We start from the raw sequence: 72,089 nt of genomic DNA on the forward strand, positions 1-72,089 counted from the left end.
TGATCACACAACACACCAAGAGGAAAAGAGATGGACGAGTCATCAATACAGATCAATTATGTCATTTGTATAAAGCAATTAGCATAAATCAATTATGAATGGACCACATTGGGGAAGACGAAAGAAAATATTGAACAGACGGACGGCATAAAACCATAAGAGGGAAAGAGATAGAACACAATATGATCACACAACACACCAAGAGGAAAAGAGATGGATGAGTCATCAATACAGACCAATTACGTCATTTGTATAAAGCAATTAGCATAAATCAATTTGCGTAGGGCAATTAGCATAAAGCAATTTGGGGTATCTGTTATGTTTTACAGATACTCTCCCAATATGGGGATTTTTTACATGTTTTTCAATCAAATTGGCTGTAATTATCAATATACCAAATTATACTAAAAAATATCAATCACCCTTATTCCGTATGTTATCGTCATTGTCTACGACGTTCCTCCGTCGATATCACTTCGACACTGACAAGATCTATTAATAAGGTAACCCAGGTAGCAATCGAAATTGGAAAATATCTGTATCAAGATAACAATCGAAATCGGAAAACAGCTGTTTTTTCTCAAGTCTAATGTCAAAAATGTCGACTTTGTTTACGTTTTCATAATGGAAGTCAATTCACAGTAATGCATTTTGACAGCAAACTTGAGAGGTATCGATTATCAGCTGGTCTCCCTGGGCGACCTTATTTATAGGCCATGGACAATGATTTGGTATTCTGTAATGTCATGTACAGACGAGCGTTGTTCGCTCTCTCATTCGTTGTTCGACCCAAGGTAGATATACAAGGTAGCCGCATCGTCGAATTTCTACAAAAAATATCGGTTGTTGTATTTTGATATGTTAAAAATATTTTGCCAAAACAGATTGACGAGATTTTTTTACACAAATTCTTGTAGAAAATGTTAATAAAAGTATTGCCAAACAAGCTCTTCGAAATTCGGAGATTTTCATTTATAATTTTGTTTTTTGTTTATTTTTTGGTTCAACATTACAACAACATTTTTGACATTTATTTGCATCAACAGCTGGGCCGATGCGTCTACCTTATTCAATATAACTTGGTTCGACGCTTAATTATGAAGTAATTACAAAATTGTACATTATTCAATTCGAATCACTCTCTGAATGAAGAATAAATTTGTCCCATCCCTAATAATTGAGAGTATTTATCGGAAATAAATTAATTTTGACAGTATGAAAATATTTATAAAATTTTCAAACTTTTTCATTAAAATTGAAAATGATGAATGAAAAGTAAAAAATTTTATAGTTTTTATATATGCAGCAGAATGTAAACTTTGTATTCAACATAATGCAATATGTATTTATTTTTCCTTGTTTCTAATTAGCGTACAAAACAAGAAACAAATGTGGGGAAACCCAAACAAAAATTCTCCAAGTTTTTTTATATGTGACATTTGAATTGAGAAAATATAAAAATGTATTCGTTTGCGTTGATGCAAAATATGAAAAGAAATTGAAATGAAAACACAAATGGTTAGAATTTTTTACCAAACGTAGATTTGGTTTTTTATTGATAATTGTTCGTGGAACAATGTATATTACCTTTACTACAGGATGTAGGGCTGTATGCCTTTTTGGTCGTGAACCAAAGAACGAGTGTAATGTAATAGCTAATGCCATGTACAGACGAGCGTTGTTCGCTCTCTCATTCGTTGTTCGGCCCTTAATTATGAAGTAATTACTTAGTTCCCCATACAAAATTGTCTGAGCGAACACCGACTTTTGTGCGTTGTTCAATTCGAATCACTCTCTGAATCACCAAGAATTTTGTCCCATCTCTAACAATTGAGAGAATTTATCGAAAATAAATTAATTTTGACAGCATGAAAAAAATTTTAAATTTTTCAAACTTTTTCAGTAAAATTGAAAATGATGAATGAAAAGTAACCAAAATTCTAGTTTTTATATATGCTGCAGGATGTAAATTTTGTTGTCTACATAATGCAATATGCATTTCTTTCCCCTTGGTTCTAATTAGCGTACAAAACGAGAAACAAAACTGGGGAAACCCAAACAAAAATTCTCCAATTTTTTATATGTGACATTTGAGTTGAGAAAATATAAAAATGTATTGAAAACAACAATATTTTCAGAAAAAATGGAAAACATGAATTAAAAGTAAAGAGATAGGGATTGTAATTATAGTCAGGAGAAAGAGAATTATTTTTTCTATTTAGATCCATTTGTGATTCACGCAAATATGTTACAATTTTGGTGTAAAACAAGAAACAAAAGGTTTGAAATAAAAAACTCTGATGACATGAATTAAGAATAGTGTTGTATGAACGGGTTAATTCATGTACGTAATTCTGAGAGCGAACTACGTTGTTCGAATGCCCGTCAGAACATGGCATAAGATGTCACAAAGCGGCGCTTTGACATAGTTAAGGGCTAAGCAGAATGCTCGCGTTGAGCCATCCGTTGCGTTTTGTGTTATCGAAAATACAACAACCACAAGGAAACGATAACTCTAACGCATGAAGTTGATGTGCGCTGCGCTTTTAAGTTAAATATATTTTAACTTTTTGCGTGCGTTAACGCGATAACAAAAAACGCTCAACGCAAACAATCTGTTTAGCCCTTTACTCGTTAGATTTTGCTACTACTTTTTGTCTTTAGTACGAAATACTCAAAGACGTATATAAAGGTAGTGAACAAGATATAACGATGGATTAAATTTTACTTTAATTCAAATGAAATTATATTTCAAATTAAACATTGCCGCCCGCGTTGCAACATCTTGCTATGTTGCAAAATTAATATATGTAACGTTTGTTTTGTTCTTTGTTTTTTTATGCTTTTTTCGAAAAACGTATTAATTCTAGAGTTTTGCTCGAGGAACAGGATCGTGCAATGTCTCGTCAAGATCTGATCCGTTAACTTGTTATTCTCAAAAGACTCGCAGAGTCTTGCGGCTAGGCAATTAAAGATTGCCCATCGCGTGATGTTTCAATACTACATGGAAAACCAGGGTTAGAATAAGTTTTGTGGTTTCATTCATTGTGTTGAACCTCTGGGCCTAGTATCCTGCTGACCGTCGTACCTTCGTTGAACCGAGAATCGGCTAGTTGCAAGCCAGCATGATATTCTTTAAGCCGTACGGACATGGACTCCGAAGGAGCAACAATATGTCCCAAACAATGATTATTTGCGTATTTGCGTAACTTTGTAGGGACTTGGAGCCGAAGCCAATGATGAGTTAACGGACGGGCGTTTAGAGGCTGTATTTGTTGGAACAACATTATGCACGCTTTTTTCGAACCCTGGTTCTTTCGGCAGTGTGCCGAAATAGGAGGCGACACCAACGGTTTTCCTGAAGGACCTTCAGGGACCGTCGACGACGGATTTTAAATTATTTTTCCTCCGATGGAGAATCATCTTTATAGGATCCCAAAGGGCATAGTCTCGTTGACGATGGGGACACCTGTGAGGTTGAAGTCCCTTTTCTCATCGGACATGAGGACGTCGTTTTCAATATCGGGGGTACCACAGTCGTCGTACCTAAATTTTCCATCTTCTGTGAAAATAGAGAGGATGTGATAACCAAACGATGAGGATTATAATTATTATATGTATGGCCAGAATGACCAGTAAAAACCGTAGGTCGTTTTGTAATTATCGTAGTCCCATAACGTGTTACTCTATCGCGACCATCAATGGCCATTTTTCATTACGCGAAAAAGGAAAGATGTGGCAAAAGACTCGAGATATGGACTATGATAATTATATGCGCAACAACTTTTATATAGTATCGTTTTCCGTATGAAAATCCCGAGTGCACCTCTACTATGCGACATTATTCCACGATGTGGAAGTATTTACAATTTTGAAAGATGCGTAACATCAATATATAATTTGATTTCACAAATATGCCAGAAGAAAATTATGGGATTTATAAAAAATTATGGTAGGTCGTAAACCTGTAGGACAATTTTGAGACATTTGCGTGACAAATGAATAAAAGAAACTGAAAGTGACCAGATGTGTTATTGAATATGTATGACAGAAGTGGACTGTATATGCTTATTGAAACTTGCTCGTAAAGCGTGTGCATTTTATTAGAAAAGTAACACTAGTCAACTGGGACGAAGTCCCGTAATGTAGATCGTAGAATCTACATTTGCGTAGCGTGTATGTAGGGTATAATGTAGGCGATGTTATCTTTAAGTTTTCCGTGAGAAAACTTACATAGCACAATTATTTTAGTTACTATCGACACCTATGGATATAAGTGAGCATAATTTGCTAAAAGTCGCCCAAATGTTACCCTAAAGAGAAGGACGTAAGAAGGAAGAGGGCATTGGACCAGTACGTTGGAACGTGTACCCTGTAGCATGACCTTCGGATAAAAATCTGCACCAAGTAATATGTCGACAGGAGGGGAAGAGAAGGGATCGGGGTCGGCCAAACGTAGATTTGGCAAATTTGATCGAATGTCGGTTTGTCGGTGAAGGAGGGCAGATTTTCTGCGATGGTTGGAAGGACAATGACTTTAGTTTCCATTGATAGCGTAGCATCAATGGAACAACTAATACGGACTTGACATTCTTTATTTGAAGTAGTTGAAACAGATCCACTGACCCCAGAAATAGTGGAAATGTTCGAAGTTGTGAGCATGCCTGTTCGATTTCGCATTTCTTCAGAAATGAATGATGCTTCAGAAGCAGGGTCAATAAGAGCTCTGGCTAGGTACGTGGTACCCTTATGCATAATATGAACGTTTGCCGTTCCTAACAAAATTTTTCTATTCTGGGTGGTATGAAATACCTGTCTATTTGAAGAAGGTGGTGTAATCCCTCTAGATATAGAGGCCGTCGAAGGCGAACCAGCAGTGGAAGGTTCCCTGTGCAAAAGTGTACAATTGTGTAAGCTACTGCAATGGTTGACTAGATGTTTAGGGGACAGACAATTTAAACAGCAATTATGTCGCCTAATAATATGAAATCTTTCAGGAACTGAAAGTTGCAGAAATTTTTGACACGTTCTGATGTGATGCATTTGTCGTGGACAAATAATGCAACACTTATTAGGAGATGTACGAGATTGACTAGAAGATGGTGAGAGAATGTAGGGGTTCGGTTCGTGCCAGCATTCATGAAATGTGAACGAGACCTTTTGTTACTAGACAGGTAAGAGTTTGGATACGTTCCGTATGAAAGTTATCCAAATCTTTCCAGGAAGACAAAGCAGACTTATCATTGATACTTTGTTCCCAAAGTGTGACGCAATTTTGTGGTAGTCTTTGAAGACATATGAACACTAGAATAGGGTCCCAGTCTTCTGTGGAGACGACATAATTTGACATGGATGATATGCACCCATTAATACCCCTTTGCAATTGTTTTAGGCCTGAACTAGTCTTATTATCTAGAACAGGCAAATCGAATAGAAGTTTTAGTTGGTGGTTCACCAATATACTTGGATTGTCGTACGTATGCTTTAGAGCTTTCCACGCAAGACCAAAATTTGTGTGGGTAAGCGAAAACTTTACCACAATTTCATGGGCTCGCTACTGGTCTTATTGTTTAAGTGGCATAATCGTTCAAAATCACTGATGCCAGAATTGTTAATGTACACGGTGGAAAATAAATCCCTAAATGTAGGCCAATTAAGGAAGTCGCCATCAAAAACTTCTATGTCACTATCATCACAGTATGTGATATTTAAACCAATTTGTTGATGCGGAGTATTTGAATTGGCCCGGAGTTCATCTATGTTTAATTTCAAAACATATATTTCCTGAGATTACTATCCAATTAATTTTTAGCTTATTGTTGTACAATTTGTCTACGTTAGAATTTGTTACTACCCTTAAGTACAGCTTTGTGCTTGAAGGACTATCAAATTCTAACGAGTTTTTAGCGCCGCTTTGCATCATATACATTGTAACTATTGTTGATTCGTATTCGTTTTCGCTATCTTGGGTTACGTCCACACAACACCACTCCAACTAAGGTAAAATATTATTTCCAATAATATTACCAAATAATCAATAAAAACCCCAAAGTCGATATTGACAAAATTCTAAACCCCAATTTGTTTTTATTATTTCTTTTCTTTTTTATTTACGTTGCTACGTAAACATTTGGTCCTGAGCGAGCCAGATAAATTACAACAATTAATTACATGGTCTTCTTCTTCCCCTAGAAGCTCAACCAGCTGCCAATACATCTCATCAAACATCTCATCTCTTTTTTCTTTATTAACAACTAAACAAAAACAATAAGGTACGTAAATCGATTTAAGAGAGTGCATTCGGAGTGTTTCGTTTTTATTTCGCAAAAATATACAAACAAAACAAAAAAAATCTCCAGTCGTCATACAATACGCGGCTTATTGTTGTTGTTAATATTCTCGCTAAACCCATTTGTGTACAAAGTGATATTTCTCTACGAGAATAATAAAAGAAAAAAAAAACAGTGAGAACAGTGAAAAGTGTCTAGTCATAGTTCAGTGCGTGTTTTAATTACAAACAAAAAGCCTACATTCTGTGTGAATAACAAAAAAATAAGGCTATCGCACAAAAGAAAATAGAAAAAATACAATAACAAATAAACAGACACTGAGTGAGCCGCACAACAGCATTAACCATTACTGTTGTTGTTGTTAATGTTGGATGGTAATATCACTGTTCCCACTTCAAACCTTTGTGTACGACAAATAGGGTTATTAAATTGGAACTAAAATTTTTGAAAAATAATTTTTTTGTGAAAAAGTAAAAATTTTATTTTGAAATTTATTTTTGTAAATTTTTTCGGAAAAAAAAATTTTGGAAAAACGTGGTACACCCTACAGTCGGCCCACGTTAAAACTTATTTATATATAAAATAATTTCTTATTTTTATATTTTATTATATATATTAATTAACTAGTTTTTTAATATTTTGAAATTTTAAACATTTTTAAAATTTATTTTGGTCGTGTGTACCCTACAATCCGCGCACACTACATACGGCATTTAATATTTTTGAATTTTTAGTAAAATTTTCTCTCTTTTTTCAAAAGTTTTAATATTTTTTGGACATATTCGTTGTTCTTATTAAAACTTTGTATATTTCGTATACACTGAGAGAAATTTTTGGTATTTTCGTACACTGAGAAAAATTTTGAATATCTATTTTTTTTGCTTTTTTGTTCAAATTTGAGTAGTTTTCGATACATTTTTCAAAAAAATTGTTTTGTATTTACATCATTGAAATTGTTCGTTTTTCAGCATTCTGCTATTGATTTAAATAATTGGCTTGAATTTTCGTTCAATTTAGCCAAGAAAATACATCGTTTTGCGGGTTTTTTCTTATATTTGTTACAATTTTACTGCTTCCTTTTTCTAATTTTTTCAAATAAATATCGATTTTTTATTTGTGGTCCTTCGAGATATTTTGGTTTTTTGAATTTTTTCGGTCGAAAAGATTAGTTTTAATTGTTCAATATGCCTTTAACTTCGTTGGACTTTTTCATCAGAGCCACTGATGCTCTTATTAAATTCGATGCCAACTTTAGTGATCTGCAAGGTGACAATATGGACATATACGCCTTAGAAATTCAGGCATCTGAGGTAAAAGAACTTTGGGCTAAGGTAAAAGATAGGTGTGAAACATATTTCAACGACCTTCGCTCCGCCGATGAACCGTCTGACGACGAATTTACCCCTGTAGAGAGTAAATATCACGTCGCATATAAGGCTAATGTGAACGCTTTATCGTCCATTAATAGGAAAGTGGATCAACTTCGAGGTTCCCCGAAAGCGTCTGTCCCTGCTCAAGTGAGCAATCAACCGGCCACTCCTAGGTTACATCCTCACCAATATGAGGAAACTGATTCGGTATCCGCTGCTTCGCATCATACCGTAACCCTTGCCGATGTAACTCACATGTCTCTCAATGATAGTTTAAGACATGCTATAAATCTTCTGACTTGGCCAACATTTAGGGATTTCTTTTCGGCTGTATATATTAGTAATTCTCGTCTTAGCGATATAGAGAAATTATGTCATTTATTTAAGAAAACAAGTGGTGATGCAAAAGATATAGTTTTAAATTACCTTTTACTCATAAGAGTTTCAGTTTAACCTGGAAAGCTTTAAAAGAGACATACGATAATGTTAGAATTCTGGTTAAGAACCAAATTAAAGCTTTGTTCAATCTCCCAGTTCTTGATGGTGAAACTAGCACAGGGTTAAAAGGTTTACAACGTGGTATTAATGGGTGTATTTCTGCCATGGCAATTTATGATGTTGCCACTGACAATTGGGACTCAATTTTAGTCTTCCTTTGTTTACAAAGACTTCCCAAAAACACAGTCACGCTGTGGGAACAAGGTATTAAGGATAAATCTGCGTTGTCTTCCTGGAAGGATTTTGATCTCTTTTTAACAGAAAGAATTCAAACTCTCACTTGCCTTAGAGATATTAAGGGAATCGATTCAAATAAAAAAGCTGAACAGAAGAATGTTAGGACACATTTTACGAACACTGCTCCATCTCGTTCTTCAGAATCGTCCTCTGATAAAACTTGCATATTTTGTCCCATTTACGTGTTTACCCAGAATTTAGGAAACGTACTTCAGCCGACCGCTTCTCTCTTGTTAAACGGCATAAACTTTGCATAAATTGTCTTTCACGAGGACATGATGTTAGGAATTGTACAAGTTCCCATAGTTGCTTTAGGTGTAACAAACGACATCATACTTTATTACACCATGAAACGGCACAAAATAGTTCTAATTCCTCGGCTACGTCCCAAACTTCCTCAATATCGGCTAATGTTCCACATTTTACTCCGTCATTCCATGCCAATCCCAATCTACCTTCAACATCATCTGGTCAATCTTCTAGTGCTTCAACTAGGCAGGTATTCCATACCTCGCAGAACAAAACGGTTCTTTTAGGAACAGCAATGGTGAACATTGCTCATCAGGGTGTTACGTACCCAGCTCGTGCTCTAATAAACCCTGCTTCTGAAGCATCTTTTATTACTGAAAGGTTACAACAGCGTTGGTATAGCCTCCACTTCAACCCAAGCTACTATTTCAGGACTAAACCAATCTGTGTCCATTATGTCAAGAAAATTGTGTTCTTTATGTGTAGGTTCTCCCGTAGACAGTACGCTCTTTATGGAAATGACAGCGTTAGTAGTTCCTACTATTTCAGGTAATCTTCCATCGTTTTCCATTAGCAAGGAGCTTGCCTCTAATATGCCAAATCTTCGTTTGGCAGATAGAAATTTATTTGACTGTCGTCCAGTAGATATGTTAATAGGAGCGGACTTATATCCAAAAATACTTCTGCAACATATTAGGTTCTTTGATTGCACAAAAAACTGTCTTCGGCTGGGTTCTTACGGGTCCAGTTCCTACGAAGATAGGCTGAATCAGGCTCTCCTTCGTTTCTGGGAACTAGAGGAAGTTCCTAAGCGCAATTTTTTGTCTCCTTCGGAACAATTTCGCGAGGATAATAATAAAAGAACCAAACATAAGGACTCTAATGGTAGATACGTTGTATCTCTTCCAATTAAACAAGAATTTGTAGGCCAACTAGCTCTCGGGCACTCCAGGACAAATTGCCTTCACAATTCGACAATTCCTTCGAAATGGGACATCACTAATTAAAAAACCGGAAGTTAAAGAAATATACGATGGGGTGTTTCGTGAATATTTAGATTTAGACCATATGAGGCCAGTCTCGACTACGGCGACAAACTCTACGGTTTGCTATCTGCCTCATCACCCTGTCATCAATCCTGATAAAAAACCAATAAATTAAGGGTAGTCTTTAATGCTTCTAACAAAACATCTAATGGGAAAAGCCTCAACGACATTCTTCACGTCGGTCCGACTTTACAACAAGACTTGGTCCTCCTTATATTGCGATGGAGATTATTTAAATTTGTTTTTAATTATGATATTACCCAAATGTATCGACAGATACGTGTAGATCCAGCCCAAACTCCTCTGCAAAGGATTCTATTTAGGGATACTCCCAATACTACAGTTCAAGACTATGAGTTACTGACAGTGACTTTTGGCGTTAATTGTGCCCCATATTTAGCCATTCGTACATTATTGCAGTTGGCCGATGATGTCGAAACTGAATTCCCCCATGCTTCGCACATCTTACGAAAGTGCACGTACGTTGACGACGTATTAGCGGGATATCACGATTTGGAGACTGCGCATAATTCTAGAGACCAAATTATTAATGCTTTAGGTTCCGCTAAATTTGAACTTCGAAAATGGACCTCTAATGTCCGCTCTATTCTAGAGCCGCTTCCAGTAGAACATTTAATAGACTCTAAGATTCTCGATTTCGTCGAAACTAGTAGTTCTAAACCTCTGGGTATTAGATGGAATGCTCAGTTGGATATGTTCTATTTTAATGTTAAACCTTTGGTCCACAAAAATACTTATACAAAACGGGAAGTTTTATCAACTATCGCAAAATGGTTTGACCCCATAGGCTGGTTAAGCCCAGTAATTGTAGTGGCAAAAATTATCATGCAACGCATATGGTTAGATAAGATTGATTGGGACGATTCTCTTCCGTATTCGACGGAAAGAGAATGGCACAACTTCGTTGATACTTATCGGGGAGTCAATTTAATTCAAATACCTCGTTGGGTTAATTATACTCCTGATGTGGAAGCCGAACTTCATATCTTTTCTGATGCCTCTGAAAAGGCATATGCGGGGGTAGTATACATCCGTATCATTACTTCAAATGGTGAAATTTTTACAAATATCTTATCTAGCAAAACAAAGGTAGCACCCATAAAATCAATTTCGCCCCCTCGACTAGAATTGTGCGGTGCAGTTTTAGACTCTGAATTATACAAAGCCATTGCAGCTGAAATTAATATTGTTTTTAAAAAGGTTTATTGTTGGACTGATTCTACGATCGTCCTTTCCTGGCTAAAGAAAACCTCTTCTACATGGTCCACTTTTGTTGCAAATAGGGTTTGTAGGATTCACGAAAATGTTGGTCAGAGTAATTGGTATCATGTTCGATCGGAAAACAATGCTGCTGACTTAGGCAGTCGAGGGCTTTCGCCTTCAGATCTTTCTTCTTTATAAATTTGGTGGCATGGGCCACAGTGGGTTCGTAAGGATAGTTCCACATGGGTTATTCAAGACTCGTCTGAACTCGATACAGATATTGAAAAACGCGCTGTAAAGTGCCATGTATCATTCTTTTCGCAATATCAGGATGTTTCCTGTCCTATAATAATGGTACTCGGGCCTGATGTGTACCCGAGAATAATGAAGGCCCAAACTTACTCGAGCCCGGGTTTCCCATAGGCCCAACTCATTATATTTGGATGGGTAATTTCCGGCTCATGTCCAATGTGAGCCTTTGACAACCACTATACGGTACCCCGGCTTCCACTAACCCATTTTTTAATTGATATTGGTCTCGAGGGCAATCTTCATTGAAATTTAATTTACTTATTTTTGCAACACAGCTATATGTTGCAACGCTGGCGGCAATGTTTAATTTCAAAACATATTTCCTGGGATTACTATCCAATTAATTTTTAGCTTATTGTTGTACAATTTGTCTACATTAGAATTTGTTACTACCCTTAAGTACAGCTTTGTGCTTGAAGGACTTTCAAATTCTAACGAGTTTTTAGCGCCGCTTTGCATCATATACGCTAGTTACATTGTAACTATTGTTGATTCGTATTCGTTTTCGCTATCTTGGATTACGTCCACACAACACCACTCCAACTAAGGTAAAATATTATTTCCAATAATATTACCAAATAATCAATAAAAACCCCAAAGTCGATATTGACAAAATTCTAAACTCCAATTTGTTTTTATTTGTTCTTTTCTTTTTTATTTACGTTGCTATGCAAACATCCAATTTTCTATTTATAGAAGAGAGGGCCCTAAGGAAACAATTATATGCAACATCGCATTTGGTTTCTGCGACTGTGAAATGGTCACTAGAACAATCTTGTTCTGTCAAATAATTTTGGCATTTGTCGTACGTGGTTTGTGCCTTTTCCCATAACCTCTTGACCTCAGCTCCCTGTAATTCTAAAACATAGACATCGAGCTCTTCGTCCCGTGGGGAACTGTATTTGGCGTCAAATTTTGCCAAAAAATCTGTAGCTCGGATGAATAAGTCTAGAGGAGTGAGTGGCATTTTGAAAAATATATAATTTGTTACTTTCAGAAAATTATGGAAAAGAGTTTTCGTTAAAAACTATATGTTTGATAACAAATTGTAGCGAATACACCAAGTATTATTTTCTAAATTGTTTGAAAAACAATTGCAAATTTATAAACTTGCACGGAAATGCAGAAAAAGAATTCAAATTCGGAACAGTTTGCACGAAATGCAACAAATATGAATAATTTGACACGTGATGTCAACAAATGTAATTGAAAATCTACAAATAAATGGAAATTTTCCAAAGAAATTATAAAATAGCACTTGATGCTGTAAATCAAATGTTGAAAATACACTGAATTTTTAAAAAGTCGTAATACAACAACAATGTGGTTTAACGTCGTTAAAACCAGCAATATGTTAAAAATTTAAAAAAAAAAATATTAAAATTTCACTAAAAATTCTCTCAGTTTAGATAATTTTTCGCAAAAGTATTTGCAGTGTATCGTATAATACATGTCAACAATGGCAAGTATCGAAGATAACAATTGCCAAGAAAAATTTTTTTAGAAATAAATATATAAATTTTTCGATAAATATAATATGTAATATTATATATAGGAAAATAATAAATTTGTTAAATATTGCCAAATGTAGGGTGCACTATGTTGATATCCGAAGGATTAAACTCGAAAATACCCGAAAACGGCACAAAACTATTTTTCTAAATATTCATACAATTTATTCGTGTGTGTGAACACCCCTAAGGAAACTGATCATATGTTTCCAATAATTGGTCTGTTCCCGTACTGCGAGAATCTACCATTTTTTACTCCGATAACACTTTTTTCCTTTATGAATCGAATAAAATAGGAAAATCGAGTAAATTCTTGCAGTACGGGAACAGACCAATTATTGGAAACATATGATCAGTCACATGTGATAGTGACGGGTGGCAACAATCAGCAGAGATGACAATCGCTCTCTCATGTGATGTTGTTATTGTTTTTCTGTTTCTTCGTTGTTTGGCAAACAAGAAGAAGAAGAATTAGAAGGAAGAACACAACAATGAAATGAATGTAAATTACGAAAGAAATGTGTGAAACACGAAAAAATGAAGACATTCCTGGTTGAGATTTCGTAGCGTGCAGACGTAAAAAGTTCAAGTGCTGCGGAAACATAAAAGGAAGAGTGTGAAGCTATACATAGGAGAATAAGAAAAGAAAACGAAAGAACAAAAGGAAGAAATTTTTGACCATACTTGCTGTGCTGATTAGCTAGCTATTTGTTTGCTGGTGTTGTGGAACCGTTGATGGAAGATTGCTGGAAATTTTTTCGGTAATTTTTGTGGAGTGATATCTTTCTGGTGGAAAGTGGTCTGGTTGGTGAAGGTGTTTGTATGGTGGCCAAGCAGGTGGCCAAAAAAGTGTGGTTATGGACGCCATGGCGTCTGTAACGGGATTGAATGTTCGATGTGGTGGTGACGCTGAGATGAGTGAGAGTGTGTGTGTGAATGCGAGAGGTAAACGTGCGCTAGAAAATGGCGTAAGCAATGCAGATAGGAAGGTAGATGGAGATATGGATGGTGTGTATGCGGAGAATACTGCTGGTGCAAATATGAAGAAGCGGCGCTTCAATGACGAAACTGTGTTGTACACAGAGGAGCATAAAGGTAAGTTCATGGTGTTGGTAGACACGAGTGAGGTTGAGAACATTAATAACAAAAATGGCCTGTTTTTTATGGAGAAAATAAAGGATGTGAAGACGGATGAAATAAAAAGAATTAAAAGCGTGGTAGCCATTGGTGCTACTTTATACAAAATCATATTTGAAGACAAGGCATCTGCAAATAACTTCGTATGTAATGAGGCAGTTAAAAATAAAAAGTTAAGGGCGTTTATTCCCAAAAATTTCCTTCAGACGTTTGGAGTTCTGAGAAATATTCCGGTGAGCTACACTGAGAAAGAATTACGATGCGGTATAATTTCTGACAGGAAGGTTGCGACGGTAACAAGATTCATGAGGAAGGACCCGAATGAAAAATCGGGATTTAGACCGACTGAAACTGTAAAAATTGGTTTTTATGGTGATGATCACCCTTCATGGGTAGTATTTAATCACACTATGCGGGTGGTGAAAACATACTATCCTACCATTAGACAGTGCTATAGTTGCGGGCGATTAGGCCACACAAGACTTGGATGCAGGTCGAACCGGAGATGTCTGGACTGTGGTAAAAATGATTGTGATGGTTCCTGTGTTGAAAAGGTGTGCATTTTATGCAATGGTAAAGATCATGTTTGTGGGGAAAAAGACAAATGTCCAAATTGGGCCAAAGAAATTGAGGTCAACATGATAATGACGAGGAAAAAACTATCTAAGCGGGAAGTCTATGACTCCCAGTACAATTAAAATCGATTTGACATTCTGTGGGATGGCGCTAATTTCCCCCTCTCTCCACAGGTACTAAGAGACAAAAAGACGCTGTACAAAAAGTTAAAAAAAAAACAGCATTGAAGATGATGTCATTGCCATTTTAACTCCATATACATATAATTCAGTTGCCAAAAAACCAAAAAAACCATATGTTCATAGACCTGGTGTTATAATGGCGAAGAGGATGTTTGAAGAGGTGTCTCCGTCATCGCCGGTGGTTATGAAAGAAAACCAGAGACTTACGGAGTTGGAGAAGGTCACCAAAGACCTATTGAAGTTCATGCTTGACTTTTTCAGAAAGGAGGAAAATCATGTGGCTGAGGATTCAAAAAAGAGTTCAAAAATGCGGAGTAAATTTGGATGGGGAAAACAAAGCCATGTCAAATAGCACTAATGATGGACAAGTTGAAGGTATTTCAATATAATATTCAATCTTTCAAATGCAACAAAAACTTTAAAAAATTCTTTTTAAACAAATATGAATATGATTTTCTTATATTGTTTTTGCAAAATAGTCAGGCTGAATCCCAGTTTGTTGTTTTTATAAAAAAAAACAACTATTTATTAGTGGGGAATGTATGGCATTGTTTGCCGAGGGGTAAGGCAGGGAAGACTATAGTTTCGGATCACGCCACTGATCCTCATCAGTTCCCTTAGTTTTTTGTTGGGATATTCTCCCCAGAAGCTATTGCTTCTATACAAAAAACCTTTCATACCCAAATGTCTCTTGTAACAACGCGAAGTACTTAGCTGACCAACGACATAAACTGCATGAGAATTTCGTTGGAGCCTCACTTCGAGGTTAACAAGGCATTTACAAACAATACCACACCTTTCCCACTTTTTTTATAAAAACAACAAACTGGGATTCAGCCTGACTATTTTGCAAAAACAAAATACAAATGGTATCCCAAATAAACCGCCAACACTACTGAAATTTTCTTATATTGTCAGAAATTTTCTCGGAAGCCAGAAAACAAAGAAATAAGCTACTAAATTTCAACTTGATACAAAAATTCCGACCGGATGGTTACGGTGGTGTAGCTATTGGTCTAAGAAAATGGATTAAATTTGCTAACATTTTGTATGAAACTCATCATGATATCATTATAATCAAAACAACTAATTTGAGGCGCAAATATGTCTTTGTATCGACGTACTTCCCCCCCTCCATTCCAGCGGATGTCTTCAAGGAGGAGATAAATAAACTCATTCTCTTTCTAGAAAATTATGATAATGTTGTTCTGTGTGGCGATTTTAATGCCCGAAACACGACTTGGGGTGAACACATAACTTCTGTCAAAGGCAGAGAGTTGAACCTCCTGATGCTTGAACAATGCTTAAATAATGGGAAGGTAACGTTCAGAAGAAATTTAAGCTCACAGGGCTCTGTTCCTGATCTAACATTTGCAAGCAATGGGATTTGTATGAACTGGGATGTTCTGGAAGGCCATTTTGGTGGTAGTAAGCACTATCCGGTGGCCTTTGAAATTGATGCTGGAGGGAGGGGATGTGGCCCCTTTTTGCAGAGATTCAAATTACTTAAATCAATTGGAGAATTAAAATTAGAACCTGACATAAAGTCCATTGAACGGGCCATGGTAGATGAGGTAAAAGCCGCCACAAAAACTCTTAAAGGGCGTAAATCTCCCAAGTATTGGTGGAACAGAGAGTTGTCTGCTAGCTACAGGAGACAGTTAGCTGCTGTTAAGAAAGCCAGAAAATATCCAAATTATCAAAATCTGATTGAAGCTAACAAGGAAGCTGAGATGTGGAAAAACCTTGTGGCCAAGGCAAAAAAGACAGCTTTTTGGACAAAATTGATGAAGTCAATAGGAATGCAAGTGTCAAGGAGGCGTGGAAGTTTATCAATAACGTAAAGAACAGAGAGGCAAAGGAAGTAGGATGCTGGAACAGTGATAATAATATGGCATATTTGGAGTATATTAAAAATCAAGTACCAAACAGTACTAACAGAGTTTTAACTTGGTCGGATAAACAAGAATTTCGGGAACCTGTTGTTTTTGAATGGGAACATTTTATGAAAAAAGGATCAGCAGCAGGACATGATAGGATTACCTATGATATGATAAGAGCTCTTCCTGATATCTCGAAAAGTGCACTCTTAACAGCAATGTAAAATGCTTTTCTGGACAATGTTATAGAGGATAGCTGGAGAATCATTAAGGTGGTTCCCATACCAAAACCAAACGAGGATTTAACCGTTATGGCAAATCATAGACTCATCTCCTTAATTTCGGTGTTTATTAAATGTATAAATCTGATGCTAAAAGACAAAATGCTGAGTCATATGGAGACAAATAAGATAATTCCCTCAAGATATTTTGCATATAGAAAAGGTTATTCAACTTCCACCTGCCTAAATGAATTTTTACATCGAGTTGCGGTCCTCAAAGCCAATAATTATAAAGTTCTAGTCCTCTCACTTGATATCAGTAATGCATATAACTGTGTGCGTTTAGCAGTTGAAAAATCATGGTTTTCAAGAGATGATTTCACGTTGGATCTTAAACTTTTTATCGAAGAGAACGCTAAAGCTTGGTGACGCGGAAGTAGTGGTAACAGATGGGGTACCTCAGGAAGCTGTCTATCCCCCTTGCTGTTCAATATACACTGCATTATTACACGGTGTCGAAGATAGCAGAAGGCTGGTTTTTCAATATGCTGACGATTTCCTAATTATGGTATTTGACAAAGACTTTGACGTCGCGCATGCACATCTACAAAGGAAAGCGATTGAATTTTATAGGAAGTGCGGAGATATTAATCTATCTTTTAACCCAGATAAGTTTAATTCTATTTATTTTGCAAAAAAACAGCACCAAAAAAATTGTGCTGAACATAAATGGTTGTGAAATACAGCAAGTTAAGAAACTAAAATTTCTGGGAAGAATTATTTCAAATTCGATGGCTGTCAAAGATCACTATTTACATATAAATGAAGCGGCCAAAAGTAGAACCAGAGTGTTAAAATGCTTAACAGCGATCAAGGGTGGGTTGCATCCAAAGGTATCGCTGAATGTGTACAAAGCGCTCGTTAGGTCAAAAATTGAATATGGAAGAACGACAATGGCTAATCCGCCGGCATATGTAAACAAAGGCTTTGAGCGGCTACAGAATGAAATGATAAGAAGACCCCTGGGTGTGGCAAAATCGTCTCCCACTCTGGTGGTTTATGCTCTGGCTGGTGAACTGCCTCCTAAATATAGGGCTAAGCTCCTCACTGCCAAAGAAATTATCAAAATCATTTGGAGCAACAGTAAGCTATATGATATTGTAGCGAACAACCCTCTGGTAAAATCTAGCTACAGCGCGAATCACGAATTTACGGACATTTTTCAGAAAATTAAAAGATGCTCATTCTCCCGTCAGCAGTCTTTGACGGTAAGATATAATCTCCTGCCATCTAACAAAATCAACATCTCTGATGAAATTATATGGTCTGTTTTCAATCGTGAACTCTCTTACTACAAGAGTAATAAATTTTTTATTTTTGCAACAGATGCCTCGGTTAATGAATCAACCACAGGCTGCGGTGTGTTGACTTTACTTCAAGTCCTTTTCCAAATTGAAATTGCGGCTGAGGATGGATGTGAGAAATGTGTGATCTTCACAGATAGTCTAGCTACGTGTAAGTCCCTAGAATCGGAAGATACGGATAATTATCTGGTGGCTGAGTGTCACAACATTTTAAAGGCATCATCTATTGAGAAATGTCATGTATGTATGGATTCCAGGTCACAGAGGCATAAAAATAAACGAAGAAGTTGATTGGCTGGCGAAACAAGCGGCGAATGTAGGTGCTCCCCTAGAATGGAGCCTAACGCCTAAGGAAGCTCTTGCGAGAATCGAAAACAATCAAAAGGCCGGTATTTTTATCAGTTTACCAACTCTATCTTTGAACAACCATGGTATAAAAAGATGAACTTTGGCCCGGGTGACACAAAGCTTTTAAATAGGCGAAAGAAAAAGTAAATAGAATATGAATATTTGGCATATGTGTGTGAGGTATACTTTGTATTGTTACAAAGCCAACAGCAGTTTACGTTTACCCAGATAGATGAAAAACTACCAATCAGCTGTGCCGTTCTCTGGATAGACATCAACAAAACAAATAAAAGTTAACGGTTGTTGTTTTTTGACACGGGCAAATAGAAGAAAATTGGTGAACGGAAAAGTTGTTATATTAAGTTTAAGTTTCAATTTATACAAAGTTATTACAATTTTAAAGTTATTACAATTTTAAAGTTATTGACAAATTTGAATTTTATTCGCATATGCAAGTTTCGCATCAGGGCGGAATAAATACAAGTTATCAACGTACGACCTTTGTAAAGCCACATAGCCCAATATGCCTGATGAGCCGCATAACCAACGGCGAAACGCGTCGCGTAATGGTGGGTACGTAGGTTCTTCTCCTGGCTTTCCTTTTAATTGCAAAATTTAGATCATCAAGCTCGACTCGAAAGAGTATAAATAATCACTTAAAATCACTTTCAAATGATCACAAAAATTCAAATAACAAAAAGTTATTACAATTTTAAAAAGATTCGATTTGAAAGCATTTTTAAAAATGTCTATGATAAGTCCCACGTATATTAGAAATGAAAAGAATAATTCATTTTTCGATATCCTTAAAGAATTTCACATTTTGTGAACGAAGATGAAAAACAAAAATTGGATTCAGAATTTCGCGAACTAAGGTTGTTTAATTTGGTAACATTTGTGAAAATGATGAAACCGATTTATTTCGTTTTTGGAATGCAATATTTAATTTGAAATGTGGTGATGGTTCATATATTTTTCCAATAATAACTAAATTTGTACGGAAGGTAATGGTATTACCCCATTCTTCAGCAAATGTTGAGCGTGTTTTCAGCCAAGTAAATCTTAATAAAACGAAAAATCGGATGAGGATTCAATGGAGAAATTTATACAAAAGATTATTTAAAAGTTAACAAAACAAATTGTTATGATACGTTAATTAAAACCGACATGTTGAAAATGATTAACACAAATATTTCTTCAAAATGAATGACTTTATTAAAGTCGAAATGACTATTCAAATATTTATTAATAAAATGAATGAATTTCTTGATTAGCTTTAAAAAAATGTGTTTAATAAACTGAATGCCTCTTTTATGTTCCTTTTAATAAAAAAATATATTTAAATATATCTAAATGTGCGTATTTAAATTTTTGACGATTTTTGTTTGGGAAAAATCGTCATTTTGACGATTTTCTAAAAAAAAAAATCTGGCAGCCCTGCCTCCTCTTCTTCCAACATCATGCACTGATTCCTATCCTACAATCTAAGGATACTGTCCTCTATAACCTCCTCCTAAAATTTATTAAAGAAACAAAAATTCAACTCTGATTTTATAAATCCTCCACAATGTGATATATACTGTGATACTAATACTAAGTCTGTTTTTTATTTCTTTTTCTATTCCTTTTTTTCTTTTTCCATATTATAAATTAACACTAATTACTGCTCTCTAATCCCAATCCACTTTTGTGGCCCATCATCCCCTCGCACCTAGTACTCCTTTTAGGCACTACTGGATCTCAACATAGAACATTCGGATTGATACTCATAGCTAATTTTGGGTTATTGCCCTATCGATTTGAACACCACTTTTATGTAATCAGCGATAAACTTTGCACCTACAAAGAAGCTACCGCTCAACCAAGTTATCGTGAATTAATGTTTATTTTGTATACCAACTGTTTTATATTTCGTACTAAAGTACCAAAAGTACCATCGTTTTGCCTATTTTTATTTTCCTTATGGGCAATCAAGCAATATTTTTGGAGTCCAATTTTGGAAAGATTTTTTTGGAAAGATCGAAGCAAATTGAAGTGATTGATTAACAGCTGTGAATACAACCTGGCGCCGCTTATATTTTGAATCCAGAGGATCGCCAACCACTCTCTCTCTCTCTTGATGAGGGAGGCTTAGCGGAAAAGTTCAAAAAAAAAAAATGAAGAAATAAATATGAGAAAAACATTTCAGTGAATGTGTGTTATTATTTTTGTTGTAAACAAAGAGTGGGAATGGCACAATGTTGTTGCTGTTTCGTTAGAATTGATTTTGCCGACGGCAACGGACGGACAATTAGGCGCTTGTTAAAACGGCCGACAGTTTTTATTTATTATTTATCACAACACAAATCTCACCGTATGGCACTTCTTTATTTCGAAAAAATAAATTAAACAGTGTACATACCTGTGTTGTTGAAATATAAATTTTTAGTATAAAATATATTGAATGAATGGAGTGTAATGATCGTTGATATGTGTTTTTGTTGTCCTCGACGATGTCGATGTTTTCCTTCGTGAAAGGAGGAGACGGTTTAGTTTTTGTCAAAAACAATCCGGCTCGATTGGACCAATGTTTGCGACGACGTTGTCGTTTTAGGTTTTCCTTGTAAAGGTTGATTGTAGAATCCGACTCGAACGGAGCAATGTTTGCGTTGAAGCAAAATATGAAAAGAAATTGAAATAAAAACACAAATGGTTAAATTTTTTATTGGTCTGTTCTCGTACTGCAAGAATCTACTACTTTTTACTACGATAACGAAATTTCCTTTATGTTATCGAAGAAAATAGTAAAATCTAGTAGATTCTTGCAGTACGGGAACAGAGCATATATTTCAAATTAAACAATATTAAAACAGCAATATTTTCAGAAAAAAATGGAAAACATAAAAGTAAATAGATATGGGTTCATACTATAGTCAGAAGAAAGAGAATTATTTTTTCTATTTAGTTATATATGTGATTCACGCAAATATATTACAATTTTCGTGTGATGGTCGTACCTAGGTTGGGTTAGGGATGTACGGCTGTTATAACAGCCGTCCACTCCGAAACTATGTCCATTGTGATCATCCTTTATGTATAGGTATACCTATAAAGAGAAGAAGAAAAAAATAGTGGAAGAGTAGAGAGAGAAATAGTGAGAAAGAGGAAGCGAAAGAGATATTATTTTAGCCAAGTCAATTTTTTGACAAAGCCTAGAATTTGGTTAGGGTCTATTTTGGAGAAGAAGACTAGATTATCAATTTCATAGCATCCAAACTGTTTATGTCTTCTGCTGATTAGCGATGGACATTTGCAGAGGATGTGCTCAATTGTTTCCACTTCTTCTTCGTCCTCACATAGACGACAGTAATCCTCTCCACTGGAGTCCCACTTAGAAGTGAGGGATCTAACTTTGCAGTGACCTGTAATGATCCCCTCGCACCTAGTACTACTTTTAGGCACTACTGGATCTCAACATAGAACATTCGGATTGATACTCATAGCTAATTTTGGGTTATTGCCCTATCGATTTGAACACCACTTTTATGTAATCAGCGATAAACTTTGCACCTACAAAGAAGCTACCGCTCAACCAAGTTATCGTGAATTAATGTTTATTTTGTATACCAACTGTTTTATATTTCGTACTAAAGTACCAAAAGTACCATCGTTTTGCCTATTTTTTTTTCCTTATGGGCAATCAAGCAATATTTTTGGAGTCCAATTTTGGAAAGATTTTTTTGGAAAGATCGAAGCAAATTGAAGTGATTGATTAACAGCTGTGAATACAACCTGGCGCCGCTTATATTTTGAATCCAGAGGATCGCCAACCACTCTCTCTCTCTCTTGATGAGGGAGGCTTAGCGGAAAAGTTCAAAAAAAATGAAGAAATAAATATGAGAAAAATATTTCAGTGAATGTGTGTTATTATTTTTGTTGTAAACAAAGAGTGGGAATGGCACAATGTTGTTGCTGTTTCGTTAGAATTGATTTTGCCGACGGCAACGGACGGACAATTAGGCGCTTGTTAAAACGGCCGACAGTTTTTATTTATTATTTATCACAACACAAATCTCACCGTATGGCACTTCTTTATTTCGAAAAAATAAATTAAACAGTGTACATACCTGTGTTGTTGAAATATAAATTTTTAGTATAAAATATATTGAATGAATGGAGTGTAATGATCGTTGATATGTGTTTTTGTTGTCCTCGACGATGTCGATGTTTTCCTTCGTGAAAGGAGGAGACGGTTTAGTTTTTGTCAAAAACAATCCGGCTCGATTGGACCAATGTTTGCGACGACGTTGTCGTTTTAGGTTTTCCTTGTAAAGGTTGATTGTAGAATCCGACTCGAACGGAGCAATGTTTGCGTTGAAGCAAAATATGAAAAGAAATTGAAATAAAAACACAAATGGTTAGAATTTTTTATTGGTCTGTTCTCGTACTGCAAGAATCTACTACTTTTTACTACGATAACGAAATTTCCTTTATGTTATCGAAGAAAATAGTAAAATCTAGTAGATTCTTGCAGTACGGGAACAGAGCATATATTTCAAATTAAACAATATTAAAACAGCAATATTTTCAGAAAAAAATGGAAAACATAAAAGTAAATAGATATGGGTTCATACTATAGTCAGAAGAAAGAGAATTATTTTTTCTATTTAGTTATATATGTGATTCACGCAAATATATTACAATTTTCGTGTGATGGTCGTACCTAGGTTGGGTTAGGGATGTACGGCTGTTATAACAGCCGTCCACTCCGAAACTATGTCCATTGTGATCATCCTTTATGTATAGGTATACCTATAAAGAGAAGAAGAAAAAAATAGTGGAAGAGTAGAGAGAGAAATAGTGAGAAAGAGGAAGCGAAAGAGACATTATTTTAGCCAAGTCAATTTTTTGACAAAGCCTAGAATTTGGTTAGGGTCTATTTTGGAGAAGAAGACTAGATTATCAATTTCATAGCATCCAAACTGTTTATGTCTTCTGCTGATTAGCGATGGACATTTGCAGAGGATGTGCTCAATTGTTTCCACTTCTTCTTCGTCCTCACATAGACGACAGTAATCCTCTCCACTGGAGTCCCACTTAGAAGTGAGGGATCTAACTTTGCAGTGACCTGTAATGATCCCCACAACGATTTTTATCTCCCTCTTGCTGTGATCCAGCAGCGAAGACGTTCTTTTACGAGAGAATTCTGGCCAGATAGATTTAGAGATTCTGCAAGCAGGTTCCCTCAGCCATCTGTTGCCGACTACCTCGCAATGGAACGCGCGGATTCTGCCAATGAAATAGCTAATAGGGGGTTTCACAGATCTCTCAATCAGAAGACTGGACGACTGTGATCCCCCTCGAGCAAGCTCGTCGGCTATTTCATTCCCTTCAATATCAGTATGTCCTGGAACCCAGCATAGCAAAACTATCTGTCGTATATCATTCAGAGCGGTCTTACAATCATGAACTGCTTTCGAGTTTATAGTATGCGACTTCACCGCTTTCAGGGCCGCCTGACTATCTACGTAGATAGTCACCGGTCCCGTAATGTCGGTATTAAGTGCTTTTACTATCTCGGCCGCTTTCGTGATTGCAAGAATCTCTGCTTGAAAGACGCTACAATCATTGTTGAGTTTATATGAGTTCTGTATACCTAATTCCCTGCAGTAGACGCCTGCTCCAGTGCCTTCCTCCATCTTGGACCCGTCTGTGAAGATTGACAGACCTGGTAGAGGTAGGGAGCCACTAGTCCAGGATTCCCTACTAGGAAATTCAACTTGTATGTCATTAAAGTCCCTATGAGGGGGAATATAATCACTGATATGACTATCCCCCTAAAAAGGCCATAACCTGCGTTATGTTTAGGATGCTGGCATGACCATAGTTCAGCGATTTCAAGGCATCTGTTTCCCGGACTCTCAGGGCACACCTGGCCGCCTGGAATTTGATCAGAATATCCAAAGGTTGGAGATTCAAGATTGCATTCAAGGCTGCCTGTGGTGTGCTTCTTAGTGCTCCGGTGATCAGAATCGAAGCCGATCGCTGTACTAGGCTCAGTTTTGCCAGCAGCTTCTTTTTATTCACCCCCTGCCACCAGACAAGACATCCATAAGTAAGTATGGGTAAGACGATCGTCGTATACAGCCAGTGTATAATTCCGGGTCTCAATCCCCAACTCTTGCCTATGGAGTTCTTGCATGAATAGAGTGCCAGCAATCCCTTCTTGGAGCGTTCCTCGACATTCCTATTTCACAGTAACTTGCGGTCTAGGACAGTACCGAGATATTTAGCTTCATCAGAAAGGGTTAAAGTCACTCCACCAAGTGATGGCAGACGGAAACTAGGAATTTTGTATTTCCTAGTGAAGAGCACCAATTCGGTTTTAGTGGGGTTTACACCAAGACCTTTGGTGCAAGCCCAATTTGACAGGGTTGAAAGCGCACCCTCCAGGATGTCTGATATTGTCGTTATAAACTTACCCCCAACCAACAAGACTACATCATCGGCATAGGCTACAACCTTTATCTTGAGATGATTGAATTTCATAAGTATCTCATTTATCACCAGAAGCCACAAAAGGGGGGAAAGTACTCCTCCCTGAGGTGTGCCTCTGTTGACAGATTTCCTCACGGAACTCTCTCCTAAGGATGAGTTGATAATTCTGCTTTCCAGCATTCTATCAATCCATTCCGTAAGGAGTGAGGGGATACCTATGTCTACAAGAGCAGAATGGATTGCATCTAGCTTTACATTGTTGAAAGCTCCTTCGATATCGAGGAATGCTGCCAACGTGTAGCCAGAGGACTCCATATTCTTCTCGATACATCCAACCACCTCATGCAGAGCTGTATCCACTGATCTGCCTTTGATGTAGGCATGCTGGGATTTACTAAGTTTATTACGGTCGATGGTATTTCTAATTTCTGAGTCTAGTAACCTTTCAAAAGTTTTTAATAGAAAGGAAGAAAGGCTAATCGGTCTATAGTCTTTAGGTAACGTATGACTCGGCTTCCCGGCTTTCGGGATGAAGGTCACGGTAACCTCTTTCCATAGACTTGGTATGTACGACAGAAGTAAACAAGCCCTAAAAATGTCCTGCAGAAATGATATTACTCGTTCATCTGCGTGTTGCAGCATGGCCGGTATTATACCATCTGGACCAGGAGATTTATAGGGTTGAAAACTGTTTATCGCCCATATCAGTTTTGGGTATCTTATAGTGTCTTCTATCATCTTCTCCTCTTCCCTCGGCCGAACTGTAGGCTGATACACACACTGCGCATCTTCCCTATAGTCCTTACAACCAGGAAAGTGGGTTGATGATAGAAGATCGAGAGACTCACTACCAGAGTTTGTCCACGTACCATCACTTCGCTTAATACTTCCTATGGATTTTGGATCCTTAGATAGTACTCTGCGGAATCTGGCCGCTTCGCTGACTCCTTCGATCGACTCACTATAGCAGACCCAAGACTCACGTTTAGCTTTCTTGATTTTGCCTTTGTACCTATTGAACTGTCTTTTATAAACATCCCAATCTGTACTGAGCTTTGTCTTACTAGCTCTATTATAGGCTTTCCTTGCAGCCTTCCGCAAGGTATATATTTAAATATATCTAAATGTGCGTATTTAAATTTTTGACGATTTTTGTTTGGGAAAAATTGTCATTTTGACGATTTTCTAAAAAAAAAAAATCTGGCAGCCCTGCCTCCTCTTCTTCCAACATCATGCACTGATTCCTATCCTACAATCTAAGGATACTGTCCTCTATAACCTCCTCCTAAAATTTATTAAAGAAACAAAAATTCAACTCTGATTTTATAAATCCTCCACAATGTGATATATACTGTGATACTAATACTAAGTCTGTTTTTTTATTTCTTTTTCTATTCCTTTTTTTTCTTTTTCCATATTATAAATTAACACTAATTACTGCTCTCTAATCCCAATCCACTTTTGTGGCCCATCATCCCCTCGCACCTAGTACTCCTTTTAGGCACTACTGGATCTCAACATAGAACATTCGGATTGATACTCATAGCTAATTTTGGGTTATTGCCCTATCGATTTGAACACCACTTTTATGTAATCAGCGATAAACTTTGCACCTACAAAGAAGCTACCGCTCAGCCAAGTTATCGTGAATTAATGTTTATTTTGTATACCAACTGTTTTATATTTCGTACTAAAGTACCAAAAGTACCATCGTTTTGCCTATTTTTATTTTCCTTATGGGCAATCAAGCAATATTTTTGGAGTCCAATTTTGGAAAGATTTTTTTGGAAAGATCGAAGCAAATTGAAGTGATTGATTAACAGCTGTGAATACAACCTGGCGCCGCTTATATTTTGAATCCAGAGGATCGCCAACCACTCTCTCTCTCTCTTGATGAGGGAGGCTTAGCGGAAAAGTTCAAAAAAATGAAGAAATAAATATGAGAAAAATATTTCAGTGAATGTGTGTTATTATTTTTGTTGTAAACAAAGAGTGGGAATGGCACAATGTTGTTGCTGTTTCGTTAGAATTGATTTTGCCGACGGCAACGGACGGACAATTAGGCGCTTGTTAAAACGGCCGACAGTTTTTATTTATTATTTATCACAACACAAATCTCACCGTATGGCACTTCTTTATTTCGAAAAAATAAATTAAACAGTGTACATACCTGTGTTGTTGAAATATAAATTTTTAGTATAAAATATATTGAATGAATGGAGTGTAATGATCGTTGATATGTGTTTTTGTTGTCCTCGACGATGTCGATGTTTTCCTTCGTGAAAGGAGGAGACGGTTTAGTTTTTGTCAAAAACAATCCGGCTCGATTGGACCAATGTTTGCGACGACGTTGTCGTTTTAGGTTTTCCTTGTAAAGGTTGATTGTAGAATCCGACTCGAACGGAGCAATGTTTGCGTTGAAGCAAAATATGAAAAGAAATTGAAATAAAAACACAAATGGTTAGAATTTTTTATTGGTCTGTTCTCGTACTGCAAGAATCTACTACTTTTTACTACGATAACGAAATTTCCTTTATGTTATCGAAGAAAATAGTAAAATCTAGTAGATTCTTGCAGTACGGGAACAGAGCATATATTTCAAATTAAACAATATTAAAACAGCAATATTTTCAGAAAAAAATGGAAAACATAAAAGTAAATAGATATGGGTTCATACTATAGTCAGAAGAAAGAGAATTATTTTTTCTATTTAGTTATATATGTGATTCACGCAAATATATTACAATTTTCGTGTGATGGTCGTACCTAGGTTGGGTTAGGGATGTACGGCTGTTATAACAGCCGTCCACTCCGAAACTATGTCCATTGTGATCATCCTTTATGTATAGGTATACCTATAAAGAGAAGAAGAAAAAAATAGTGGAAGAGTAGAGAGAGAAATAGTGAGAAAGAGGAAGCGAAAGAGACATTATTTTAGCCAAGTCAATTTTTTGACAAAGCCTAGAATTTGGTTAGGGTCTATTTTGGAGAAGAAGACTAGATTATCAATTTCATAGCATCCAAACTGTTTATGTCTTCTGCTGATTAGCGATGGACATTTGCAGAGGATGTGCTCAATTGTTTCCACTTCTTCTTCGTCCTCACATAGACGACAGTAATCCTCTCCACTGGAGTCCCACTTAGAAGTGAGGGATCTAACTTTGCAGTGACCTGTAATGATCCCCACAACGATTTTTATCTCCCTCTTGCTGTGATCCAGCAGCGAAGACGTTCTTTTACGAGAGAATTCTGGCCAGATAGATTTAGAGATTCTGCAAGCAGGTTCCCTCAGCCATCTGTTGCCGACTACCTCGCAATGGAACGCGCGGATTCTGCCAATGAAATAGCTAATAGGGGGTTTCACAGATCTCTCAATCAGAAGACTGGACGACTGTGATCCCCCTCGAGCAAGCTCGTCGGCTATTTCATTCCCTTCAATATCAGTATGTCCTGGAACCCAGCATAGCAAAACTATCTGTCGTATATCATTCAGAGCGGTCTTACAATCATGAACTGCTTTCGAGTTTATAGTATGCGACTTCACCGCTTTCAGGGCCGCCTGACTATCTACGTAGATAGTCACCGGTCCCGTAATGTCGGTATTAAGTGCTTTTACTATCTCGGCCGCTTTCGTGATTGCAAGAATCTCTGCTTGAAAGACGCTACAATCATTGTTGAGTTTATATGAGTTCTGTATACCTAATTCCCTGCAGTAGACGCCTGCTCCAGTGCCTTCCTCCATCTTGGACCCGTCTGTGAAGATTGACAGACCTGGTAGAGGTAGGGAGCCACTAGTCCAGGATTCCCTACTAGGAAATTCAACTTTGTATGTCATTAAAGTCCCTATGAGGGGGAATATAATCACTGATATGACTATCCCCCTAAAAAGGCCATAACCTGCGTTATGTTTAGGATGCTGGCATGACCATAGTTCAGCGATTTCAAGGCATCTGTTTCCCGGACTCTCAGGGCACACCTGGCCGCCTGGAATTTGATCAGAATATCCAAAGGTTGGAGATTCAAGATTGCATTCAAGGCTGCCTGTGGTGTGCTTCTTAGTGCTCCGGTGATCAGAATCGAAGCCGATCGCTGTACTAGGCTCAGTTTTGCCAGCAGCTTCTTTTTATTCACCCCCTGCCACCAGACAAGACATCCATAAGTAAGTATGGGTAAGACGATCGTCGTATACAGCCAGTGTATAATTCCGGGTCTCAATCCCCAACTCTTGCCTATGGAGTTCTTGCATGAATAGAGTGCCAGCAATCCCTTCTTGGAGCGTTCCTCGACATTCCTATTTCACAGTAACTTGCGGTCTAGGACAGTACCGAGATATTTAGCTTCATCAGAAAGGGTTAAAGTCACTCCACCAAGTGATGGCAGACGGAAACTAGGAATTTTGTATTTCCTAGTGAAGAGCACCAATTCGGTTTTAGTGGGGTTTACACCAAGACCTTTGGTGCAAGCCCAATTTGACAGGGTTGAAAGCGCACCCTCCAGGATGTCTGATATTGTCGTTATAAACTTACCCCCAACCAACAAGACTACATCATCGGCATAGGCTACAACCTTTATCTTGAGATGATTGAATTTCATAAGTATCTCATTTATCACCAGAAGCCACAAAAGGGGGGAAAGTACTCCTCCCTGAGGTGTGCCTCTGTTGACAGATTTCCTCACGGAACTCTCTCCTAAGGATGAGTTGATAATTCTGCTTTCCAGCATTCTATCAATCCATTCCGTAAGGAGTGAGGGGATACCTATGTCTACAAGAGCAGAATGGATTGCCTCTAGCTTTACATTGTTGAAAGCTCCTTCGATATCGAGGAATGCTGCCAACGTGTAGCCAGAGGACTCCATATTCTTCTCGATACATCCAACCACCTCATGCAGAGCTGTATCCACTGATCTGCCTTTGATGTAGGCATGCTGGGATTTACTAAGTTTATTACGGTCGATGGTATTTCTAATTTCTGAGTCTAGTAACCTTTCAAAAGTTTTTAATAGAAAGGAAGAAAGGCTAATCGGTCTATAGTCTTTAGGTAACGTATGACTCGGCTTCCCGGCTTTCGGGATGAAGGTCACGGTAACCTCTTTCCATAGACTTGGTATGTACGACAGAAGTAAACAAGCCCTAAAAATGTCCTGCAGAAATGATATTACTCGTTCATCTGCGTGTTGCAGCATGGCCGGTATTATACCATCTGGACCAGGAGATTTATAGGGTTGAAAACTGTTTATCGCCCATATCAGTTTTGGGTATCTTATAGTGTCTTCTATCATCTTCTCCTCTTCCCTCGTCCGAACTGTAGGCTGATGCACACACTGCGCATCTTCCCTATAGTCCTTACAACCAGGAAAGTGGGTTGATGATAGAAGATCGAGAGACTCACTACCAGAGTTTGTCCACGTACCATCACTTCGCTTAATACTTCCTATGGATTTTGGATCCTTAGATAGTACTCTGCGGAATCTGGCCGCTTCGTTGACTCCTTCGATCGACTCACTATAGCAGACCCAAGACTCACGTTTAGCTTTCTTGATTTCGCCTTTGTACCTATTGAATTGTCTTTTATAAACATCCCAATCTGTACTGAGCTTTGTCTTACTAGCTCTATTATAGGCTTTCCTTGCAGCCTTCCGCAAGGTTGCAAGGTCTTGTGACCACCATACCGGCTGAGATTTCTTCCCAGGGTATGTTAGAGGACAAGGAGCCTCATAGCTCTTCAGAAGAGTGGCCGTGACATTTTTCACAGCTAATTCAACATTCTCAGTCGTTTTGAGATCATTACGATCCCGAAAAGAGACTGCTGTTTAGCTTTGAATTTGTCCCAGTTCGTCTTCCGAGGATTCCTATAGGGTTTCTGTTTAGCTCTCGAGGTAGGAATCTGGAAGGATATGAGTCTATGACCCGAAAAGGAACATTTCTCAGACACCTCCCAGTTTACGACCCCAGAGTCGTCCATATTTGTGAAGGTTATGTCGATGACTTCACCTCTCACCCTATTAACAAAAGTTGGTGTATTGCCGCTATTGCAAATTCTAAGATTATAGCTAAGTATAAACTCGAAAATGGACTCACATCTTGTATTTGTGTTGCTGCTTCCCCAATGGAAGTGTTGTGCGTTGGCGTCACATCCGATGATGATATCACCAACTCTGCCCATCTCCTCTAATAGGCGGCATACCACAGTACCGGGTGGGTCAGGAGCCTCATAGAGAAGATAGACGGCAGAGACTATCAGTGGTTTCGTGGTACCTCTGTCTAGTCTTGCTGTCGTCATATCTCCATTGCTGAAATTAGAAAGAAGCATTAAATTTAACTCCTTTTTAGCAAGAATACACGTTCTCACCTTCTCTCCATTGGAGGTAGACAAAAGCGTGTATTTTGTGTCGCCCAGTCCAGTCACCTTGCCTTTGTACAGGTAAGGTTCCTGAATGAGCGCCACGTCGATGTTTGAGGAAGAGAGGGTGAGTAGCAGTTCAGCAGCTGCTGCTCTACAGTGATGCAGATTTATCTGAATCACGTTAAGCGCTTGCTGCTGTCTGCTTATTGTTTTGGAGTTGTGAGGCGGAAACAAAGTTTCCCCATTCCATAAACAAGCTCACCCTTGTTCTTCCTCAAATACTCCTCTCCCGCAGAATCAGTAGCGAACTTCGCGACTACACCGCCGTTCCTTTCAAACGAGGCGAGGATTCTCCACCTCCTCGTCTGAAGGCCGTCGTTCTGCTTCTCCAATAACCTCAGTGTCTTCTCCAGCCCCTTGAAAGGTTTTGGGATAAACACCGAGGTTACCATACCGCTCGGTATCTCTTGAACCGCTACAGCCGCCAGACGACCACCCTCCCAAAGGGGGTCCAGGCTGTTGATTGTCTTCTTAAGAAAATCTGAAGTCTTCTTAGTGCGACAATCAACAACCTTTACCCCTTTGTAAGAGGAGGTCAGGCCAAACCGCAAGCTCTCTCGATCAACCTCGTCGGACAGGAAGAGGTCCTTCAGATAGCTGTCGACCAGCTCCCATCTATCCTCACTGATAAACCCGTCGGCGTCAACTCGGTCGATGATCGCTACCCGCAGATCTTCCGGAACCTCTTTCGGATCAGCAGAGTCGCTTTGCTCCGTTGTAGGTGTCTGGGCTACCTGCTTCGAGACAGCGTGTTTGGTTTTCACCCCACAATCGCTGCTCTTGGCAAGTTTCTCCTTCGACGCTACCACTGAAGCAAAGGAAGCAGAGCTCTGTACGGCCGACGACTGCGTGGGCCTCTTTGCAGCAGGTTGTTGCTCCTCCGAGGACCTCATTCTCTTGACAGCCGTGGGCTGTGGCCGAGATTTGGCGCCCGGGGTAGCAGCTACTGCAGAGGTATGCCCAGCAGATGCAGGCACCTGCTTCACGTCCGCTACCTTCTGCTTGTCCACTAACGACTGCCCAATTGACAGAGGGCGGTTGTGCCTTGTCGGTCTTCTTGGAGGCCTTCTTACGGGCTCTCTTTCGGGCCGATTTCGACAGTTCCCTGCCTTCTGTCTTTCTGGATTCTGATGTCTGAGACGTCTCAATACTCAGTTTACCCTTAGGGGGTGCTGAGGGCTTAGACGTCTCAGGCATCAGCTTCCTGGATGTACCGGGGCCATCAGCAGGTTTCTCCTTCTTAGAAGGGACTACCGCTGTGGTCCTAGTACTGGGTCGGGGGATCCTATCAATCGAGAAGTCCCTCTCAATATCATCAGGATAGTTCCTAGAGAACTTCCTAATGAGCTTGAGGTTCCTCTTGATTAACAGGAACTCCTTCCCCGTGATGGAGTCGCTATCCCGTCCAATGTATCGTTTGCAGAAATTTACTGCTCTCCGATACATTTTCTTGGCAGCGATCTCCTTAGCGTCAGCTTGCCTAGCAGATACTGGTTCCGATGAATCATCCACCTTAACGATGGGAGCCTCATCGGTGCCAGCATCTGTTTCGACAGCCAACTGCCTGAGAAGCCTCGCGACGACACTGCAGGCCGTGGAGATTGAGTCGATATCTTCAACCTCGCCAGGGTTTACCTCCTTAGTCAGTAACTGAGAGGACCCTCCTTGCTTCAGAGGAGACACCATGGTTGCTACTGTGTTTATCACCGTAGTTCTAATCAAAAGTCGGCTCCATAAAAAGTGCTGTGTGTGAGGATTTGAGGTCGACCATGGCATAGCCTCTTACCATGGCAAGGACTTGGCAACTAAGCCTGAAACACTTGTTGAGGCGCCCAGGTATCAACAAGGCTCCGTTCGAATACAGTCGGTACCCTGACTGCAAACCGTGGAACGCTGATAGGCACGAGGTCGCATGACACCCCAGCGTTAGGGGGGACACTTTAGGAAGGTAGTGTCCCAAACCTTTGAGATGGATATATGAGAGGAGCGCCATTCTCGCCTCGTCGGCTCCGGGATCACTGGCACTCGGTCATTTCCTCCGAGACTCTCCCCCTGAGCCCGCTGATTGTCCGCGACTGTTTATTGGTTATTAACAGTTACCCAACGAATATTGTTGGGCTTCCCACTATCCGCAACCTGTGGACGCGTCCGTTAGCATTCAGCTTTGCTTCCCGTAGGCGTATCGTACCTAAATTCAGTGAATTGCGCACTTAAATACCCACCTTCTCACCTTGATAGGGTTTGTTGAACGTCCGTATTACCAAAATACGTAAGAGCCTTATTTACTTATGTGTCGATTGAAAACGGCGAAAATTGATGAAAATATTTTCTTAATTAACCGAAAAATGTTTACAGTTCTAGAAAAACAAATTTTTCAATGACTGGAATTCTATTTTCAAAAAACAAAAAATCAGAAATACGCATTGTCAATGTTGAAAATTAAGTATTTGGGTAACATTCATTGAAATACATGTATTTAACTTTTGAGGTGAATAAAATCGTACGCATAAGCATGAATTTAGGTTCGACCCTAAAACAAGAAACAAAAAGTTTGGAAAAATATACTCCGATGACATGAATTAAGAATAGTGTTGTATGAACGGGTATATTTAGTCTGCTTTTCCACAGGCAAATTTTTATTTGGCAAATACTGAGTTTGTTGGCGAGAGGGGTGCGAGGAAGAAAAACAAAAATTTGCCGGTTCAGAATTTGCCGTACACGCAAATTCTGCTTTGCTCTGTTCGTTGAAAACAATTTTCTTGACATTTCCTTTTGAACCTATTCGCTTTACTGACACACAGCCGGCTTTTGTTTACAAACCTGTTGCTTTAATTTGTGCAAGTGAAATTTAATTTTTTATTTTTGCAATTTATATAATAAAATATATAAAAAATAAATAAAATATTAAAAAAATCTTTAAAATGCAAACACCATGGCATAACACAATCTGCTGAGAGGAAATTTTTTCCGATCTGTTTCACCCTGTAGTTTCGATAAAAAAAATGTTATCGACAGTTTGCGATGTGCTAACATCACGCAGGTGTGGTCAATTACTCATTTTTTTATATCTTCATAATCGTGTAGACGGCCCAGAGTCCGCGATTATTTACTTTTTTGTTTTGATTGTGAAAGGATTTAATAAAAATGGCTGAGACATTTACATTTGGAGGAAGTCTTGCGCCAATTACTTGTCATGCTTGGAATAAAGAACGGAATCGTAAGTCTGCATTTATACGGATTTGGCTTATTTTAATAATGTATATTTAGAAATTGCATTGTCTCCGAATAATAACGAAATACATATCTATAAGAGGGACAACAATGAGTGGAAAATTGTGGACGTATTAAATCAACATGATTTGCGAGTAATGGGAATTGATTGGGCCGAAAACACTAATCGCATTGTCAGCTGTGCTGCGGATCGTAATGCATACGTTTGGCAGCAAGGCGAGGACGGCAAATGGAAACCTACCTTGGTTTTATTGCGTATCAACAGAGCCGCTACTTGCGTTAAATGGTCCCCTGCAGAAAACAAGTTTGCGGTAGGTTCTGGAGCTCGTCTTATTTCGGTATGCTATTTTGAGTCTGAAAATGATTGGTGGGTATCTAAGCATATAAAGAAACCTATCAGATCAACAATAACGACTCTTGACTGGCATCCAAACAATATACTTTTGGCAGCCGGCTCTACTGATTATAAGGTAACGTAAAGATATATATATATATATTGCAATTGTTTTTATTATTTTCTTACAGGTTCGCATTTTTTCTGCATATATTAAAGATATCGAAGATCAACCATTACCAACACCATGGGGAAATCGCATGCCTTTGGGTAATTTAATGGCCGAGTTCAAAAATTCTAGCACCTACGGAGGTGGCTGGATAAATAGTGTTAGATTTTCCAGTGATGGAAATAAAATATGTTGGGTGAGCCATGACAGTTGCATAAATATCGCAGATGCAACTAACTCAAATACAATAATAAGATGCAAGACCGAATTTCTTCCCTTTTTGGCCTGTGAATGGATATCGCTTACATCTGTGGTGGTAGCTGGTCACAGCTGTGTACCCTTGGTGTATACACTACAGGGTGACAAGCTCGTCCTTACAAACAAACTTGACAAGTCGCAAAAGAAGGAAAGTGGAGGTATTTCAGCTATGCGTATATTCCAATCCTTGGATAGAAATTTGCGTACTGAAAATTCAGATACTCTTGTTGACTCCATTCATCAAAATGCAATTACTTGCATTCGTCTATATGCAGGTGATAAACAGAATGGAACTCGTGTTAGCACATCTGGGGTAGATGGTCAATTGGTTATTTGGGACATTGATTCAAACATCACGAAATCAATGCAAACTCTGAACATTTAAATGAGTATATTGCACTATATATGTAATTAATTCTCTACTTCAAAAAAAATAATAAAGTAATTATAAATTGAACGCTCCAACATTACTTTATTTCTTTATACATAATTCGCTTTTGTAATACAATGCCTTCAAGGCCATATAAAAATATTACCTAGCTAACAAAACCTAAGTGGTTTGTAATACAAGGCCTTCAAGACCATATACAATCCATCAAATATATACAAAAGAAAAAGTTAATAATTGGGCTCCCCAGCCATAAAAATACAAAATAACAATAACTTCTGAAAATTGTACAATAATTTAAAACAATACAACAAACTTTGTTGAATTATAATATAGAATTGTGTTTTAAACCATTATTCCTATCAAGTAAAATGTAGGAGAAGTTTCTTCGTAACGACATTATTGGAGTGAGAAAATACCCTTAATCCGTGCAACGCGAACTAAGAACGACCTAGAATAGGTATTTTTATAGATTCTGGGAATAATTATCTGGGGATTTCTTGTAGAGTGTGAAAACGTAAAAGTTCTAAATAGGAGTGTTGTTTTGCCACCCTTAATAACATTGTAAAAAGTTGCAAGATTACAATACGAAATAAATTGAAATGAATAAATGATTCCTGAGAGGAACATTTTAAAAAAGCGCACTACTGCATTTACCGTCCTCTGTAAGCCTATGAAACATGAAACAACTTCCAAACCATATAGTATGTTAGAGATCAATAATGCATGGGCTAAAAATTTCTTTACTCGAAGAGGCATATATAAATTCGCTGCATAAATTTTTCTTAATAAGTACTAAATCCTGCCAGATAAGTTATTAATAAAAGATAATTCATTGTCAACTATAACACCAAGTGCTTCGCGATGCGTGACAAAATCGATTTCTTAAGTGCCGGTTGCTGTGGTCGGGAGATCGCGGACGGATTTATTAAAATAAAAATATCTAAGAAGAGCACCACACAACAAATAATGAACAACTGGAAATTTCCCATGACAGCAGTGCCTTCAAATCTTTCCATTGCTGAAAGTTCAACCTCGGAAGGTGATAAAACCGGTATGGAAGGAAACCTTAATAATTCCATCGGTGATGCTGATTTTTGTATACCAGAAACCCAGGAATTTGTATGTTCACAAAGGGTATATATGGCACAAATGGCAGTGGCAGTCAAATACGAATTTGTACCCAAGATTACAATGATGGTTTCGGCGAAGAAGACAATTCACTGATGCAGTCACAAGTTATACCCCTTATTAAACACAATACAGTTTTATTGAATACTGAGGAAGATAATGAGGTGACCAATATTAATTCGGATGTGGTCAATCCCCAAATCAACGATGATTTAAATTGTTCAACGCCTGATCTCTTTGATTGTCAAGCTTTAGAAGCCATTGTCAATGAGATCTAAATAGAAAAAAAATAATTCTCTTTCTCCTGACTATAGTCTTAACCCACATCTATTTACTTTTAATTCATGTTTTCCATTTTTTCTGAAAATATCGTCGTTTTAATAAATGTTTATATTTTCTCAATTCAAATGTCACATATAAAAATTTGGAGATTTTTTTTTTTTTTTTTTGAGTTTCCCCACATTTGTTTCTTATTTTGTACGCTAATTAGAACTAAGGGGAATGAAATGCATATTGCATTATGTAGAAAACAAAATTTACACATATAAAAGCCATACAATTTTTTTAATTTTCATTTTATAGATATTTCCATGCTGTCAAAATTTATTTATTTTCGATAAATACTCTCAATTGTTAGGGAAGGGACAATTTTCTTGGTTATTCAGAGAGTGATTCGAATTGAACAATGTACAAAAGTCGGTGTTCGCTCAAGAAATTTCTCGAACAAGGCTAACAATGCTATGGTGGATAAAACCGATTAAAAGCCAAAGGAAAAGAATATTTTTGATGGTAACGTTGGTGAAGCGTTTTTAACACTTAGTGACAAGGAGTACATTCAACCGGATAAATTAGATCCCACTCGGCTATTTGTCGGTAATGGTGCTTCTTCGGAACATTCCTCAACTTCTACGTCATCGTCACGTAAAAGTAATTCAAATAAAATTGAAGATAAACAAACAAAACAAGTCCAAATTAGAGTTGTTAAACCCTCATGAAATTTTAGTCAAAAACATTGTCTATTTGACAATGTTATGGGTGATGATGAATCCAAGCGTTTGTACCACCACGCAGAGTAACAAAATGTACAACACCTTCAATCGGGTCAAGCATAAAAGCCAGACATAATTGCTTTAACTCCACCTTATTGGAAGATAAAAACTTGTATAGAAATCGGGCTGCTTTCTTTGCCGAAGTGGAAACAAGTCCAAAGGGATTAGAAAAATCCATTAACAGTACAAACGTTTTAAAAATGCCTGAGCGAAATTTGTTCAGGGTTAAGAAAATATCTTCTGCTGTCAGTACCACATCCACAGAATCTGATATGGACTTATTAATGTGTACACCACAATTCATTAAAGAACACATACAATTTTCCAAAGCTGATGACTTAAAGAAAAATATTTTGGTTGTTAAAAACAGAAATTTATTTGGTGATGTTGATGGCGATGAGGAGGATAAGGAAGATTCTGATAAGGATGTATGTTTAGTACAATTAATAAATGTGCCTAAAAATACCAATGATTTTGATAAACTATTGCCACATTTGAAACAAGAGACTGACAAATGGAAAAAACCTAAACTGACAAAGGAACAAGAGGTGGCCTTGGAAGCCGGAAAAGAGTACAAATTTAATACATAATTTGGTGAAGAACAAAAATCCAAAAACGATAGGAAATCTGGTGAATCTACTCTTAGTCGTGATGAAAGACATGCGACCAGAGATCGTGGAAAGGAGGATAATCTAAAATCTCATAATGAGGAAAAGGCTAAAGGATCTACACGTCAAAAGAAAAAAGATTAAATTTCCAAACAGGATGGCAGAAATTCCATAGACGAGAAAACCTCAATTGAAAAAGAAAAGTCCCCATCGAAAGAGTTTCCATCGACCTCAAAGAAAACTGCAACGAAACGCAATAGTCGTAAAACCAAGGATGAAAAAAAGAAAAGAACCCCGTATCGAAGAGACGAAAACGATCAGCACAGCAGGACATTGTATCGTCGAAAGAAATTACTATTGTTAATCAGGCCAACTGCCGGTCATATCGGCGCAAGGCTCCAGTCGTCAGAAATGCTTGTCAAAAATGAAACAAATGACAACAGACGATTTGTATTCAATATCTACCAATACATCAGCTGGTTGCAAGCATAAATCTGAATTAACGGCACCAAAGCAAATCGACGAAAAAAGCGATTGAAACACTTGACGACTACCTCTACGTCGTGTTTCCATAACTATGGTTGATCCTGAGCGATTCGCGAGATTGCAATCTAATTTAAATGGTTTATGGGCTGTGGCCAAAGATCCCAAAGAAAGTCAAATTTTAGTAAGGGGCAAATTAATTCGTACTATTCAATACTGACAAAAGTAAACAGACAACATTTAGTAAGATTTAGCAAATAAACAGCTGATTCAAGAAAACGTTTCATTTGCGCCAAAATAAACAACAAACAAAGGACGAACACAATAAACAGCTGATTCAAGAAAACGTTTCATTTGCGCCAAAATAAACAACAAACAAAGGCCGAACACAATTATTTGTATTGCATTTAATATTAAAAATAAAATGAATAATAAAAGAAAAATTTATTTGGTATGTTCTCCTGGAACATTTAAGCTTCCTGCATCAATACATTGCCCTCTATCTGGAACTTGCCTAAAAATATATAAGGAATTAGTTTCTAATTTTATGAAACTTTGCATTACTTACGAATTTTCTTCCACTTTCTGTAATTTGCACTCTAGCGGTCAGCTCAACCATAGGCATAGGTGCCCATCAGTATACTTTAAAGTAGCTGCCTACTCACACGCATTGTTATGCTCTTTCAGTCAGTCGTTGTTTGACAGGCAACAAATGAACACATGCTGGGGTGCCCGCACGACTCCGTGTCCGCACAACTAGAAAATCGACGAAATAACACTTAGGGTTAAAAGTGTTTCAGTATATTTGGATTTTTATTTTTTTATTCAAAATGCGTTTTGTATGTTTAAAAACAACAGAACAATTGCTGTTTTTTTGAAAGAACTAAATATTTGATAATTATCGTAGTATTTACTATTAATATTTAGTATTACAATATGATTATTATCTCGGTATATGCTACTTTATATTCTTTTTTAGATTTTTGTGACATATACAATTTGTAATTCATATAAAACATTTTTAATAATGATTTCAATTATATAATAACAAAAGTTAAATTCTTCAGTAATTTTTCCGACCACCAAAATGTACACACAATTTTGTTCGGTACTGTTCTGTTTTCTCTCACACATACTAACGCATTTTAATTTTGGGCACCTATGATAAAGTAGCATATACCGAGATAATAATCATATTGTAATACTAAATATTAATAGTAAATACTACGATAATTATCAAATATTTAATTCTTTCAAAAAAACAGCAATTGTTCTGTTGTTTTTAAACATACAAAACGCATTTTGAATAATAAAATAAAAATCCAAATATACTGAAACACTTTTAACCCTAAGTGTTATTTCGTCGATTTTCTAGTTGTGCGGACACGGAGTCGTGCGGGCACCCCAGCATGTGTTCATTTGTTGCCTGTCAAACAACGACTGACTGAAAGAGCATAACAATGCGTGTGAGTCGGCAGCTACTTTAAAGTATACTGATGGGCACCTATGTACTTTATATTCTTTTTTAGATTTTTGTGACATATACAATTTGTAATTCATATAAAAACATTTTTAATAATGATTTCAATTATATAATAACAAAAGTTAAATTCTTCAGTAATTTTTCCGACCACCAAAATGTACACACAATTTTGTTCGGTACTGTTCTGTTTTCTCTCACACATACTAACGCATTTTAATTTTGGGCACCTATGCTTGAAAGTAGCTGCCTACTCACACGCATTGTTATGCTCTTTCAGTCAGTCGTTGTTTGACAGCATAGGTGCCCAAAATTAAAATGCGTTAGTATGTGTGAGAGAAAACAGAACAGTACCGAACAAAATTGTGTGTACATTTTGGTGGTCGGAAAAATTACTGAAGAATTTAACTTTTGTTATTATATAATTGAAATCATTATTAAAAATGTTTTTATATGAATTACAAATTGTATATGTCACAAAAATCTAAAAAAGAATATAAAGTAGCATATACCGAGATAATAATCATATTGTAATACTAAATATTAATAGTAAATACTACGATAATTATCAAATATTTAATTCTTTCAAAAAAACAGCAATTGTTCTGTTGTTTTTAAACATACAAAACGCATTTTGAATAATAAAATAAAAATCCAAATATACTGAAACACTTTTAACCCTAAGTGTTATTTCGTCGATTTTCTAGTTGTGCGGACACGGAGTCGTGCGGGCACCCCAGCATGTGTTCATTTGTTGCCTGTCAAACAACGACTGACTGAAAGAGCATAACAATGCGTGTGAGTAAGCAGCTACTTTAAAGTATACTGATGGGCACCTATGTCCGATAAGGCCAAAAGCTGTCAAAATGCTTTCGATTTTGACTACATTGCGTGAATGTCGATTACAAAATGCATTATTGTGAATTGTTTTCCATTATTAAAACGTAAACAAAGTCGAAATTTTTGACATTAGACTTGAGAAAAAACAGCTGTTTTCCGATTTCGATTGCTATCTTGGTGACCTTATTAATAGATCTTGCCATGGATCATGGTAACAATTGTTACCAAATATCGAGTAAACAGACAGAGCTAATGTATTTTTCGATATACAGTCGATTTCAAATATACAAGTCAAATGTAATCGATTTGTCATTAATGGCATTTTATAAATTATTTTGTGATTCATATTTAATTACAGGTGAAATATCTGCTCTCGTTTCCATCATTAAAATTGCTATAGTGTTGTGTTCTGTAAACGCTCGCTGATGTAAATAATTATTTTTGTTTTTATATTTCTGTTTAAATATATGATAGAAATACTATTATAAATTCTTGCTTGATGAGCTGTCGATTACATAGTGATTTGCATTTTTAAATTCAATCAGATTACAAAATTTCTCTTAAAAACCATTGAATTTTTTTCGAAAAAAAAAAATAATACTCTATCCTAATTATCCGGTTTCGACTGTATACGCATATATAAATAATACTCATTGATGTATATATTTTTTCTTTATTTTTGTTGCAATCGAATATTGTTATTGAACCAGAAGTTCCGGTCTATGTTTTCTTTTTTGTTTTGGTACTTTTTTTTGCTTACTATTGTTCCCGTACTGCAAGAATCTACTAGATTTTACTATTTACTAGATTTTACTAACATGTAGGAAATTTCGTTATCGTAGTAAAAACTAGGTAGGGCAGGCAGGGCAGCTTGAGGTGAATAACAAAAAAGCAACTACGCACGTGTGGTCTCTTCTGCCATAAATAAAATAAAAACGCAACAAGTGTTTGCGTTTATTTGACATTTTTTCAACACAAAACTAAAAACGCGAAAAATGAATGAAAGGTTATGGTTTCTTTACAAAATCCAGTAGGGAATACCATCAAATGTTTGTTTCATCCATAACAAAGTAATTACTTCCAGACGAACGTGTTAAAAACATAATTTTCATTTCAATTGAATTTGAATATATTTCAATTTATTTTGAATTTATTTGACATAGTATTCAAAACAATACACACACATACACAAAATTTGTATTTTGATTTGATGGAACAAGCCACCTGGAGAAAAAATTGTAATCAGTTGGTAGCTGTACCCTACCTTGTAATTATTATACCATCTACTAATTTTTACCATTTTCTTCGATATCATAAAGGAAAATTTTCTATCGTAGTAAAAATTGTACATTCTTGCAGGTTCTGGGAACAGACCAAATGTTTTTGTAATTTCAAACATTTCGTACATCTGTAAAGTATACAATTGATGAATAAAAACAAATTAATGATTTATAAAAAAATGAATATTGATAACTGGATCTATGTTCATAAACATACCAAACATAATAGCCTTAGTTTTAGAACAATTTATTTTAAGGTAATTGGTAGATGCTTAAAATGAAAATTGTTGAAGACATACCTGTATAGAACAACGAAACTAAAACGTTCTTGCAGTATAAGGTTCTTTCTCTACCACTGTGAAGAGAAATGGTATCCAACCGACTACCATTAGCAACGACGAACTGTGATCTATCTTTCATATATGAATAAATTAGGCTACAGGTAGATAACGAAAATTTAAATTTATCTCTCAAATTTCCAACAATATGTGCAAAGTTTAGCTTGTAAACGTAAATGGGTTGTGTCCTCAACGAAACGCATACTGGGAGTGTGAAATCAAGTTTGACGTATATCTAAAATCTGATTCTCCAAGATGACTTCCACCACCTTTGATATCGCTGAAGAATTCATCAAATGCAAAATATAATCTGAATTGTATAAATCTTTATAAATGTCTTTATAAAAGTTATAGTAATTTCATCAGATCTGGATTTAATATCATTCACAGGAGCACAACTAAAAGAAAATGAAGAAGTAGATTCGATAAATTGTGTAAAATAAAAATCATCATTTGAAATTGAGTTGTTGTCTGCAAAAAAAAGATTTATATCGTTTGGATCAATGTCAAATACTATAGAATCTTTATGAGCACATCCCGAGTCTTTTAGTAATTTCCAAATTTGAAAGGAATTCATGTTACCAAAAAGTTAAAAAAAAAACTTCTTATTTGTCCTACAGATTACAGTCCTTGCTTTATTACGATGCTTACAGTCAACTAATTTCCAATTTCTATGTGATCTATTTGACTGAAAAGCAGAACAAGCTAAATTCCTCACCGATCTTGCAAAAGTAGCGTCCCGTGCTTCAATCCAACTATTTGAAGAAATATATATTTTCTTTCTGACAACAGGTACGCAAGAATAGAGACTTGTCAGCAGATTACTTATATAAGAACATTAAAATCCAAAGCATTATACATGGAATTACTGTCGAAGGAGTCAACGAAAAAATATCGATGCCAATTTATATTGCTAACAATGAACACGGAAATCAAGAGATGTGAAAATGAGGACATGATCAGACACAGACGGACATTGTAACTGATCAACATATCTAACGAATGAAATATCACTTAAAATCATAAAATCAATAAAAGATGTTGATATTCGTCCTAGGTCAAAATGTATGGGCTTACTGTTATGTACAATGGACGTATTATAACGGGTACAAATAGATCGAATAACATCTGCTTTGGAGACATCAAAAAATAACATCAAATTACAATACTTAGTAAAAATATCCCTGATGGTATTCAAAGTGAAATAAGTTTCCTATATGCAAATAAATAACTCCATATATAATTTGTACGCCATAAGAATGTATTTCAATTGTTTTTAAACTTTCCTATAAGTGAAAGTTTAAAAACAATTTTGTACGTAATTCCGTTACAACTCATTAAGTTTGGGTTGTTCTTTATTACTGCGGCAATTCAAATGTGCTGAATTCAAGCTGCTACAAACGATTTAGTATTGATATTCGTCCTAGGTCAAAATGTATGGGCTTACTGTTATGTACAATGGACGTATTATAACGGGTACAAGTAGATCGAATAACATCTGCTTTGGAGACATCAAAAAATAACATCAAATTACAATACTTAGTAAAAATATACCTGATGGTATTCAAAGTGAAATAAGTTTCCTATAGGCAAATAAATAACTCCATATATAATTTGTACGCCATAAGAATGTATTTCAATTGTTTTTAAACTTTCCTATAAAAGAAAGTTTAAAAACCATTTTGTACGTTATTCCGTTACAACTCATTAAGTTTGGGTTGTTCTTTATTGCTGCGGCAATTCAAATGTGCTGAATTCACGCTGCTACAAACGATTTAGTCTTCGGACGGCTCACAAGAAGGACGCAATTTAAAAGTATAATACGCCCACGGGATTAAAAATAAAATTTTACAAAATGACGATTTGTTAAGCCTTCGCTTAACTACGTGGTAGTTTATCAAATTAGACGAAATTCTTCGTATATGAATAACCTAAAAAATGATTATAATAATTGAAAATAATGTTGGAGCGTTTCAATTTCTAATTATTTTATTATTTTTTGGAAGTAGAGAATTAATTATATATAATGTGCAATATATTCTTATCAATTTTCATTGATTTCCTGATGTTTGTATCAATATCCCAAATGACCAATTGACCATCTATTCCAGATGTGCAATTCCATTCTGCATATAGACGATGCAAGTAATTTCTTTGTTTGGTTACAAATAAAATAACAAAACAGCAAATTCTTGCAGAGTAAATTTCCTTTGTAAGAATTTGCAAATACTCAGTAATACAAACGTCAAATCTGCTCCCTCATTTCTCTCTGTATTACTGGACTTTTTGGAAAACGAACATTTTGTAATAATTTGTACAAATTATTGAGTAAACGAACGAACGAAAATTTACTTAGAAATTTTTTTGTACCATCAGCAGATATTTCATCAGCAATCAAAAAATGGTTCTCAAGCTAATGTATTGTTTTGCGAATTTTATTATGATTTTGTATCATTAAAAATCAAAATGGATAAAGAAAACGCAAGTATTTATAAGCAACATCAATTCTCCGTTTGTTATCCATTTTTCTAATGAAAATAGTACTTTCTTGTTTGTGCCAAATATATTGTTTTTTAATCAGATGTGTCGATACAAACTTTTTACTGGATGTTTTTCATTTACTTTTTGCAATTCTTTCTTTTGAGAACGAAAAATTCGTATTTACTCTCTGCAAATTCTTACTGAGAATGTAAACAAACAAACTTATTCTGAATATATGAGAAGACGTAAACTTTTCCGAATTATCTAACATTTTTTCCAATTATTTTGCGAATAGAATGGAAACGAAAAAAAAAACTTTCGATCGTCTTAGTAAAACGGCTGCAAATTTTCTTTTTTGTGGAGCTAAATAGAACCGTAAAAACACAATTAAATGACCATCTCTCTTATGGTGTTTTTACACGATATGTATTTTACATATGTGCTGTAACTTAAGGTGTTTTTACACGATATGCGTTTTACACATGTGCTGTCACTTATTTCATCCATATGTGTGTCAAAATTATCGGCGTACGCAAAACATTTATTTTTGTGTTCAAATCGCCATATGTATTTTACATATGACATAACCTATAAACAAAAAAAATCACTTTTATTTTTTCTTAAATCAACATCTTTTTTTATTAAACACCTACAAACGAAATAATAATTTGTAATTGTTGCCTTTTCATCCTTTTCTTTGACTTGCAATTGAAATATTTTCTTCCAACAATGTGTTTCATTCAAACATCTGATTTCCTTATGTTTCACATAGAGCGCGTCCTATTCGGAAAAAAATACATATGTAATTGCATATCGTTTTGACACATTGAAATTTCTGTATGTTTCACATGACGAGTTCGATTTCCATATGCAAAAAAGTGACAGCACATATGTAAAATACATATCGTGTAAAAACACCATTAGTTCATACATATGTAATTCCTTATATGTGTCAAAATTAGCCGCGTACACAAAACTTTTATTTTTTGTGTTCAAATCGGCATATGTATTTTACATATGACATAACCTATAAAAAAAACACTTTCATTTTTTCTTAAATCAACAGCATTTTTTTATTAAACACCTACAAACGAAATAATAATAGTTCCGTTCCAGAACCTAAAAGAATCTACTCATTTTAGATGTTTTGCAACTTTTTACTCGAAAACCGTTCCTCAACCCACAAAACTGCTAAAACATTGACTCAAATTTAAGAGAGCACAAAACAAAATGGCGTTTTCATTGTAAACTTTAAACAGGAATGGTAAACAGGAATGGCTACTTCTGATTGTTATGTTGATTTTGAAGTATTGCCATCTAATTTTGGCATATTTACTAGATTTGCGTACCCAAACTTTTCAAATTATTTTGTATTCTGAGAGCAATTTTGAAATGTTTCCCTTTTACTAGATTTACTATTAAAAAAGTACTGGAACAGACCAAATTTGTAATTGTTGCCTTTTCATCCTTTTCTTTGACTTGCAATTGAAATATTTCCTTCCAACAATTGGTATGTTCCCGTAGTGCAAGCATCTACTACTTTTAACTACGATAACGAATTTTCCTTTATGTTTTCGTAGAAAATAGTAACATATAGCAGATTCTTGTAGTACGGGAACAGACAAACTATAGTCTTCCCTGCCTTGCCCCTCGGCAAACAATGCCATACATTCCCCACTAATAAATAGTTGTTTTTTTATAAACACAACAAACTGGGATTCAGCCTGACAATTTTGCAAAAACAAAATACGAATGGTATCCCACTACTGAAATTAATTTTAATTTATTTACTTTATTTGACTTTTACTTGTAAGGACACATCTTGTTTGTGCAACCTTTAGGAAGTTTGTTAATGGAACGTTAAGTGGTCTGACATTTATATTTGCTCTTGGGACCTAGGTTCGAACTCTAGACATGATATTGACATTTGAAGTTAAGATCAATGGAGGGGTTGTAGATTTGAGCGATGTACGTATGTCTACTAAATTTGTTAAAATTTGAATTTTGGAGGAAACGATAGAGCTGAAATCCTGAAATTTCGAGTTAGGGTCACTGTCGGGATGTAGGATGGATTTGTACACTCTTTTTTACTGGACTTTTGGGTAAAAATAGAGTTGAAAATAGGTATTTTTCATTGCAAAGGGATTTGCTGCTTCCATTTTCCCATTAGGAAATTGAAGTAAATTCTAAACAAAGGGCAACTAACTTCTGTTGCGATTTCGTTGATTTTTAAATGTATATTTGTGGACTCGCGATGATGAAGTGAAAATTAATACTCTTTTTAAAATAATATAATTGGAATGTATTTTGTTTTTTTGGTTCCCTATATATTGTAAAGCTTAAATTGTATTAACGTATTTTATATTTCACATATGTATAGGTGTACAATATTTTCCTATTGGGTCGTTTTTCATAATCAAAAATGTCATTACGAACTTGACACGAGTTTTACGATACAATCAAATCAGCTGAGTATTGCAGTTACTTTGTATACTTGTTCCATGATAGAAATTTATAACAAAAAAAAAAAAAAAAAACCAACAAACAAAATGTCAATTCATATAACTGGCTCGGCAGCCTTAACTACAAATAAATGGGAGTGATAGCAACAATATCGAGTATTTACCAAAAAGCATGAAAAACTAAACAAATGAAAAAATAATTAAAAAATGTAGTATTCAAAATAAAATAGTATTAACAGCCTGTTTTTGTTAAATTCGAATTACTACCAAACCCATGTCATAATTACACAAGGTTGTCTCGTGCAGGTAAATAATTCCATTTTTTTCATAATTTTACTTTTGACAACATTCAACTTTCAAAATTTAAATGAAAGGTCCAGGTCGCCTCACCAGAAAGAAGCATTTTAAAGAGTTAATCACGCCCACGGGCTTACCAAATTAACTTCGCTTAACTTGCCACGTGTTTTATCTACCGAACTAAACGAAAAATAGTTTATCATCAAATACAAATTTGAGCGAAAATTGTTTATAAGATGGTCACGTTTTTATACAAGAAGAATACAATAAATTAACAATGTCCCCTCAGAAAATTCTAAAATAAAGAATAAACTTTGCTAAAGTAAATTTAGTTTTACTTCAAGCAACGTTATCAAGCATTAATTGGTTTAGTAAAGCTAGTATTGATAATATAAACTCTCATACCTAAAACGTCTAACACATTCTAAAAGTAGGCAATACAAAAGTTTAAAGAATGCAACTCTACATTGAATTATATAAATTATTAAAAACCTGAAATTTCTATAACTAGAAAAACTGTAGAAGTTACACAAACTACTTGAATATAATGAGAAATAGTCTTCATAATATCGCCAACAAATTTTTTAAATTCTGAACGTAATGTTCGGAAATTTCCTAGCAGTATGAATTTCGGCTGAAGAGAATCCTCTGATATTACTGAAATATCTAATTTAGCAAATCTAAATTCTCCAAACCAATATACTTGCAAAATGATCTGCACTCAGATTTTTTTCAAAGTACCTGCATAACATACTCAACAAATTCATCCTACAACTATAACATTAACAAATTAAATAACTTCCTCTCTATTACTCTCACGGACGATGAGATATTAAATGGTCAGAAGTCGTTAAATAACTCTAAATCCCCCGGTCCTGAATATATCCTTAAATCCTGTGCTCATGAAATATATATTCCCCTTACCAATATATATAATGCGTCGTTGTCTTCTGGATATTTTCCTTATTTTTGGAGATTCAGTTTTACAATTCCCCTTCACAAATCTAGTAGTAGAAGTAACATAGAAAATTATAGAGGAATTGCAAAATTAATTACTATCAACATGTTATTTGAATTACTTGTAACACGTAGGTTATCCCGTATTGTTGTCCCTGTAGTATCTCCATGGGTGGTCAACATTAACTAATGTGTTTGAGCTAACATGTTACGTCCATAATGGTTTTGTGAATAAACTTCAAACATATGTCATTTACACAGACTTTAGTAATGCGTTTGACACTGTATCACATCACCTATTATTGTATAAATTGGACACAAATACTATTGAATGAAATTTTCTCCAAGAACATATGTTGAGGTTCCATCGATAATGCCATCGGTAAACTAATAATCGATACCTCAACTATCATTTCAAGTCATCAGAGAATCCCTAAGGAAGAAGAAGCAGAAAGCTAAATAACTTTGTCGCTAAAACATTAAGAATTGTTTTTAAAAGGAATAAAACATTAATTCAGACCGCCAGAGTCTTTAAATTAAATAAGTGTTTTATTTTACCAACCACCACCAGTTCCTAATTAGCCTGTATACTTGTTGTGTTGTCTAATATTCATATTTATTGTTGTTCGTCTTTGTGCAACAAATATTTTCGGTTCTAAATCTACTCTGTAGATTTAGAACCCCTACAAGTCCATACGCCTTTATCGGAACTTGTACATGGTCCTTCGAGCCTTTATAAAAAGAATCGGCTGATTTGCCAAAAAAAATCTCAAAAAACCCATTAAATCATTTTCAAAACAATTCACATTACATTGTGAAATTGGCGGCTTTGTATTTTGTTTTTGTAAGCAAAAACAATCGAAGTATCCACAGAGAATATTTTATGTGTGTATATTTGTTTAACACATTGAAATCCACAAATACACTAACATCGTTTATCAAAAGCCATAACTCTCACTTTGCTGCATCATTTTTTACACAGACTATCGATCAGCTGGTGTGGCCTTGCATCTTGCGTAGTTAGTGCGACGTAACGTAAGATAGCATATCGTAACGTATAAATTTAACAAAAACAGTGAATTCCATTATAAAAATAATAGTATAATTAATTAAATAACAAAAACTTATAAAATTAAAAGAACAAATAAATAAAAAGTAAAAAATAATCTGAAAAGTCATATAAAATACATACATATTTACAAATCCATAATATAAATGTTTCTTAAAGTTTAAAAAATAAACACAATTGTCAAACTACAAAGGCCAATTTGTTAGAAATTCTAAAAAATAGAAAGAGTAAAGATGCTAATGACGCTAGAGGCGATTTAACAGACACTTCACTATTTCACTTTTCAGGTCAGTATCCCCCAAATACCGCATTTAATATGTCGGATATTTGTATTGAAGTTCCACCTTGCGACACTCAAGACTTCTATGGAAGTTATGAAGAATGGCCTACATTCAGATATATGTTTAAGGTCATTTACGGTAACCATCCCAGACTCACCCCAGCTCAAAAACTTTACCATTTGCGTAACAAAACTAAGGGTGAGGCTGGCAGAATTGTAGATCGTTACCCCTTATCGGATCAAAACTTTTCCTTGGCATGGGAAGTATTGAAGATTCGATATGAAAATTTAAGAGTTTTAGTGGACAACCAGTTAAATATTCTTTTTAACATTTCGACAGCAAAGGTAGAAAATAGTGAAGAAATCAAAAGAATTCAATCAACAGTTAGCGACTGTCTAGCTATTTTAAAAGCTCATAACGTAAAAGTAGAACAATGGGATCCAATATTAATTTATTTGTGATCAACTAAACTTCCGGTTGAGACATTCTTTGAAGAGTGGACATAATTCAAGAGAATGTTTCAGTGCGCTTAGATGTTTATACTGTAAGAAAAAACATCACACTAAGCTCCATATTGAAAATACATATAAATTACCTACAAGTACGGACTCAGCAAGAACTGGTTTACAAAGTCCTCCGTCGGGAGCAAATATACAAACAATATCGCATGTCATAACAGATGACATGCCAAGTACATCCAATGCTGCAGTCCAAATGTCGAGTGTAGAGTCAAATCCATCAATGTGTGACGATTATGTGTTGTTACAAACGGCACTTGTAAAAATCAAGTGTAATGAAAAAACTTTCACAGCGAGAACTTTATTAGATACAGGATCTAAAAGATCATTATAACCAGCAAAATGGTAAACCGACTAGGTATGACAAAAAGTAAAACAAATGTCAACGTTAGTGGACTTAGTGGGTCAGTAGTTCACACACCAATAAAACGTGCAAAATCACTTTGTGTGGAAATTCAAATAATATGATAAATGTAAATGCTTTAGTAATACAAAGCCTAACAAGTTAAAATCCCACTAACAATAAAAATCTATTTCAATATATGACCCAAATGAAATACGAGATTTAAAACTTTCAGATCCTGGATTCCTAAAATCAAATGAGGTTGATATGTTAATTTGGGTGGTACATTTATGGTCCTACGACAAAAATATATAATTCTAGGCAGAGACAAGCAAATTTCATAAGAAAAACATAAGAATATTTTTATAAGCTAAAATAAATTTAAAGTGCCACACCAGCAATAAAGTAGTAAATTGAATGAGCAAATGTGAAATGTAGAATACAAGTCCTTTCGTCGGAATTGGTACTTGAAAACACATTTGTAATCTTAAAATAATAAAAGTGATTAAAAAATTATGTCTTTGGCGATTATGTGTAATGGATATATTGTGAGAATTGAAAGAAATGTTGATGAAATTTGTTGAGAACAAACATTGTGTCGCAGACAAATTTACTGGTGGTGATGTAATGGCAAATCAACCGCTTGGAAGAGCTTGTTTGAAAATGTTTGATGGAATTGGATTTATTAATTTCACTAAAAAGAAGTTTTCCACTTGCGGTGGAAGATTATAGTAAAAAATATGTATACCACTGAAGGTGGCTAAAGAGGTGATCAAGTTTAATAACATAGATCCATCGAAGAATGAAATTTGATTAAAGGATGAAATTCACTTGAGGTGATAAGAAATATGTAAAAAGTCTACTAGATGTGGCTACGAAGCTGATCACAATTTTTATAACTGATCCCTAATTTGTTTTTAATTTCCACTAGAGGTGGTCATTTGTCACTAGAGGTGACTCAAATAAAAAATGTTAAAAAAATGAATGAAACAATAAATACAATATTTAAATTAAAAAAATGAAAGTCAATTTTAATAATGCCATATTGAGTATGTTTGAAGTTGAGAATGATCCAAGAAGTCTGGGAATTTCTACAATATACTTCGCATCCATTGTTGCACCCGTGTAAGGGGCCCGGCATGTTGAGGTTCCATCGATAATGCCATCGGTAAACTAATAATCGATACCTCAACTATCATTTCAAGTCATCAGAGAATCCCTAAGGAAGAAGAAGCAGAAAGCTAAATAACTTTGCCGCTAAAACATTAAGAATTGTTTTTAAAACGAATAAAACATTAATTCAGACCGCCAGAGTATTTAAATTAAACAAGTGTTTTATTTTACCAACCACCACCAGTTCCTAATTAGCAACACGTAAGTATCGCCTGTATACTTGTTGTGTTGTCTAATATTCATATTTATTGTTGTTCGTCTTTGTGCAACAAATATTTTCGGTTCTAAAGCTACTCTGTAGATTTAGAACCCCTACAAGTCCATACGCCTGTATCGGAACTTGTACAACATAACTGTTACTTCTGTTGTTCCACAAGATAGTCACTTATGTTTGTTCTGTACTTAAATGTACAGAAAACTATCCTTCTTTAGAACACGACATGTGTCCTGTAATTACTCAATAGGATCGTAAACATTAGAAAATGTAAACTCCTTTGTTGATCTTGGTGTTATTCTAAATAATAGACTACGTTTCCACTTGCATATTGAGGCTTGTGTTAATAAAGCAAAGTCATTGTTAGGCTTTAAAAACGTAAAGCAAACGTCTTTTTGTCACCCTTGTTCGACCTACCTTGGAATAATGTTGCGTAAATTGGAGTCCTTTCTACAAGTGTTATCCTGACAAATTAGAATCCGTTCAAATACAACTTCTTCTTTTTGCTCCTAGAGGTTTACCATGGAATGCAGATTTATCCCCCCGCCTTATGAAAATAGATTGAAACTTATAGATCTCCCAACTCTTAAGAAAGACGTTTAATGCTGCGAGCAATTTTTATTACAAAACTTTTAAAAGGCAATACCGCTTTGAGTTCTTTAGTTGGTGAAATTAAATGTGCCTCCACGTAACATGCGTAAATACACTATACTTAAACTTTCTTTAGCAAAGTATAATATTGTATTGTATATGCAATAAGATTATGTATATGCAATAAGAAAGGCAATCCTTCGTATGTCTTCGTGAAGCACATTTGGACTATTTCAAGAGTTTAAAGAAGATTTGCAAGTAATAAAGTTTTTATCCTACAAATTATAGATTGTGTTGTGTTTTGTCCGCATTTTTTTATTTAAAGGCGAAACAATTAGTCTTTGCCTCGGCAAAAAATGACTTTAAACTTAAGTTTTCTCTATGAATTCGCTTGCTGGCCGATCTTAAACCGAATCCTGTGGTACACCACTTGTAAGGGAGAGTACATTCCAACATTTACCATTAATAGAGACAAATTCGTTATCTATCGTGCCGAGAAGAACAAACAAGTATATACGCGATACCAGCAAAGGATGGAAATGGAGTTAAATACTTTGGTAAGATCTAGGACACGACTACAAAATTGAAACAAAAAATTAAATTTCGCCTTATAAGATCCGTAATATTACTTTTACATTGTACCGGATTAGGTTAACCCAGTGGGTTTCAATTGTCAATTCCTTTGCATATATGTCAAATAAATTCTCATAAATAAATAAATCCTCATAACCCGGTAAAAAGTTCTAATGTATACGCCGTTTAATATAAAGCAGTAACCCTTTGGTATTGTGTATTATACGAAAAGCAAATTGACCATTATAAATAGAACTACTCACTTGTGCCAGAATCTGTTCTTTCATAATATTTTAATTTTTTATTCGTTGGTCTATGGATATTTCCTTACAGACTATATAATGCAAAATATTGTTTTTAATTTTATGTATTTCCATATATCACAATTTTACTTTGCAATGTTTCACTATTCATAGACAAATCAATAAGATTTTTAAATTCATTAAAATCTTTAGACATTATTGTTAAGGTGTCTGCATTTGAATAATTCATTCTAGAAAATTGAATAGCTAGTGGTACATAATTGCGAATAGCTCTTTGGGGAATATTGACTCACTCATTATTACATTAAAAAATGATACATTCAACATTTTCCTTCGGATTTTTAAAGTTGGCAGCTTGATGAGGGAAAGTTTATGTTCCATAGACAGAAAAGAAGAACAAAAACAGAAAGAAGAAATTGATTTATATGGAGGATAGAGGGCGAACGAGCGTTGTGTATATATTTTTTGTGACATAAGGATTCATGAACTCCCAACTCCACCGTTTAATAAACGCAAGCAATGACATGGCTTTGTTTATTATTACTGAAATGTGTGAATTAAAATTCAGTTTACGATCCAAAAGAACTCCTAGATCCACAAACTCATTAACTTTTTCCATAGAGTTGTCGTTTAGTGTATTACCAGAATCAATTAACCTCTTTCTTGTAAATCTCATGAGTTTGCATTTCGAGTTATTTATTTCCATAAGCTTAATATTACACCAATTCGTAAATGAATTTAAATCGTGTTGTAACAAATCATTACTTGAGATGTCTGAAAAACTGAGAAATAATTTCACACCGTCGGCATACATCAGGATATTTGAAAACTTTATTGTTTTTTTTATGAATAAAGAAAATAGAAGCAGACTTAGATGGCTTCCTTGTGAAACTTCAGAGGAAACTAAAATGTTTCTCGATACGGTGTTGTTAAATTTTACGTTTTGTGTTTTAGGTATGCAGAAATCCAGTTGACACTTCTTTTAGTAAATCCCAAGTATTCAAGTTATAATCGTAACAGTTTGTTATTGACTTTACCAAATGCTTTGCTGAAATCCATGTAAAGAACATCGGTTTGCATTCCTCAAAGAAATCCCCGACTATGGTGGAAAAATGTAGAAGATTTGTTGCTGTGGAGTATTTTCTCTGAAATCCATGCTTTAAGGAGAGAACTAACATGATGGTAAAAGTTATCAGTGATGATTTTTCAACGAGCTTTGGAATAACACCCAATTTTGCAATTCCACGATAATTAGCCACATCGGATTTATTTCCACTTTTAAAGAGGCGAATGATATACGACGTTTTACAGATGTGAGGAAAAACTGGTTGATTAATCGAAACGCTAAAAACATAGTTAAAGGTAAACCAAAGCATCAGCACATCAAAAATTATATCCAGATCAAAAATTATATCCATATTCTTCAATCCATTTATAACCATTCTACTGTCCAACAGTGTAATTGATATTGATTGGTTAGAGTTCAAATCATGGCATAACTATACAAGGTAGTATCATGCAGTCATATGTTTCCATTTTTTCATAAATTTGCTATTGACAGCATTCAGCTTTCAAAATATAAACGAAAATATAGTATAGAATTTTTCAATTTTTCAGTACACCATTGTTAAAATTTCTCTTTTATCTTACTCTCATTTACTGTATTTAAAAGTTGTCAAACAACATTCAGTAACAATTTGTACAAATTATACTGGATACGAGGTTGTAAAAAGCCTATATGATTGCCAACAATTTTAAAAGTGAAAGTGTCTATAATTTTTATTTTAAAATCAATTTTTTGTTTGTTTTTATTTAATTTGTTTATTTCTCTGAATACGTATTTTCTTTTATACACATATAAATGAAAATAAACTGACAAAATTATTTAATTAGAACATGTGCAATTTCCAGTAATTTTTGGCACCAAAGCGGAATTTCAAGGCATATTATAGTGTTTTCATGCTTTGTTTAAAATAAATGACACTGGAATCGTAATATTATTTAAAAATAAATAAATTAATGCCCATACGGAAAAGAATGAAATCATACGGAAAAGAATGAAGTTTACTATAACAATTTGCCAAGAGCATGTATTTCATCTAGAAAATAATCCATATCATCTTCATTGAGGCATGAATTCTGCAACACTATTCTGAAGAAATTCGGTAAATTTCGCAGTGGCTGATATGTGACCATCATTGAACCCTTTTTTATCATAGATTCTTTAATTTTTGGCGCAACTTTATGTAATTGTTCATAATACGTGGAATCTTTATCCCGATTTCTTAAACTGGGCGGCACATACCAAAAACAAATGTTAGTACATTCTGGATTTTCCAAAACTAGTTCGAATCCATCTCTTTTTTTGATGCTATTTGTTATATATTCAGCCATACGAAATATTTGGTTAATATGTTGTTCAAGTCCATATGTGCCTTTTGCTTTCCACATGAACCAGAACTTAAAAACGTCAGCTCTGCGACCACATTGAATGTGCTTATCACCAGTATCGTAACTTGTGTCATAAAATTTGTCTTTTTGAAAAAGATATGTAGCATTAGTAGAATGACATTTACTCAGAATATCTTTATGTTTGGTTAAGAAAGTTGAACACTGTTGCGACGCTGTTAACATTTTATGGGGATTCCACGTGACAGAATCGGCCCTAAAAAAATAGTACATAATGATCAAATATTTTTTATTTTAAGTACACTTCATAATACCTTTCTATGCCTTTTAAAAGTCGGCGATATTTTTGACTCATTAAAGCGCCTCCTCCCCAAGCGGCGTCTACATGCATCCATATTGCATATTTCTCACACAACTTGGCAATTTTTTCCAGATTATCGTAAGCCCCTAGAACAGTTGTCCCAGCGGTTGCTGATACCATTAGTGGTTCGCAGCCTTCTCGAATATATTGTTGTATTCTGGCCTCCAAGTCATCTGTGTCAATTTTTCCACACGTGTCGGTTTTTATTTTGCACACATTTTCACTTCCAAATCCCATAAACATAGCTAGTTTTTCCACAGAATAATGTGAATCCTCTGATGTGAAAATTATTTGTCTCTTAGTTCCAAAAAGTCCATTTATCTAGATTGAAGAAACAATTGGCAATTACTAAAACATGCATTAAACCTGAATATCTAACAAATTTTAAATATTTTAAACATGGTTTATTAAGGCGATTTCATGCCCAAGGCTACGTTTAGACTACTAAATCCACTCGAAAATCTCAATTCCATTGCGTATGCGTCACGTTAATCCAGTTCACAAATCCAGTGTATTGTATTTGACGTATAAGCAATGGAATTGACATTTGAGATCGAGTAGGCTTCATAACTCTAAATGTACCTTTTGTCTTCTCTTGTTGTCTACATTTTAATCGCGAAATATTAGCCAGAAAAGGATAAAAACTCATAATATGAACATGTATTTTGGTTCGAATAAAAATATTTTTTGTTTATTTATTCCAAGGCCTATATAAGGTCGGCCAGTAAGCACATCTGAGTATAAAGTTTGCTGTCAAATCATATTTTGAAACCTATACATACGTACAAAATTATGTTAGACGTCAAAACGAAAATATTAATATTTTGTGAACATTCAATTTAATTTTAATTTACATCGTCTTTGTGAAACACATTTGGACTATTTCAAGATTTTAAAGGCCAATTATCTTACAAAACTATAAATTGAGTTGTGGTTTGGTTGTATTTTTTATTTAAAGGCGAAACAATTTGTTTTCGCCTCGGCAAAAATATTTGACGTTAAACTTAAGTTTTCTTTATGAATTCGCTTACTGGCCGACCTTATATAGGCCTTGATTTATTCTTCAAACAATAAATTTGACAGTCAATGAAAACTTCGAATTCGCCACCCTGTTAACCATGGCGCAATAAATAGGTAGTCCATTTAGCTCAGCTGATGTCTCGATTAACTGTCAAAGTGCGTAATTTCTACTTGAATTCGATGTGCAGAGTTGCCAACCATGTGATATATTATATGGAAAAATTTGACAGAAGGTTTTTGTTGTGATACATCACCTTATTATTGCATCATGCTGTTAACCTTATGAACAAACCTTGATTTTAACAAAGTGATGTTTATGTATTAGCATATTTTCAATAAATTAAACAAAATATATTTTCTAAAGCCGAACATAGCTCTCAAGACTTAACAATGGTTGTTACATTTTATATTTATAAGTTTTAGAGGCAGGAAACTTCAAAATATTTATTAATATAAATTAGCAATTCTTGCCACTAAAAACATTGCATAAGTTTGATACGTTCTGACTCAACTTCCCGAGCTCAGTCAATCACGTCTGCTGATTGACACCACGGGCATCTCCTCTGCAAGTTCCCTCAGCGGAGACCGTAGAGTGCAGATGCCACCGATGCCAAATCACCATACTAACACCATGTACGTATACTCAAATTTCGTTAAAAGTGAGCTACCGCGAGTGTTAGTCTTTTTTGTTTGTTTGCCAATTTCTATCGAAATTGAATTGGCATTAGTCGGCTTCCAGTTATCCCTACGCGTGTGATTTCAATCGTTCGCATACAGTCCACATTTGTTGAATTTTCTGTTGTAGTGATCATAAAAATCATTGTTGATCATTGGAGAACAAATCTGTGTTGTTGCTATTTTTGTTTGCTCTGAATTTCGTATTTTTAATTTCACCATAGCAACACACATCACCCGTTCTCATTTCTTGTGCAATTTAAGTCGTTTTAGTCGACTTACAATACCATTCCTTTTTTAATACATACTATCTCCCATAGAAAATATTAGCAGTCTATCGCCTTGTACTGATCACCCTACGTCGCGTTGATCATACAGAAGCATTCGGTATTGTTGTTACCACTATTCTTCGCCTTAGCTTTGTTGATTCTCATTAAAAACCTCAGTGAGAATTCGAAATAATATTGGTTTATTTGTTGCTATTTACCCTCACCAACCAAATATATTCGTTTTTTGATACTCGTCTTCGGTTTTCCTAATAAAGCCTACAACTGAGAATAAAATTTATAATTTTTCACTAAAAACAAACATCTTCTCCCAACTTCTTGTTCGTTTGGTTTATTTGTTGTTTTAATTCTCACCAACCAAACGAATTCGTCTTGTTGTCATCCCCCTCATTTGTTCTTCAAGTGGAGAAATTACATTGTAATATTTCCAATAACAACATAAAAAAACTCTTCTCCTCCTATTTTTCGTTTGGTTTATTTGTTGTTGCATTATTCGCCAACCAAACGATTCGCTTATTAAATTTGTATGTTGTTTGTTGGGCTTTTTTGGTCAGCTAATTATTATGAAATTAAAACGATTTTTATTTCATATTTGCTCGACGTTTCGTTGGCTGCTGTTGTCATTCTTCTATTCTAAACCTCAGAGAATTTCCATTACCAAATAAACAATAACAACAAACACCCTAACAGTCCACCTTGTTGTTTGGTTCTCTTGTTGTATCGATCCATCAACAACCAAACATACTTCTGTTGTTATTATTGTTCTAACGTTCACATTTCTCACTGCAGAATTTGTCTCGTCATTTTGCAATAACAACACACGTGTATTCCACGCGCCTTTTTATAGCGTAACCTTGGTATAACAGAAAATATACCAACAATTGTTGTCGACTCCAACTCTCACTGTTGGATCGTTTCTCGCGTCGTGTGTTGTGTGGGTGCGTAGCTGCTTACGCATAGCCATTTCGCTGTTAGCGTCGCTTGTGTTTTATTCTGTTTTGTGTGATATTTGTTATTCACCACACTACAGCACAGTGGTACCAAGCGGCAAAATTGTGAATTTTCAAAAACAATTATATTAAAAAATATTTTTGAATCCTTTTTGAATAAATACTGATTGGTAGTAGGGTTTTTGATATTTTTGGACAAATTCACCCTACATTCGGCCGCAATTGCATACCATTTAAGCATAAAAAGTGCTTGTGGAAAATATTAATTTTTGAATATTTTTCTATTGTTGTTGTTGTTTTCAATTCCACCATTGAACATTAAATCACTTCTTGTGAGGCTTTCAGCATTTTGGACTTTTGCACCCTACACTTGGCAATTTCGTACATTATTCGGAGTAAGGAAATACTTGTTTTTCCTATTAGTTTGGCAATTTTATCCATTGTAGTCGTGTTTTACTCCACAACTTTGTATATTTGAAATCTTGTTTTAGAATTATCTACATATTTTGGACATTTGCACCCTACAATCGGCCGTTGTTACATATATCCAAGCAAAATTACTTGCTAATATTGTTTTTGAGAATTAAATATATTGTTTTTTTTTTGTTTTTATACATTACTTTTGCTCAGTGGATATATTCTTGTTTGCTTTTTGGACAACCGCCTACCCTATTATTTGCATTCACCTCCTCAACTACACCCTACCCTAATTGAGGAAATTTGAAAAAAAATACTTGTTTTTTGTGGTCTTTTTAAAGTAGTTTGGCATCGTGAAGAAATTCTTCAAAATTGTCTTCACTTTGTACTACTTTAACATAGACATTTGCAATATTTTACAAATTTTGTCCATATTTTTGAGTTTTTGCTGAAATATATTTTGAGCTATAGCAACATTTCTTTACCATACATAATGTCGATAACTCCTCTCACCAGCTTCAATAGAGCCACTTACATTGTCCTAAAAAGTGTGGAATTCTTTGAACGAATTCCAGAATCCCAGTATTCTGTATACAACCTCGAAATTCGCAATACAGAAATTCGAGAGTTATGGGATAAAGTTAAGTGCACATATAATGAATGCATAACATACTTTGCGACATCCGAGACTTCACAGGTTGATATATTTGATGTCGTTGAGGAAAAATATAATACAGCATTTATTGCGTATTCTTGGTGTCTTCCCACCATAAATCGACATCTCAATCGCCTTCAAAGTCTTTTATATAATAGTTCCCCTGATGTAGCTTAACCAATTTCACAATGTCAACCAGTTTCATCTCCACTGAGTTCACCATCTCCACCAAATTGTCAAAATTATATGCCATCTATCACCTTGTCTCCACCTTCAGCTTCGAATACTGTGCAGTCCACCACTCCTATAGTTGCTTCAGAATTTCAAAATTCTGCCACCAACAATAGCTACACCAATCCACCTGTCGATAATCATAGTCTTGTTGTTCCACCTATCGACATTGAAATTTTTGCTGGAGATTTTATATCTTGGCCCACTTTTCGGGATCTGTTCACAACATTGAACGTCTCTGTCACCTAATACAGAAGACCACCGGTGAGGTTCGTGAAATCGTTTCCAGATTTCCACTCACCAATTCTAGTTTCCCTTTAGCGTGGAAAGCTTTTTCTGATACGTATGACAATAAACGAATTGTGGTAAATTGTCATCTCAAATGTTTGTTTGAAATCCCCTCCTTAGACAGTGAAACTATTTCTGGCCTTAAAACTATCCAACGTGGGATAAATAGTTGCCTTGCTGCAATGTCAATCTATGACGTCACCACGGATCATTGGGATCCTATTGTTGTTTTTATTTGCTTGCAGCGATTGCCAAAAATTACTTTGACTCTGTGGGAGCAAAGTATAGAAAATAAATCGTCGTTGTCCTCTTGGGTAGAATTAGACGCTTTCCTCACAGAGAGGATACAAACATTGATTTGTCTAGAACACGCCCTCCCCTCCAAAAATAAGTTGTTGCCAAAGAAAATGCATTCTCAAACCTCCTCTGAGAAGTTGTCACCTAGTAATATCGCTACACCTCAATCCCCCAATAAATTGTTGTCGGTACATAATTCTAAATGTGTTACCCCACCTCGAGCTATAAATTCACCCTCCACAACTTCTTGTACCATTTGTCATGACCAGAACCATCATCTTCGACTCTGCCCCCAGTTTCTAAAACTTTCTTTTGAGGACAAATTCTCGATTGTAAAGAAAAATAAATGTTGTGTAAATTGTTTATCTCGTGGTCATGCAGTTAAAACCTGCAATAGTAAACATATTTGCACTACTTGCAAGCAAAGGCACCACAGCCTTCTTCACCGTCCACCAATTAATAAGGTTGTTGCTCCCTCCAAGTCACCTCCGGCTTTTACAAATGTCAAAAGTCGAGGACAGGCTTCGTTGTCTCGTTCTTCGGAAAAATCTTCTCCGGCTTTTACCAAAGTCAAAAGTCGAGAATATAATGTGTCGCACCCATCTTCGAATAAAAAAGTTGCTAATCCACCGATACCTACTCTCTCCCAAGACACCAATGTTCTCTTAGGAACAGCAGTAGTAAATATAGTTCATAATGGAAAAACACACCCTGTTCGTGCCATTATTGATCCTTCCTCCAAGGTATCTGTTGTAAGTAAAAAACTTAAAAATGCACTTGGCATTTCTGATAATTCGAAGAAAGAATCCAACCCTGCTACACCAAGGGAAATGTGTTCTCTTAAGTTGACTTCCCCCAAAAACTCGTCTAAAATTGGTGAAGCAAAGGCATTTGTTCGACCTACTTTTAAGGGGAAATTGTTTTCACATCCTCCTATTTCAACTTTGAAATCTAAAATTCCTTTAGATTTAACTGACACATTCGACGGCAGCCCAATAGATTTGCTACTTGGCGCTGATCTTTACCCCCAAATTCTGGAAGCCGAACCACCAAAATTAGTTTTAAATCCGTTGTTGGCCCAAAAGTCTATATTCGGGTATATACATAACGTCTATGCGTTATCTACTAACAGGCCTCTGTCGCCGCACCAATTTACAAAGGTATATTATTGTTGTAATTGAAAAGAAAAAGATTCAATATACCTCCCAACTATTTTTTTAATACAAAACTAATCACCTTGTGTTCTCATTTATTTTCCTTATTATTTTTTTTTTGTTTTGTAGAGCATGCTCCTCGCCTCAACAAACATAATATGCGGACATTTCATATGAAGATATATTCATTTAAATATTGAAAGCTGCATGCTGTCAAAGGCTAATTTATGAAAAAATTGGAAACATATGACTGTATGATTATGCCATGTATTTGAAATAAGTAATACGATATTACAATTTCAGCTTTACAATTTATAGGGAACCAGAAAAAAAAACAACATTCTGTGAAATGTTTGTCATTTATGGTTGCAATATTCTCAAATCTGCAGACGATGGAAAAATATAGTATACTCGTAGGCGTTTAATTTTTGAATTTATAGAAAATTCAAAATTAATTAAATTTATTGATATATCCTATGATTTGTTTACATTTTTCGACATATGAAACTGACGCTAGTGTCACATACAATAACAGTTTTCTATGTGGTTGTTGTTGATTTGTATTTGTGTAGTATTGCAATGTTGTATCTAACACAGGGCTGTCCACACTAATACATTCATGCTTTGTGATTGTATTTTTTTGAAATAAAATGTTTTTCAAAGGTTCTGTTTCTATGTCATATACTGTGACAAATTTGTTTAAAATATTATTGTAAATGTTAAGGAAGCAAAAAAAATGTTACATCTTCCCTTATAATGATATATTTTTTTCTGTTTTGCCCTTCCACCATAGTATTGGTCACATATTTCGACTTGTTCCGAACTAATGTTTGCCAAAAATATCCCCATTTTCTCGGTTAGTGTATGAAAACAAAAAGGAATGAATGACAATTTCGCAAATATTTTTTATTTTCAAATTATTCTCTGTTATAATTGTATTTGTGAGAAATTTGACACACACCGACAGCCCATGGGACCTATTTTGGGGCACTGATGATCTAACATAAAAGTAGAACACATGTATTTATATGAATGTTAACGAAATACGTCGATGCACGAATTTTCAAATTTGAATAAATTAAACTATGACAAAACGTATTTTTATTTTTTCGATTGTTGAAAATAAAAGAATAACATAAAGAAAATGTGATATTTCGAATTAGAATATAAAATATTTGAGTAAATATTTTATTATTTATTTATACAAATGTTACCGAATACGCCGGCGTACGAATTTTCATAGTTAAAAAAACAACAAACTATGACAGAAAGTGCTTTGGTTTTTTCGCGTGTTAAAATAGAAACCAGACATAAAGAAAATATGAAGTGTTCAATAAGAATATGAAATTCTTGGACACATTTTATATTGTTTCAATTTTGATCCCCGATTTTCTTTAATTAGCTATGAGATGTGGATTCGACGTATTTGGGTAATATGGCCGTACAAAACATTTTGCCACAGAGTTGAAGTTTAATATTTTTGTACGCCTCGTCGAAATATAAGTAACGTTGTAAAAGTATAAAAATGGTACATTACATAGTTAAAAGTTTGGTCTGTTCCCGTACTGCAAGAATCTACTAGATTTTACTATTTTCTTCGATATCATAAAGGAAAATTCGTTATCGTAGTAAAATTTTTAACTATGTAATGTATTATTTTTTTTAGAATAAAACGGCATTTACATTAGAACATTTTACCGGGTTAACCTACTCTATGAGGATTTATTTGACATGTATACAATGGAATTGACAATTGAAACCTACTGGGTTAACGAAATCCGGTACAATATAAACGCACTATAAAAATCAAATCCACAGAACAGAAGTTTTTTTGTTGTAGCGCATTAACATACGCACTTTTTATGATGTGCATTTTATATAACTTTTTAACGACTGTCGACATTGTTATACAAACATAAATAAACAACAATACATTTGATGTTATTAACAAATCGAGAAATTGTATTCTAAAAATGTCGTTTGAATACGTTATGTACAACGCGTGAAGATTTTCCTCTTAGCGGGTATCCAATAAACCGTCGTAAACAAATAAAAAATATTTTCCAAGTCTTCCGCACCGCTTGTAGAAGCGTTCTTAACAGAATTTATTTCAGTAACGTCATTGGAGAATATAAGAACGTCGTCGACGTATATTGCAATATAAATCTTTTTTCTTCTGTCATCTTTGAATATACGCATTGATCCACTTCTCCTCTAATAAAACCCATATCGACCAGTTCCTTGTTTAGAGTTTCGTTCCATAATCTCCAAGATTGTTTCAAACCATATATGGATTTGTTAAGCTTGTAGACTTCGTTAGAACCATCGCGGAAGCCTTCGGGTTGTTCCATGAATATGGTTAGTTAGGATATGGTTAGGATAGTAAGAATTGGAAGACGAATATTGGCATGACTATTTTCGAGAAATACCACTTTACGGTTGACTATTATTTTGTTGTCACTTGGGTCGAATAATCGATACGGCTTAATCTCCGTGCTGTATCCAACCATGATACATTCTAATGACTTCGGATCAATTTTAGACCTTCGTTGTTTTGGTACATGAACCATAGCTGGACATCCGAAAACTCTGAGATGCTTTAAATTTGGCTTTCGGTCCGACCATAATTCTTCGACACAATTTTTATTTCCCCGGCATGGAACTCTATTTATCAAGTACGTTTCGGCTTCTGCCCAAAAACGTTGATCTAATCCACTGTCAATAAGCAGACATCTTACCCGTTCTATAATCGTCCTATTTATTCTCTCGGCTACGCCATTTTGCTCGGGAGTATATGGACATGTTTTCTGATGTATTATTCTATTTTTTTTCCAAAAATTCAGAAAAATGTTTGCCAATGTACTCTCCCCCATTATCTGATCGTAGGATCTTGATTTTCTTAGAACACTGGTTTTCCACTAACGCCTTGAATTCTAAAAATTTCTTCCTCCATATTGGATAAACAAACAATTTTCTTGAATAATCATCCAACTCAATAAAAAATTTATAAATTATTTACAGCATCACGAATATTGTACATGCGGTTCTTCTCATTCGTCATATGGTTGCTTGCTCGCTCCACTATCATCGTACCACGCATTTGAGCAATCTGAAGTTCTAGATTTTGCACATGAGATAGCTTCAGCACTTGAAGCAAGCAATACATCCGATTTCTTTTCATAATTCTTTGTAGCTCCACTTACATTTGACTTGGATTTGGTGGGACAATTTCTTGAAATGTGTCCTAGTCCATTACAATTGTAGCATTTGATTTTCTTCTTACCTTTCTTGAAACCTTTAGATTGCAATGCTGGTTCTTTTTTAGAAGTTCGATCAAATTTTGCTTCTTGAAGCAGAACATTTTTCACTTTATCCACTGTCAATTTCTCCTTGGTATTTTCAACAGCCATCATAAGCGGGTCAAAGTCGTCCGTTAATCCTGCTAACATTAGAGATGCTGTCAGCTCATCGTCAATGTTCAGGACGGTATTTTTGACTTTAAGAGCCACTATTACGATGTCATTGACGTATTCCTGAATGGATCCATAGTTCTGCAACTTGATATTTACGAATTGCTTCAGCAATTCAACTTTCCTGGTTAAGCCCGTATCTTCGTATGCGTTCATCAATGAACCCCAGGCATCTTTCACGGTAATTGCTGTAGAAATTTGGCGATAGTTATCTGGTTCAATCATCAGTGTGATATCGGCTAAAGCTCTAGCATTCAAATCAGCATCAGCCGTATTATCAAATCAGGCTCTCCAGCATCCTTTAATTACCTATGTTATGACCAGCCATTTTAATTTAATTCAAAAGTCACAAATTTTTAATATGAAAAAATATGTATCTATTTTTCCAGAATATTTTTTTAACGTTACTAACGCACATAACCTGTTATAATTGAATTTGTTTATTCAACTAACTGAAAACGCGAATACATATTTTATAGAAACATATTTGTACCAAGGCATAATAAAATTAATTTATGTAATAATATACAAAGTGATTTATGACAAAGTACAATAGTTGTGTCTGTTTACTCGATATTTGGTAACAATTGTTACCAAATGCTACTAAATGTTGTCTGTTTACCCAAAAATCCAGTAAATGAGAGTCAAGTGACAGAGCAAGTTTGACAGTTCAACAACAACAAACATACTGGAGTTTACTGAAAGAATTTTATTCAGTAAGATTTTGCAAACTCAGCCGTTTTGGATCAGCTGTTTTATGACTAAACACAAAAATTATTCAAATTTTTTTTTTAATTTGCAAAGTTCAATGTGAAGTTAAGTTGTATAAAAATTACAGAAAATGGAAGAAAATTCGTAAGTAATGCAAAGTTTTATTAATTTAGAAACCAGGGACCGAAAATAACGGTTATTTTTGAAACTGCGAACAAAAAAATCTTCATGTTAGAGACATGGGACACCTATAGTGTCATATACCAATAGATTCGTATTGACGAGGTTATTGGGTGATCATGAGAAAACGCTCTCAATTCCCATGTGAAGAATTATTTTTCAACGGAAAAAATAAACGTTCATTTTAAACAGTTAAAAATGATTTTTATTTTTTCCGTCAACAATAAAACTCGTTTTTGAATTTTTATTTTTTCCGTCAAAAAACTGTTTTTGGGAGTTTTATTTTTTCCGTCCTAAAATAAAACTATTTTTGGGAGTTTTATTTTTTCCGTCCGAAAATAAAACTCTTCGAAAATAAAAACTTTTTTCCGTCAAAAAATATAATTCCTTTTACGTAAAGAAGCTTATACAAATCGTAATCAGTTATAAAATTGCAATTTATAAATCCGTGTTCTTATTACAATAAGTGTACACATAAGTGATCAAGATCAAAGGTAAAAATATTTGTTATACAATTTTAGTAAATAGTCTAGTGTATAAAATCATGAATATTAATTAAAGAATCATTCCTCTGACTATTAGGTCAAAGGTTAAATAACTGGTACCAAACCCTATATGTTTATTTACGTAAAAAGAGTTTTATTTTCTGACGGAAATAATAAAAGTCCCAAAAAGAGTTTTATTTTTGACGAAAAAAATAAAAGTCCCAAAAAGAGTTTTATTTTCGACGGAAAAAATAAAAGTCCCAAAAAGAGTTTTATTTTTGACGGAAAAAATTAAAATCCCAAAAATACTTTTATTTTTGAGGGAAAAAATTCATTTTTAACTGTTAAAAATCATCATTTTTCGTTAAAAAATAAATAATTAAAATCTTTTTTTTTATTTAAGCCACATAATAACAGTTATTTTATACCTGATTTGATATAACTTATAACCATTACGGTCCCTGTTAGAAACTAATTCCTTATATTTTAGGCAAGTTCCAGAAAGAGGGCAATGCATTGATGCAATGCATTGATAATTGTGTTCGTCTGTGTTCGTTATTTATTTTGGCGCAAATAAAATGTTGTCTTGAATCGGTTGCTTATTTGCTAAATCTTACTAAATGTTGTCTGTTTACTTTTCTCAGTATTATCGCAAAAGAGAGTAAAAAAAGCTTAATCTCTGAATTAGAACTTACTGAGTAAATGTTACTGGAAAAGTAACCAGACACACCTATTTTAAAAAATATAAAAAATGTATTCTAAAATCCATTTGTTTAAAGGTGAATGGTATAATAATAGAAGGGAACACCAAGTTTTGTTGTACAACAAACGATACAACAACCACATGTCATTTGACAGAAAAATATAAACAAACAAACAAATTATCAACAAATTATATTTATTTTGAAAATGAAATATTTTCGAATCCTCAAAATAAAATTGAAAAACATGAATGAAAATCTATAACATTCATATTTCTATCGCTTCCACATCTTTCTTATAATTGAGCCATTTCCATGTAAAAGATTTGCTTCCTCAAACTTTCCCAGCAGGCAGATTGAATAAATTGAATACGGGAGGACATTTAATAAAGAACAATTTCAAATTGTATGCGTTCCCAATTTTCCTGTTGGGTGATTTTTAATAACATAATTTGTCAAATTCATATTGACACTAGTATTACGATGGAATGAAATCAGCTGGGATTTGCTGTTACCTTTTATAATTGTACCATGAAAGACCAATAAAAAAGTGAGTTGAGTGTGGTATTCCTAAGAAATTAATGTGGAAAATATGGCATTGTCCACAATGGGTAAGGCAGGGAAGACTATAGTTTCGTATCTCGTTATGTGCATTAGTCTCAAATCGACGACACATAGTAGTGGGAAAAAATATGAATATGTCTGTAAATGCCTTGTTAACCGCGTAGTGGGAAAAGTATGAATATGTCTTTAAATGCCTTGTTAACCAACGAACTTCTCAGTGAGGTGGTGTCGCTGTTAACGTAAGTACTTCGATTTGTTACAAAATACACTTGGGAATAATGCAAGAATGGCACCAACGAAATATGTTTCTTTCGATTTAATCATTTGGAAAGGTCGCTGAACCGCAACGTACCGATTGGCTGGTGCCCAGTTTACACTTATTAAAAAATAGATTAATTGATAAAATTGATTCATATATCTACATATATATAGATATGTCATTTGTCCTCCACTGATGCTACTGTAGGTACTCTTGTGGCGTATATTTATTTTATTTTTGGCAGAAGAGGCCACACGTGCATAGTTGCTTTTTTGTTATTCACCTCAAACTGCCCTACCTTGTATTATTGTACCATGGATATACATATTTTAAATTTGTAACATATATGGTCTGTTCCCGTACATGAAGAATCTACTAGATATTACTATTTTCTTCGATATCATAAAGCAAAATTCGTTATCGTAGTAAAACGTAGTAGATTCTTGTAGTACGGGAACATACAAATAATATTACTCATTCTTTCGGAATTAACTTGTTAATAAAGCTACGTCGTTAACTTATTGGAAATAAAGGACATTTGTTGGTTTATTTCTTACTATAAGAAACGTAGGAGCATCTCTAACCAAAGTGGTGAAGGGTGTCATATAGTCGGCTCCGTCCGAATTTTGAACTCTCCTTACTGGTTTTAAAACTTCGTTTTTCTTACCGACATAATTATTTGGTTTTTAATGATTTTACAAAAATGTTTGCCGATGTCTTACTGTTTTCGAGCTAAAAGGGAGTGTTTGTACGCGGGCATTTGTCAGATATCTATGCATTATGTTTCATCAAAAGAATCCGGCAATTGCTGAAGGTTTGAATTTTCATATGAACAAAATCTTCCACAAAAGTTTAGTATATTTTTTGTAAATAAATACCTTTGTTGGTGCACCGTAATTGACTAAAATCCTTAAGGCATTATCAACATCATTCGGAAAGCCATGCCAATTGGCATTGTTATAAATTGTGAAGGTGCGCATATCAGTTCTATAAAGTCGACTTAGATTTTGGGATAAGTGTGGCGGAGAGGTTATGTTAATATGTCCAGATTTGAAGGAGCAAAATGTTCATACGATCTTTTTTAATCTGATTAATCTGATTTCTATTCTTTATTCTTTTAATATATTGTTACGAATATAACTTTAGATTTAAGTTAATTTAGATGAATTCCGTTAATTTAAGAATTGTAACGTAACTTTCTACTACGCGGTTTATTCGAATAACTTCACAACAACAACTACTGTATAGATTTTTCTACATCCTTCCATTTCCTCTTTCATTTTCTATTTTGTTATTGACGTACAATTCTTGTTAAACGTCATCATTGATGATCGCTTAATTCCTCTTTCTTTGTTACTCCCTCGCCTGTATATGTGTTGTTGTTATTGTTCACTCAATGTAAGTTTGTATGTGTTTGTTGCATTGGTGGATTGTTCGTAATCTAGGTGTTACCAGATCGTCTAGAAACTTCTGTAGCGACAGGCAAGGCTCATATAAATAGGGGAAATGGCAAGGCAGTTAGTCAGTTGTGAATCAGATCGCGAATTGAAACCGTCAAGTAAAGTAAAGTGCAAATTAAAGTTTTGTCAATAAAATCATTGTAATATTCGTAATCAGAAAGAACCCGCGTTTTATTTAGTACGAACTGTATTGGGAAATAAAACAACGTCTACACGGGATTAAGTAAAATCAAAGAACGTAACAATATTATTTTTAAATTTATACCAAATATTACGCGCAATGACGTTTTTAATATTACATGCCTTTGACAAGCACACTTGTTTTTCGACAAACTTGTCATTCCATAGGAATATTAAAATTAAAGCCACCTAAGCATAATGGTTAATATTTAGGTGAAATAAACTCAAATTGGGAAATAAAACAACGTCTACACGGGATTAAGTAAAATCAAAGAACGTAACAATATTATTTTTAAATTTATACCAAATATTACGCGCAATGACGTTTTTAATATTACATGCCTTTGACAAGCACACTTGTTTTTCGACAAACTTGTCATTCCATAGGAATATTAAAATTAAAGCCACCTAAGCATAATGGTTAATATTTAGGTGAAATAAACTCAAATTCAAAAAAATCAACCAATTTATATTTATTATTTATCATTTTCGTCCAGACATATTGTTGTTCGCAGATGACTCATTCGGTGGAATAATGCATCCGTGTTTGCAAATGTCGTTTTCCAAATCACAGAGCTATGTGCTGTTAAATCAGCAAGGTTTTTGGCGCTATCCCGCTATGTCCTGTTTTTTCTTAGGCTTACTCAGCTTATCAGGCATAATTATACAAGGTAGTCTCATGCAGTCATATGTTTTCAATTTCAATTCATAAATTTGCATTTGACAGTATTCAGTTTTCAAAATTTAAATAAAAATATCTTCCTTCGAAATGTACGCATTTCATATGTTCAGTGACAAAAATTGCTAAGTTGTAACAACCATGGTTAAATCTAGAGAGCAATGTTCAACATTAAAAAATATATTTTGTTTATTTTTTTGAAAATATGCCAATATGTTGATTTTGAAGTATTGCCATCTAATTTTGGCATATTTACTAAATTTGCGTTCTCGAACTTTTAAAATTATTTTGTACTCTGAGAGCGATTTGAAATGTTTCCCTTTACTAGCTTTACTGGAACAGACCAATTATTTAAAATTTATAGATGAGTTCCAAGTTAAAAAAGTTTGCCATCATTAAATTCTCAAATAAGACTAGGCGACAGTTTGTACGTTTACAATGTAACATCAAACCTATTGGCAATAGCTTAAACCGCTACTGATAAAAAATATTGACGTTATGTAATCAGCAAACGTTTAG

General features: G+C 35.1%; 3 protein-coding genes across 3 annotated transcripts in view; 2 read left to right on the forward strand and 1 right to left on the reverse strand.

Moving 5' to 3' along the window:
- Positions 1–34,470: 34,470 nt before the first annotated feature.
- On the forward strand, positions 34,471–35,703 carry LOC133331284 (actin-related protein 2/3 complex subunit 1A-B). The gene is made up of 3 exons (XM_061539684.1): positions 34,471–34,543; positions 34,594–35,027; positions 35,083–35,703. Exons 1-3 carry the CDS (start codon positions 34,471–34,473, stop codon positions 35,701–35,703), a joined length of 1,128 nt encoding a protein of 375 aa, XP_061395668.1.
- A 2,383-nt stretch (positions 35,704–38,086) lies between these two features.
- On the forward strand, positions 38,087–38,638 carry LOC133331286 (uncharacterized). The gene is made up of 2 exons (XM_061539685.1): positions 38,087–38,457; positions 38,533–38,638. The coding sequence occupies exons 1-2, from the start codon at positions 38,087–38,089 to the stop codon at positions 38,636–38,638; spliced, it is 477 nt and encodes a 158-aa protein (XP_061395669.1).
- Positions 38,639–56,204: 17,566 nt separating this feature from the next.
- Positions 56,205–72,089, reverse strand: part of LOC133331287 (cysteine sulfinic acid decarboxylase) — a 20,874-nt gene continuing 4,989 nt past the window's right edge. Inside the window, exons 3-4 of the mRNA XM_061539686.1 lie at positions 56,861–57,228; positions 56,205–56,802 (exon numbers count right to left, since the gene is read on the reverse strand). Coding sequence (XP_061395670.1) covers positions 56,205–56,802; positions 56,861–57,228 — 966 coding nt within the window. The remainder of the gene's footprint in view (positions 56,803–56,860; positions 57,229–72,089) is intronic.

The sequence above is a fragment of the Musca vetustissima genome, unplaced genomic scaffold, assembly GCF_032173495.1.
Source record: "Musca vetustissima isolate MV318-11 ecotype Yass unplaced genomic scaffold, APGP_CSIRO_Mvet_v1 utg29361, whole genome shotgun sequence".
Lineage (NCBI taxonomy): Eukaryota > Metazoa > Arthropoda > Insecta > Diptera > Muscidae > Musca > Musca vetustissima.

What these genes read in the sequence shown, in the direction of transcription:
- LOC133331286 (XM_061539685.1), top strand. Translation starts at nt 38,087, where the DNA reads ATGCCTGAGCGAAATTTGTTCAGGGTTAAGAAAATATCTTCTGCTGTC. An exon ending in GCCTTGGAAGCCGGAAAAGA is followed by an intron (nt 38,458 to 38,532) that starts GTACAAATTTAA and finishes ATCTACTCTTAG; the next exon opens with TCGTGATGAAAGACATGCGA.
- LOC133331284 (XM_061539684.1), top strand. Translation starts at nt 34,471, where the DNA reads ATGGCTGAGACATTTACATTTGGAGGAAGTCTTGCGCCAATTACTTGT. An exon ending in TTGGAATAAAGAACGGAATC is followed by an intron (nt 34,544 to 34,593) that starts GTAAGTCTGCAT and finishes ATGTATATTTAG; the next exon opens with AAATTGCATTGTCTCCGAAT. An exon ending in CCGGCTCTACTGATTATAAG is followed by an intron (nt 35,028 to 35,082) that starts GTAACGTAAAGA and finishes ATTTTCTTACAG; the next exon opens with GTTCGCATTTTTTCTGCATA.